The 72089-nt window shown below is 31.9% G+C and overlaps 6 protein-coding genes across 7 annotated transcripts; 2 read left to right on the top strand and 4 right to left on the bottom strand.

Moving 5' to 3' along the window:
- The first annotated feature begins 15774 nt into the window (after positions 1 to 15774).
- Positions 15775 to 19825, top strand: LOC105121805 (protein SCARECROW-like). The gene is made up of 2 exons (XM_011020607.1): positions 15775 to 18612; positions 19107 to 19825. Exons 1-2 carry the CDS (start codon positions 16571 to 16573, stop codon positions 19600 to 19602), a joined length of 2538 nt encoding a protein of 845 aa, XP_011018909.1. The 5' UTR covers positions 15775 to 16570; the 3' UTR covers positions 19603 to 19825.
- Positions 19826 to 24356: 4531 nt separating this feature from the next.
- Positions 24357 to 31001, bottom strand: LOC105121804 (probable galacturonosyltransferase 7). 2 transcript variants are annotated; one of them, XM_011020605.1, is made up of 10 exons: positions 30349 to 31001; positions 30108 to 30148; positions 29889 to 29957; positions 28974 to 29031; positions 28801 to 28850; positions 28406 to 28704; positions 26418 to 26775; positions 25787 to 26332; positions 25088 to 25369; positions 24357 to 25041 (listed from the first exon to the last, which is right to left on the bottom strand). In XM_011020605.1, exons 1-9 carry the CDS (start codon positions 30491 to 30493, stop codon positions 25091 to 25093), a joined length of 1845 nt encoding a protein of 614 aa, XP_011018907.1. In that variant the 5' UTR covers positions 30494 to 31001; the 3' UTR covers positions 24357 to 25041; positions 25088 to 25090. The 2 variants fall into 2 exon arrangements, with proteins under 2 accessions (XP_011018907.1, XP_011018908.1); XM_011020606.1 differs by having other exon boundaries at positions 24357 to 25051; positions 25098 to 25369.
- An 8590-nt stretch (positions 31002 to 39591) lies between these two features.
- LOC105121801 (probable leucine-rich repeat receptor-like protein kinase At5g49770) lies at positions 39592 to 45391 on the bottom strand. Its single transcript, XM_011020603.1, has 19 exons — positions 44854 to 45391; positions 44480 to 44603; positions 44313 to 44384; positions 44035 to 44109; positions 43859 to 43930; positions 43611 to 43772; positions 43409 to 43483; positions 43243 to 43314; positions 43077 to 43148; positions 42920 to 42988; positions 42768 to 42842; positions 42617 to 42688; positions 42396 to 42530; positions 41825 to 42294; positions 41580 to 41732; positions 41133 to 41272; positions 40837 to 41056; positions 40441 to 40676; positions 39592 to 40343 (listed from the first exon to the last, which is right to left on the bottom strand). The coding sequence occupies exons 1-19, from the start codon at positions 44948 to 44950 to the stop codon at positions 39831 to 39833; spliced, it is 2904 nt and encodes a 967-aa protein (XP_011018905.1). The 5' UTR covers positions 44951 to 45391; the 3' UTR covers positions 39592 to 39830.
- A 7338-nt stretch (positions 45392 to 52729) lies between these two features.
- On the top strand, positions 52730 to 55190 carry LOC105122029 (Subtilisin-like serine endopeptidase family protein; the record flags this gene model as incomplete). Its single annotated transcript, XM_011020931.1, has 6 exons — positions 52730 to 53254; positions 53375 to 53475; positions 53676 to 53897; positions 54023 to 54131; positions 54197 to 54410; positions 54508 to 55190. Coding segments are annotated over 6 exons (1719 nt in total), but the record flags the coding sequence as incomplete, so codon positions are not given.
- Positions 55191 to 55677: 487 nt separating this feature from the next.
- Positions 55678 to 59184, bottom strand: LOC105121802 (Basic-leucine zipper (bZIP) transcription factor family protein). Its single transcript, XM_011020604.1, has 6 exons — positions 58723 to 59184; positions 58201 to 58353; positions 58047 to 58124; positions 57544 to 57609; positions 57240 to 57305; positions 55678 to 57110 (listed from the first exon to the last, which is right to left on the bottom strand). The coding sequence occupies exons 1-6, from the start codon at positions 58936 to 58938 to the stop codon at positions 56181 to 56183; spliced, it is 1509 nt and encodes a 502-aa protein (XP_011018906.1). The 5' UTR covers positions 58939 to 59184; the 3' UTR covers positions 55678 to 56180.
- A 6354-nt stretch (positions 59185 to 65538) lies between these two features.
- Positions 65539 to 69466, bottom strand: LOC105121799 (uncharacterized). The gene is made up of 9 exons (XM_011020601.1): positions 69071 to 69466; positions 68871 to 68979; positions 68691 to 68756; positions 68484 to 68572; positions 67997 to 68084; positions 67558 to 67695; positions 67357 to 67449; positions 66348 to 66449; positions 65539 to 66154 (listed from the first exon to the last, which is right to left on the bottom strand). The coding sequence occupies exons 1-9, from the start codon at positions 69331 to 69333 to the stop codon at positions 65666 to 65668; spliced, it is 1437 nt and encodes a 478-aa protein (XP_011018903.1). The 5' UTR covers positions 69334 to 69466; the 3' UTR covers positions 65539 to 65665.
- Between the last annotated feature and the right edge of the window lie 2623 nt (positions 69467 to 72089).

Raw genomic sequence — 72089 nt, 5'->3', positions numbered from 1 at the left:
ATGTTACCTGGAGTTAATAGGTTGAAAGATGACTTCAATAGAGCAAAACCCACGATGAAACCTCTTAGCCTAGAATACCAAAAAAATGATATATACAAACTTCATGTTGTACAATGGTGAATATACAAATTTTATAAGTGCAAAACTTTTCAGTATGTCTGGTATAAACTCAATAATAAAAGAGAAAATACATTTATTGCATATAAAAAATTGAGATATTCTCAATCATTTCAAGGTTCTAGTATAAACCCAATAATTAAAGAAAAAACACATTTATCGCATATAAGAAATTGAGATATTTCTCAATCATTTCTAAATTATAAAGGTTATTTATATTCTAAAGACTGCTCATCATATAACATAACATCATTCACATGATAAGGTGGGTGGGGTCATATTACACCCTTTTGATGATGAAGCTTATAAATAATTTAACATGATGAATCCTTAATTTTTAATGGGATTAAGGAATATACATCCTGGCTTCTATAGAAATAGATTTAATCTATTTGAATAATTTGTTGCACTGTGTTATTGGTCAATTATTTTATTAATTTACAACTTACTATCAGTAAAGTATGAAGCCAAAAATTATATCTTATCTATAGTCATAGCTAGTCTTTACAATAGCTAGTCTTTACAATCCATATATAAATGCAAATATTTATCTTTAACCGTTGATTAATAAATTGAATCAATTATAGTCAGTTGAGACTCTGATATATAATGTCTCAAGAAAATAAAATTTTCAAATAAAGATAACTTTGATGTGGACTATAATTGAGTTTTCTACATATACGATGGTTTCAAGTTGGCTTACACATGGAAAATTAGTTTATCCATATTGTTTAGATAATAATAAGACATTTACCTTAATCAATCGTGTTAAATCTTTTTTTTTCTTCTTCTTCTTCTTTTTTGTCACTAGAGGTTCTTTCCAAGTCATTATTGATTTAAAAACAACATAAAAGACTTCTTGAAATGTAAAGTTGAAAGAAATGTTGCATCGCTAGTAAAGTCATGCAAAAAAGTGTACGATATTGCATTTTGTTTTTATTATGGATAATAAAAATTCCTTAGTTTTGGTGTGACCCATGATTAGATAAAATGGAGTATTTTTATGATCTTTCTTGCAAAGACTAATGTTATCCTCTATAATTGGGGATGTGTGTGTGTGTTCCAAATTATGGCGAATTGACAACATTTTTAACATTGGTTTTACTCCTTTATTATAAACTCTTATTTTGCACTTTATTTTTTTTTTTTTCTTAACTCTTATTTTGCACTTTATTTTTTTTTTCTAATCTAGAGCTTAGGATCAGTTCTTTTAGAGAGATTTTGAGTACTATTTCATTAGTTTATTAGACCTTGTTTAGGAGTGCATCTAAATAAAGTATTGTTAGAATCCTAAAAGGTTTTGGGAAGAAAATCAGGGTTTGCACTAAAAGATGAGCAACAAAGCCTTAAAAACAAATAATTGATTCTTAACAACAATAACAAATCTCATATTAGTTATATGTTAAGTTCGTCAGTAAGTATCTTTTATTGGTTTTGTTTAAGTATATTTTCAATATATAATTTGTATGTATGTTAAGATTGATTTTTATTTTTTTATGCAAGTTTATTTATTTGCTTAGTAAGTGTCGTATGTGGACATTGAGGCGAGCTTACATGTGAAAAAAATAAAACATGAAAAAGAAGTCGCCACCTAATTTTATGATAACTAAGAACCCTAATTAAACTTTAGAGGTTCTCAGTAAAGAGATGATTATGTAATTGGAAAGACAAACATCATCCTATACATCTAACCTAAGGTAATTAGTGTTTGTTTTCAATGATAAATGTGTTTTAATATAGTTTGTTTAAATTGATATGTATATTATTCAAAGTATTGTCATTATCCACGAAACAAAGCAAAAAAAAAAAAAGCCTAGATGTTGGACCTTATCTTCTTGGGTTATTTGTGATATTATATTAATTGGCTCTATTATATATTAACATCCATAAAGCAGGGTCTATATCAAACCATCCCATCCTAGGTCTTTTATCATGTGATAGAATCATTTAATATAAGGTTGAGATATTTATAATCATGGTCAATTTACTAACTAACATTTAAAGGATAAAGTATAATTTTAGATTATTCCATCATAGGTTATTTAGAAAATGATGAGCATATTTATATACGAGACTTATTATATTTTGAAAAATTCATGTTATCCATCAAGTAGTGTCTAAAAAATAGGGTTCGCTATTAGACCATTCCATCCTAGGCTACTTAATAAATGATAAGGAATATCGAATTGAATTTATAAAATTGTGAAATGGAATAATTATGTAGTGATCGGATTTAATTAATATCCTAAAGATATATATTAATTAGTACTGTTACTCACTTATCGACATCCAAAGCAAAGGGTCTAATATTGAACTTTACCATCCTAAATTGATTAATAATTAATAGAAATAATTAATTAATCGATCAAATATAATTGATTGTATTACCCAATAATCAACATCTAAAAGACAATGCCTAGTATAAGACCATTCCATTTTGGTTCAATTAACAATTAATAAGAACGATTAATACAATGAAAATTTTATTATTTTTTTTATTAATCAACATCTAGAAGATAAGGTCTAAAATTAAACTATATCATCTTGGATTGATGAACAATTATTATTCTTGTAATGCTTTTTTATTTCACTTTTCTTTTACTAATTTATTTATAAACTTAAAAAACCATTGTTAATCCAAATTATCGCATACCTTTTCCTTCTTCATGACTACGTGGGTAGTATATCTTCACTCTTCTTAAAATGAAAGATATTATTTTAAAAGGTCTCAATTTGTTTGGTTTTTGGTTTGCATTGTTATCTTTTTTTAAAAAAATCTTTATCTCCGTCTTGATCTTGTTTAATGTCTTAAAACAAACATGTGCTTTCCTAATTTTTCTAGAAAGTTCTCCTACCTCTTTTATTTTTGTAGAGAGTTTCTTTACCTTTCAAATTTTACGTAAGAGTTCCCCTCTCGTAAGACAACTTTGCTTTTCCCTCCTTTTTTTTCTTTACACTTATTATTCTTAAACTAAACTAGTCCTTAATATTTTTCTAATTGCATTTTAATCAATTTGTTTTTTCTTTTTATTTGATTGATTTTTCCTTCTCTTCCTTCTTCTTTAATTTTTAATTTTTTTGGAAAAAAATTTTCAATAAAAAAAAGAAGCAAAATGGTAAAAAATTATGAAATGGCTAAAAAATGGTCAAATTGCATTAAAAACATATTTTATGAGAATCTTGGTATTTGTTTATATTTTTTCTATTATTTTAAAAAACATATTGAAAACATGGTAAAAAATGAGTGATGAGAATAAGCATGCCAAGTCTTTTGTTATGATTTTGAATTTACCATGCATGATTATAAACTAAACAAATATGATGCTCACTTGTCTACTCATCTAACATATTTTGGACAGCACCGAATAGTAATTAGTTTCTCTAAATATGTAAAAATAGAAATTTATTTGTATTGTTTTTAGTATCAATATTTCATTCTCATAAAAAAAAAAATCGTTTCTAAACCATAAGCTTCCGCATTTTATCTGTACTTAGGGAGAAGTGAAGAGTGTGCAGGATAAATCAAACACTACTTAGACTGGAGTCTTCCTGCTGAGATTTCACAAGATAATTCCTATAGGTGAAAATGTGAATCGTAGATCTGCACTCGAATTGTATAAGGCTCTCTGTAACTATGTCTGGTATGTAAGCCGAGGGCCTCTTCCAATAATATTGAAGTTATAAGATCTTTCTAATTAAGGCACAAAATTAAAGCATATACAGTACTTACTTTCAATTCATTACTACGTTTATGTTTGTTGGTATTAATTTATCTTCATGTGAATATTCCAGGCTTGAAATTAAACCCTTATCCATCGATACCTGTTTTTCTGGTAACATAAATGATAAACTACAATCAACTCATGAATATATATATTAAGAATAAAACGATCGGACCATTACAAGAAGAAAATAACAAATCATGATTAAAATCGCTGATTTCTTTTTGTGAATTGATATACAAATCACTTCTCCAGTTGCATCAAATCATTTATTTTGACTTGTTATATTCTTTGAGTTTATTGGTAGGTTTTGATTTATATATATAGTTCCTTAAGCTTCTTTGTTTTTTTTTTTCTTTTTTCTTTTTCGATTTATATATATAGTTCCTTAAGCTTCTTCTTTTTTTTTTCTTTTTTGGTTGAGAGAAGCTGATTTAAATATATATATATCAATGCACGAGATCCATTTATAATTGAATATACGAGAGACTCGTTGAATGAATGATTGGTGTTTTTTGGATGATTCCAAGTGAATTATATATGTAATACTATCATGTGATGAGATTAGCTAGCTATGACTATGTATGAACAGATCCAAGAGGAAAGTGATCATCATGATTTTGCTATACTCAGTTAAAGGCATGCGAATACAACCAAGAGGGATGGATCGTGTACATATTGTCTCATAATGAAATTGTTGTTCTATGATCAGTATGATTGCATGGATTTGTGATTGATTTCCTGGACCTGGATCGAACACCGAGACATGGAGATCCAGCAAGAACATGGCGATACAAATTAAATCAATGGATGGATGCATGCATGGTGGCTGGGCTAGCTGGTTTATATATATTATTAATGTACTTAAAAAGGATCGGCATGCAAGAGAGAAATTTAACGTATGCTGTGAGCCGTATCCACTTTTCCCTGTTAATTTTATAGTTATGCCGTTGTTTTGTTGTAAAGCTCGAATGTTTGGTGGGAGTTCTTCCGTCCTTTTCCTATCAACACTGATTATCCTTTCTGTGTATGAATATACATTAATTTTAACGTAATGCGAATAACTTATCTCCTCCTCGATTGATCATGTGGATGCATGATCTACGATCTTCCTGCCTGCCATCACGTCTCAAATCACCACAAGACATGGTCATTCCTGTCTAAACCATGTCCGCCGCTTGCCACCCTTCCCAAATACAATCCATGCCCACCTGCATGCAGCTACAATATCCACAGTCCCTAGCTCCTCTTCTCCACAGGGATCCGGCTGCCAAGTACTGTGTAGAAAAAACCAAGAGGAAAAGAAGAAAAAAAGAAAAAGGAGGGGGTGTCAATAATTTGGTCATTATTGGATATTTATGCTTAAAAGTATAGAAGTGTTTGGTTGCATCCCATCCATTATATCTCGTACCTTCGCGAGTCCATTACCAGAACTAAACACAAGACATAATCGACGGATTTCGTCCTGGTGGACCCTTTGAATATCAATTATGAGTTCTTCTCTGTGGAAGCTGTATTTTTAAACAGTTGTTCGATTAATTTAAAGGCTTTTAGCTTGATGGTACGTTGACCCCATCGAATCTGACTAAATCTGGACATGATAAACACATCAATTCCTAGTTATCTAGCTGCATCTCAATTTCTTAATTAATTTAGAGTCAAGGGAAACAAAACAAACAAATGCTCCAGTTCTGTGGATTATTGTTTTGATAGATACATGTAAATCAAGAGGAAGAAGAGGAAAAAAAAGAATTCAAATAGTGATGGGGTTCGTGACATTCAAGCCCTAGGCTATTCATGCGTGATACATAATTACTCTCTCCATACTAATACATTAGAGTTATCTCTTTTTTATTTTTATTATTATTTTATTTTTTTAATTTAAGATTTAAATTTAATTTTTTTATTAATATAATATTTAGATCAACTTGCATACACGTTAATTAATTTCACATACTCTAAAATTATTAATTATATAAATTTCTAATAATTATTATATTAATAATTATAGAGCCCGAACTTAAAACTACTAGATAGGAGCAAACCTTGATCCATTAAATTCAATTTTTCTATTATATCCTTTGAGTCCAAGTTTAATGTATAATCCAGCAATGCTTTAGACATCCTAATGACACTACTAATTAATGAATGGTGTTTACAAATTAAGGGCTAAAAATAATAGGACGGGGGAGTGATAACTACACTTAGTTATAGAAACGATTTGTTAATTCATTCTCATAAAATAAAATTACGGTATGTTAATTTGTGGATCCTAGAAATTAAATGAATTTCTTTATAATAATAAAAAAACAGTTCGTATATTAATATATATTTAATATTATAGTACAAAGTGTTTTTAAAAAATATTTTTTAATTAAAAATATATTAAAATAATATTTTTATATTTTTATTCTTAATATTAACATATTAAAAATATTTAAAAATATATTTTAGATAATTAACATATTAAAATTATTTAAAAATATATTTTAGATAAAAATTAATTTAAAAAGAGCATGAAAAAAAAAAAACAATAAAGAACTTCAACTACGAATAAGGCCTGGGAACAAGTACAGGGCCATAAGCCCAAACAAGAACATAAAGAAACAAATTGCTGGTCAGAATAGAACACGTGGTGTTTTATAATGGGATAATAATTGTTTTTAAAAATAATATTTTTGTAAAAGCTTTTAAAATATATAAAAATTTAATTTTAAACTTGAAAAAATTAAATTTTTCATAAACGCAGGGACAGCCAAAAGTTGCCGAAAACCTTTACCTCATGAAAATCACATTAATACCTGAAAGTGATAATTTAACATTAATCCGAGGGATGGAGAGTACATCACATGACACGTTCACAAAGAGTAATAATGCTGCTGCTGCTGCTGCTGCTGCTTCTAAATTTGGGAGACATGCACTCGCTGTTTTTCAAGAAATATTGAAAAAAGGGGGAGGAAGCATATCCTATGGAAAATCAGAAATATGGAAACAGATCGAAGGTAATGAGACAGAAGAAAAGGGACCACAACCTTTACCTTTGGCTGCCAGGCTCTGATCTGATGGAAAGGCTTAAAATATATGTATGATGGCAAGTAAAACCAAAATATATCAGAAGGTTTGAAATGAAAATGAAAATGACTGATGCGGTGGAGATCTAAGTAAGTATATCATATTTTGGGAGCCTCGAAGGGCGAGCCATCCTCTCTCTCTCTCTCTCTCTCTCTGCCTCACGTGTTGTGGTTCGCAATTGTAGCCAGATTGGAGAGGAGAGAGGAGAAGACTTCTGTACCTTGCTCCTCCATCTCTGTTTTTGTCTCTCTCTCTCTCTCTCTCTCTCTCAGCTAAAAGGGAGCATCCCCTAAAAGACATTCGACTTTTGCAATCCCAGAAACTTTAAAACCCCCAACCCATGTCCTCTTCCTCCCATAGTCTACGGTGGTGGCGCTGGTGGTGGTATAATACTTGAAGTAAAGCACGTGGCATACCTTTTTCTCTACTAGCTGGCTAGGACTAGGAGTACAGTGTAATTAACTATTTCTCGTAAAATGTGTTCTTTGACAATTGATCTGTTCCTTTATGATTCGCTGCTACGTACTGTCCATGTCAATGGCTACAAAAATCATCTCTTGTTACTATTGCTTCTGCTGCCATAACCGATGAATGGTGTTGTTTTGTAGAGCCAAGCTAATTCAATTTTCCTTCCCTTTACCCGAGAAAATAAAATAAAAGCCAGCTCCTCTCTGGCTGGATGGATGGATGTATGTATGTATGTATTGCATACAAAGCGATGGATGATGGTAGTATTAAATAATAATAAATAAAAAGAAGGAGAAGAAGTGAAAAGCTGATGAGTCCAGGTCGTCGTGATGCAGATGAAAGCAAAATGTCAAAAACTACGTTTCATTTCCGGGAACTGATATGTCCTCGACTCCAACGCTACCAGTTTTACCTACCCTATTCCTCTTAATTACATCACCTGCCCCGCCCCGCCCCACCGCCCAACCCAAACTTGCTTGCTTCTTTCCCTTTCCAATATTCTTTTTCATTTTAATACTGAGAGACGACACGTCTTTTTTTTTTTTTCCTTTGCTTTTGCATTTTCATTTTTAAGTGCAAAGAACTTCTCCTTGCAGTTTATGCTACTGGTTCAACATGTGTCTATCCTCCCTCCCTTCCCTGTAAAAAAGAAAAACAAGCCAGCTGCCATCATTAATAGGGTACCGGTTGAACCGAGAGCAGGTATATCCATTGCCGTGAAAAACTCTCATTCAATGAGCAGTAGTACGTATTGGCAGTTTATAATTATTAATGCATTCAATCTTTTTATTTTTTCAAATTTTATTTTTAATATTATATATAAAATTTTTATAAACATTAAAAAATTAATTTTAAATAAAATAAATAAAATTTTTGACCAAAAACATTTAAAATATAATTTATTTATTTTGGATTCGAAAGAACCCACCTCTTAAAAAGCATACTTTATAAATGCAAATGAATGAGTAAAGCTCTAATTATTTCAAACTCTTACGATAGATTACACACAAATTTTAAACTTTTTGTTACCGCGCTATACACCTTGAAGAACATTTAAAACATGATGTCAAGCACAATATAGCATACAAGTCTTATCTAGCATTGCAATTCAACAGTATTTTTAAATTTTTTTAGTTTTAAATTAATTTTTTTAATGTTTTTAAATTATTTTGATATTGTAGTGTTAAAAATAAATTTTAAAAAATAAAAAATATTATCTTAATATATTTTTTCAAAAATAGACTTTTTAAAAATTAATTTTTATTATATTTTCAAGCATGAGGCCCCCGTATAGTACTAATGCCCTTGCCATAACTAATTAAACTTGTTGTTTGTTCCAATTACCTGAAAACAAAGATAGTTTTTCTGATAGAATTTTCATGGAGCGTATATAACAAGGTTGAGAATTTTATTAGGCATTGCGCTGTAGTATGTATCCAAGGTGGTGGTATATGTATTGTATGGGGGATCGATGTTGATTTGTTTTTATCATATGAGTCAGGATCTAGTTATTATACACAACAAGTAAACTACTTCTATCACTATGAGACCCGCATTGTTAAGCAGAATATTACATTTATTTGTTAGATAATAGCAAGACATAGGGGAAAAAATAGGATTTTTTTTTGTTTGTCTCAAAGTTTTCTTATTGGTGACGAGGAACAGAGGAATATATTGCCTTGCAAGTTACATCCTACCAGTAATACTATTTTACGAAATGAAAAACAAGTAAGAGGGTCAAGAGATTCTAAGTTATTAGCTATAAACGTGTAAAATAAATTATTTGTGAAATCCTAAATATGCATATCATGAATGCTATACGTCTTCTGTAGTAAAAGAATGGTAGCTATAGTTGCCTTGGATGTTAGCCTCGTTATTTTAATTGAGGTCATGATGTTGAAATAACAAGTAAAAAATTATTTAATTTGATATTTTAAATTGGTGTTTAGAAGAGAAAAAAACACGTGTTGATCCGGAATAAATTTGAAGGTTGAAATGCTAAAAAAAGAAAGAAAAGAAACTGAAAGGTTGAAGGTAAACTTGTGTATCCACACAAGTGTGGAGGCAGCTGCTGGTTTTAGAAATCAATTTTTTGGTGCTAGACCTTTGAGATGGAGAAGGAACACCGAGTTAAAGAGCCTGTTTAGTAATGGAAATCTATTCTATTTTTCTAAGAATTGAAAAAAAAAAAAAGAAAAAAATTCTTCTTTTTTAGATGTTTTCTAAGGATTTGTTTATACATTTGAAAAGTATTTTTTTAAAAAAATACTTTTTTTATTTTTTATTTACTTTGAATTAATATATTTTTAGTATTTTTAAAATATTTTAATGTGATAATGTTAAAAATATTTTTTAAAAAATAACAATATTATTGATATATATTTTAATATAGAAAAATATTTAAAAAATAATAACATCCACATTATAAGTCAAGAATTTTTCTATTATTTGGTGGCTATTTTTAGTGGTTTTTAAGGGCTGTACGTTGTGAGGCTGTTTTTGGCAGCCATTTTTGTGGTTGTTAATAGTGTATTTTGAAAAGATATTTTTTATTTATTTTTAGATTTTCATGAGTGGTTCTATTGTTGAGATGTGTCTATTATTATATTTTTCAAGGTTGTTGAAGATGATAAAAAATAAAAATACAACTAATAATATAATAACTCTCGTCACAATGATATTTTTATTTGGTGTTTAAATAAGAAAATATATGAAATAGCATGTTAATTTAATGATGATGTTTTTTTTAAAAAAAACAATTTTATACAAGAGAGTTCAAAAGGATCCAGTTCACTCACCAAGCTTTAAGCTAACAAATTGACATTAAATAGATGAGGAATTATTTTTAGGCAATGGGCAAAAATATGGAGCAAATAAGTTGCAAGAAAAGTACAACTTTATGTGTTTGATGTTGTATTTTGGAAGCATTTTTTATTAAAAAATAAATTTTTTTATTTATTTTAAATTAATTTTTTTTATGTTTTCAGATTATTTTGATATATTGATGTCAAAAATAATTTTTTAAAAATAAAAAAATATTATTTTGATGTATTTTAAAATAAAAAATACTTTAAAAAATAACCACTTTTATACTCTCAAATATACTTAAACATCATCAATTTTATAAATTATTAAGTTATAATGCAGTTATATATTGTTCAAGGTCAAGTTAGTTATTGATATTAAAGATGTTTGATAAATGTTTAAGATGATAATGAATATCTTATTTTATATTTTTAATAAACTTTAATAATAATATTTTTTATTTCAAACTTGTTTATATAATATATCTAATCTAAATTATAGAAATATAAGAACTTTATCAAATATAAATTAAAAAAATATTATAATTATAAGATGTTTAGTCAAATATTTAACAAATAGATGATAAGTAGACTCGTTTGTCATTCATCTGCTTAGTTACCCTTTAGCTCCAATGAAGGAGGCCAAAATACAAAAAGAATTTGCACTTGTGTATCTATCCTAACACATCAAATCCCATAAAAAAATTTAAAGTTAAATATGCATGGTATAAAGCACGATCAGGATGGGTGATCTTCTAATATTTACTGTACATCTTAATCCACATATAAATTATTTATAAAACCTCGAGTTGACGGTTCTCCCTTATAATTTAGTTATAATTGGGAGATTGTACTCGCCTGTAAATAGTATCTAAAAGCATGTTCATGATAAAAAAAAAAATGAAAAAAAGAATTTATTAGCTTAGGGTTCATGTCACTGAAGTAAAAAAGTTTTATGATGGGAACGATGAAGGAAACATTCAGAAGATGACGAGATTTAGATAAAGCAAAAAAAAAAAAAAACAAACATACGAAGAAATGCCCAGCAAAGCTACAAGTCTTTTGTCTAATCCATTTTCAATTGACGAGTGTGCGGATGTAATGGAGAATTTCGATGACGTGTCTAATGCTTCTTACATCAAAGCTCTTGAGACGTTTAAAGATTAGAATTAGAGAAAAATGATTGTGAAAACGTCTTTTATTGGGAGGAAGACTTGGCATAAAAGCTTAGAATAAGCTTGCTAATTATTAATGTTTATATTAGTTTTGTTTTGGGAATATTTTAGTTTTATTTTTAATTGTATGGAATAGTAATTTGAATTTTAACTTGTTCATGTACTTAATTTACTTGTTTAGAATATTTATATTTGAAATATGTTAGTTTTATATTTGTTTGTGAGTTTTTTATATAAGTTTGAATTTTAACATGCAGTTAATTTACACATGTGGCATCTTTAGGTTCCATAAGCAAGCATTTGGGATTTATTGAAATTATTTATCTAACAAAACATGTAAAATGGATCTATATTTATCTATGCATTCAGGCTGGAATTTATCTACTAAGGATAGTAGCTATTTTTACATGGAATTCAAGAATAAGCTTGCTAATTATTAATGTTTAAATTACTTACTTGCAATGTTTATATTAGTTTTGTTTTGGGAATATTTTAGTTTTATGTTTAATTATATGTATGGAATGGTAATTTAAATTTTAACTTGTTCATGTACTTAATTTACTTGTTTAGAATATTTATATTTGAAACATGTTAGTTTTATATTTGTTTGTGAGCTTTTTATATAAGTTTGAATGTTAACATGCAGTTAATTTACACATGTGTGGCATCTTTAGGTTCCATAAGCAAGCATTTGAGATTTATTGAATTTATTTATCTGACAAAACATGTAAGATGGATCTATATTTCTCTATGCATATTCAGGCTGGAATTCATCTAGTAGGGATAGTAGCTATTTTTACATGGAATTCATCTGGAAAACAGGTTTAGATTGAACAAAACAATATAACATGAACACATTTACAGTTTTTTAGGTTGGAAAAATGTTATGAAGCTTTGAGAAGTGAAAATATTTTTTAATTCTTATTCAAGAAGAAAAATTAGAATAAAAAAAAAATTTAGTAGCGTAAAGGGAAAATTACCGACACTACTAAAAAATATATATTTTCTCATGGAGCTTCACTATTCATATAAAATAATTTATTTTCAATGGCATCTTATAAATATCAACAAACCAATAATCATGCTCACAAATCCATAATAAAAATTTAACAATAAAAACAATATCAAGCAAAGCAACCAAGACAAGATGAATTGAAACAAAGTTTGAGTTTTTAAGAAAAAGTTGAGACACAGAAAGAGAATCAAGAGGAGTTTCGAATGGAAATTTGATTAGGATATTATTAACGATCCAAATGGAGAGGGAGAGGGAGTGGGTGGTGTTGTTGCTGTGAAGGTATAGAAAAAATTTAGAGGGTTATTGCTTTGGTAATATAGCCAGGCACTCATCAGAGTGATCATGATGTTGGTTGAAATGGTGATGTATTTATTTTTCATGTTAGAAAATTTTTCATAATTTTTATCATAGTATAATGATTATTTTTAAATAAATTATTGACATAATTCTATCATATTTATTATTTTTTTAGTCTTCAATCATACATAAAATATTAAATACAAACATATTATTTTAATCTATATTTTTGTAACTAGCTTTGAGAATCTAATATTGTATAATTAAATTACAAAATGAAAGAACTTCTCTAAATATGAGATTAGATGTTTTAATAGAAATTATTTATTGATATATATAATTATTGATTTATTTTACTGAAAGGCATATTAAAATTTTAGTTTTTGAAATAATTGCTAGTTTTTGCATTTTAAAAGTTTTTTTTAAAATGTTATTTATTTATTTAAATTAATTTTTTTTATGTTTTCATATTAAATCAATGTACTTGTCAAAAATAATTTTTTTAAAATAAAAATATTATTTAAAATAAAAAATATTTTTAAAAAATAACTAAAAAAAATGATATGCAACTGGTTGTTTTCTGTTACGCCAAAAAGGCAGAAGCTTTTGCAAAGGAAAAGGCCTGGGAAATGCTAGGGACCGTGCGCCCTCCCGGTCAAAGGATGTCTCTGAGGATTCGTTCTAGTTTTTGACCCTTTCGAAAAGAGTTGTTGACCTCCGAGCCGCTGCTAATTTTGATTTCGGGCGCGTAACTGCTTAATTTCTATTTGTTTATTTATTTATTTATTACCAAAGACTGAAATGATGGTGCAATGAAGGCGGAGAAAAAGGTCTCTTACATATAAGCATTGCATTGACAAAACATCCCCCCACAAGTGTATAAATAAATAATGCTACCTAGCCACCTAGTCAAGGAGAGGTGTTTTATTTATATTAGTTGCATGCCCTATGATCTCGAAATTGGAATGATATGTCTGTGGTCAGTGATGTGGGTGGCGTTTATTTTTTAAATGGTTTTTTATTTGAAAATATATTAAAATAAAATACTTTTTATTTTTTAAATTTATCTTTTACATTAACTAAAATGATATAAAAATATTAAAAACAAATTTAAAATTGAAAAAAGAGTTGAAACTCTAACCTAAACAATCAAAAGTCAATTAAGGTTAAAAAGTTTTACATGTATTTATTTGAGAGCGACATTCGAAGTCAAATAAAAACAATAAATTCTCAACTCTAATTTCTTCTCTCTCGTTTTTCAACTGCGATATTACTCCATTTATAGAAAAAAGCCAACTAATTAGCCACTGCTAGTTTGCTGCCTGGCGTTACAATGTGATATGATCATAAATTTATTTTTAACATGACTAAAATATTTATATTATAGAAGATTATTTAATATTAATATTAAATTTGATCCAACAATTAATTTTTAAATTTTCTGATTTGATTAATCTTTTGTTAGATTTATATTTAAAATTAAACTATATAAAGGTTATTTTAATAATTTAATTAATTTAATTGATCAACAAATAACTTGGTTGTTTTGTAATAAAATTATAATGAAAAAGTTAAAAAATAATGAAATTGACATTAAATTTTATTATTTTTTATTTAATTAAAGTTTAAAATTAATCAATATATAAATTATCATAAAATAATCTAGTTAATATGGCCAGTTTAAAGATAACTTATTATGAAATTAAAAAAATCAAAAGAAAAAGAAAAGAAAAGAAAACTTCTTATTGATACGAGCAAGGAAGGAAGACCATACGTTTAAAAACTATGAAACATGTATGCCCTGTGATTTGTATAGGCCGAAGAGAAGAAGCACGCCTGTCATTAATGCATCTCAACGACTACGGTCCACAATAAATAAATATTTTTGGGTCCACAATGAAATTCAATTTATGGAAATAGCAATAATAATAATCATATATTTATGGAAATTATGCAATTAATTAGCTCAATAAAATCAAGAGATCACTGTTGTTTTTTGGAACTCTGTAAATGTAAAGGACTCTCTAATCTACTGATTATTAATTTTGTGGGCTGTTCTCATGAATTTGCAAAAACAGAGAAGAAAAGTGGCTTGTTTAATTTTCAGATTGGAGATTTCACAAATAATTTGCTTTGCTCAGTTTTGTGATTTTTGACTCTGGGAGCATATTTTATAACTTTAAAATTAATTATTTATATTATAATATTTATTTGATTGATATATATTTTTTTGAAATTTATTATTTCTTATTTAACTAGGCAAGTGTTATTAAGAAATTAATCTCTAAGGGGTTGCTTGAAAATACGGTTCAAATATCATTTTATAAAAAAATTATTTTTATATTTTTTGATCGTTTTGATGTGTTGATATAAAAATAATTTTAAAAAATAAAAAAATATTATTTATATAAAAACATTTTAAAAACAATAATTATTGGGCTCTTAAACACCTATTCTATTATCCTTCTTAAAAAAATTTTATTTTTATTTAAAGAATTGTAATAAATTGATGAGTTTTTACAAGTTTTCTTACAACTTTGCTATGTATATTAAAAAAGTTTAATAATAAATACAATCTCCCAATGACAAATTATCACGGAGTTAAATTTTTTAAAAATAACAAAAAAAAAAGGTTTGCCATGAGCCTTGACTTTTTTATTAAGATAGTGATTGTTTTTATATTTTAAAAATGTTTTTGAAGGTTTGCCATGAGCCTTAACTTTTTTTATTAAGATAGTGTTTGTTTTTATATTTTAAAAATATTTTTTATAAAAATTAATTTTTTATTTTATTTTTTTCGTTTTGAATGATTATTTTTGATATTTTTATATCAAAATAAATTTTAAAAAATAAAAAAATATTATTTTAATTTATTTGTAAATAAAAAAACATTTTAAAAAAATCATAACCACAATACCAAAAATACCCTAAAAATAAATATATAAAATTGACTAAACGTTAGGGAAAATCCAAGGGGGAAGGGATAGCACGAGAGCAGTCACTGGTAAAACGTGGTTTGATACTCTGGTTGACAGAAACAAAACAAAACAAAATAAAATATTAATAGTAATAAAAGAGGAAGGGTAAAGATTGGGCATGCATAGGTCTGGGGGTGGTGGCGGTCTTGATTTCTAAGATCATTGAAATAGCCGTTGGTGGGATGTGATTCTGAAAATGTCAAACAAGCAACGACGAACTACGAACAGATCCCATCATCTCCAACATGCCCTTGCTTGCTCTGTTTTTGCCTTTGTTTTGTTACATGTCCCCGTGTCTCCCCCCTCTGTGTTCTTGCTCTTTCTAGCGTTAATTGCAGGATTAATTAGCATTATTAAATCCCTCGAAATCAATAAGAAACAACATGGCTGCCTAAGCTAGAAATTTATGAGCATTCCCTCTCCTCTCCTCTCTCTCTAGATGCATACAAGTAGTCGTATATATAAGACACCTTGCTAAATGCCATCCGCAATTGCCCACCCATATTCCCCGTTGCCACTAGCAGCGAAGGAGCAGCGGCACCACCCCGCACACGCGCGCGCGCACTCCCTCCTACCACTCTCAAATAAGTTACCCTTTCAATATTATTTCTCAGTTACGAGAAGACTCATCAGAAGCATCCAAAAGGCAAGGCTACGCCACACATACCATTTTAAATTCTAGTTGTAGATCGAAGGAATTTATACCACCAAAAAGTTTTCGGAGGTCGTGTTTGTGTTTTTAGGCGCTAGCTTATAGCAAGATTTAGGAATCCCCACCTACACACGAACACTAGCGACTTTCTTTCTCTTCCTTTATTTATATCCATGAAGATCAAGGACAGCCAGTTGAGGCTTATTCAGGGTGCATCTTCTCATAATCTGGAACCTCTTCCTCACACTACCAGAATAGTATTGCTTCAACATGGCAGCAGCGGCCTCGTATTTACTCGGTAGACTTAGCAACGACAACATTAGTATCAATAACATCACCATTGATAATAGCGGTGGCAGTTGCAGCAACATCGACAACGCCAGTACTGCTTCATTGACAAGTGCCTCCTTGCTTACCAACGGCGGTAACCAAGCAACGACAATACCAGTAGTAGAAGCAGCAACTGGAAGGATGGTGAGAAAGAGGATGGCTTCAGAGATGATGGAAGTGCAATCAACAATGACTCCTCTAAATCACAGGTTATCTCGTGGTAACACCAACGTCTATTCACTTTCAATATCAGACAATAATAATGATGATGTTATTGGTATGACTAGAGGTATCGGTGCCTCCTCTTTTACTAGTTGTTCTAACAACAATATTAACCCTAATAACCTCAACCCAATCTTATATCCACCCCTCAACTACTCCACTATGACTTCTATGTTACCTTCTTCCACGAACTTGACAGCTATTACATCAGCCGGGTCTGCTTCTGTGTCCGTTTCTGGGTTTTTATCCTCTACGCCATCGACCAACTTAGCCACTATCTGTAATGACAACCAATCCCAACTCCCAGCCGTATGTGGTTTCTCTGGTCTGCCCTTGTTCCCTCCTGAAAGAGAAAGAAATATTGTCCGTTCGAACGCCGTCCCTCCACCCGGCCTTATCACTACCAGCTCTGCTTCTACCCCTACGCCCCCTATGGAAGATGCCGCACCCGCCACTGCCTGGATTGATGGCATCATAAAGGACCTGCTCCACAGTTCCACCAACGTGTCCGTTCCTCAGCTCATTCAGAATGTGAGGGAGATTATCTACCCTTGCAACCCCAATCTAGCCTCCCTTCTCGAGTACAGGCTCCGGTCCCTGACAGACCCGATAATCCCGGCCAATATTTACCCGGTGGAGAGGAGACGGAATAAGGAGGCAGCAGCAGTGCCATTGCCGTTTCAGAGGAATTATAATCAAGGTCATGCCCCTTCCGGCCTCTCTCTTGATCTTGATCATGTCTCCAATTCCGCTCCTCCAGTTTCATCACATGTTGTAAGTCACTACTCTAACTGGGGGCCGACGCCACCTCTCATTTGCCAACCAAACATCCAACAGCAACACCAGCAGCCAGAAGTCCACCTTGTTCATGATCAGCAACAGCAAGAGAGTCCATCTTCAACTTCCAATGTTACACCAACTATTCTAGCATTAAATCAAGGGCATCCTCCACAAAAAGCACAAGATCAGCAGCAGGAAAAATCATCATCTGCGGAGACACAAGTAGCCAGTAGCACACCTCCTCCCTCTTCATCGGTAGCTGCCAGCCGAGATAAGAAAGAGGAGATGCGGCTGCAAAAGAGAAACGAAGAAGGCTTGCACCTTCTGACCTTGCTCCTCCAATGCGCGGAGGCTGTCTCAGCTGATAATTTTGAGGAAGCTAACAAGATGCTACTTGAGATCTCGGAGCTGTCCACGCCTTTCGGAACTTCAGCGCAGCGTGTGGCTGCGTACTTCTCAGAGGCTATGTCAGCGAGGCTGGTCAGCTCATGCTTGGGGATATACGCGACGCTTCCTTCAATGCCTCAAAGCCACACCCAGAAGATGGCTTCGGCCTTTCAGGTGTTCAATGGAATTAGCCCTTTTGTCAAGTTTTCTCATTTCACAGCAAACCAAGCGATTCAAGAAGCGTTTGAAAGGGAAGAGAGAGTTCACATCATAGATCTGGACATCATGCAAGGTTTGCAGTGGCCTGGCCTATTTCATATCCTAGCATCTAGGCCCGGTGGACCACCATACGTCCGCTTGACGGGGCTGGGGACTTCCACGGAGGCTCTTGAAGCAACTGGGAAACGTTTGTCTGACTTTGCAAACAAACTGGGACTTCCCTTCGAGTTCATTCCAGTGGCCGAAAAAGTTGGAAATTTGAACCCAGAGAGGCTTAATGTTAGCAAGAGTGAGGCTGTTGCCGTCCACTGGTTGCAACACTCGCTCTACGATGTCACTGGTTCCGACACAAATATGCTTTATCTGCTGCAAAGGTAAATATGTGCTTCATCATCTTTTACTATTCACAACTCACAAGATCCCATAAAAAATAAAGTCTCTCCTCCTTTCTTTTCTTATACAAAAAAAAAAAAGCATTTCTTTTTGACTCATAGCAGTGACTGTAAATTGTAGCAGCTGATCAGCTAATTAAGTTTTCATTTCATATCAAAAGGGTAGATGCTTATGATAATAACTACAAACTTATTCCCTTTCTTGGAGTATGATTTTTTTGGAAATATTGGATTATGGATTCACATACGTATCACCATATTATATATATTGAATTTGCATTGAGAAGTCCATGATTTGATGATATCCATGTATATATTTTGTTACATAAAATAGCCAGCCATTGTTCCAGTATCCGTGAGCTAGGTTAGTTTGTTAATAATAAACCAATGCACGCACTACATATATAGCAATAATGGTTCTAAATGCACCATGTTCGCAGTTGCTAATGGGATGGGGCTGGTGGATTTTGTTGCAGGTTGGCACCAAAAGTAGTGACAGTGGTAGAACAGGACCTGAGCCATGCGGGATCCTTCCTGGGAAGGTTTGTGGAGGCCGTACATTACTACTCCGCACTGTTCGACTCCTTGGGAGCAAGCTACGGGGAAGAGAGCGAGGAGAGGCATGTAGTGGAACAGCAGTTGCTTTCGAGAGAGATACGCAATGTATTGGCTGTGGGAGGGCCTTCCAGAAGTGGGGATGTCAAGTTCCACAACTGGAGGGAAAAGCTTCAACAGTCTGGGTTCAAATGCATCTCTCTTGCTGGAAATGCTGCTAACCAGGCCAATCTGCTACTTGGCATGTTTCCCTCTGATGGTTATACGTTAGCAGAGGATAAGGGCACCCTCAAGCTTGGGTGGAAAGACCTTTGCTTGCTCACTGCTTCAGCCTGGAGACCTTTCCATATGAGCATTGAAACTGCTACCACCACCATCAACCACCACCACCACCACCATCGCTTTGTCACAGTCTAGCCATAGCTGGTCCTGGTTGCCTACTTTTCGATGTTACCATAGAGCATGAATTAAAAGCCCTCCTTTTCGTTTCCATCCCATTGGTTCACTAGGGGATTTGTGTTTTGTCTATTTTCTTTCTTTCTTTCTTTCTATCCCTTTTCCTTTCTTTGGACTATGGATATAAGAGTTTGCAAAGTTTTTGTTAGTCATGTAAAGCAGATGCAATTTTTCTTCCCATCAATTTCCCTTTGTGTATAATCCTAGTTACCCTCGTTTATGCATACAAGCTAAGTTAAAAAAAAAAGAAAAAAAAGCATTGAATTCCCACACAGATTAAATATATCATGAAAATGAGGGAGGGGGGGCGGGGCGACGAGGGCAGTATATCTGTGCCACCTAATAATATGGGATGTCATTAGAAAAGACTTCTGTACTAATACACTGCCATGCTATTTCTAATCTCTCATTAGGATAATCATATTCTTTTGGGCTGGCTCTAATTGGGCTAAATGTCTTTTTCACTCTGTGGAATCTCTCTCTCAATTTGTACCTGCCTAGGCCTCCGAAAACCCTTTTGAACTTCGTAGAAGGTAAAACGGTAGAAAAAGAGAGAAGTACATTGGCTTAATACGGAACTGAAGGATTTGGTGAAATTCAGTTGGATCAAGGTTTCCCTTGCATCTAATCTTAGATATGGTATTGGGAAAATATAGTCTTGAAAATTATTGGATTAGGACCACTGGATTAATGTGGAGTTTTCTTAATTAATTAATTGTTAGAGCAGCAGCACTCACATGTGAGTACTGAGTAACAAAATGGCAATAAGACATTTATGAGGTTTGGTAGTAAGGTTTTTCTTCCACTTTGTGTCCGTTCATATTTCAATGGAAAGATAATATAAACTCAATATGTGTACTAAAGAGTCTTAAGTTTTAACTACTATGCATAGTAAGTGAGATATTCTTTAAACTTTTTCCGATAATTAATGTTGCATTGCTCTATCTTTCAAGAAAGCATGTGTGTTTAGTTTTGATGAACACATCATATTTCAATGGAAAAATTAATTTTATTGTTTTTTAGATGAAAATCAAATCAAAAATGATAAATCATAACCTATAAAACAACCTAAGTTTAACTACTTTTCAACATGATTAGTCTTGAGTCCATTAACCTATATGATATTAGAGCTTGATTAAGACTTTGAAGTAGAAATGCACCAATACTTATCCTACATTGTTACCCTATTACACCTAAAGTTTTTTTCATTTCGCATTTTATATTTTAATTTTAAAGTATTTTAACATGCCATTTTAGGTTGTAGTATATATATAAGAAAAATTCAAAATACTAATTCAACATATATAATTTCAATTTAAATTTAAAGATAAATTAACTTGAAATTAAACAATTTAAATTTCAAACACAATGTTAAGTATTTAAACATAGTTTTAAAATTTAAACATTTATATTTAATAATTACTAGATTATTAACTCACGCTATGTTGTAGGTCAGATTAATTTTTTTAATATAAAAAGAAACATCCAAGCATAACTATTATTTTTCTAGTGAAAAATAAATTTAAACTGTGTAGGACTCAACCCACTATGACTCGATTGACTAAACAGGTCCGAAGACAACCTGAATAACTGATAACAATATTGTTTAACTGAAAAAAATTCAAGATGATATTTAAAAAAAAAATATTAAGACAACAACATATCAGATTAATTTGGGTTAACTTTCCATATCATGACTCGAGTCATGATACCATGATAATCCCAGATAAACCAAATCAAAACAAATTATGAAACTCAATTCTCAATAAATTTATTGTTGAATAATGAAATTAGAAAGAAATTAATCTAAAAAAAGAACATAATAAAACGACCCAAGTCTATCCATGTTAACTAGCAAAACTCATAATTAATTCATGAGACTAAGATAATTTTATAGAAAACAAACTAAAATAAATGACAAAACCTAATTCATAATCAACCAAATGTTGAGGATGTTGAATGATGAAACTACCAAAAAATTAATTAGCAACTAGAAAAAAAAACTCAAGTCAATTGTGTTAACCCATCAAATCTATGACATAGGTAATAAGACTAAGGTAACCACAAAGAAAACAAACCACAACAAATTATGAAGTTCAATCTCCAATAAACCAAGTGTTAAAGTATAACATTAGAGAAAAAACATAGATTTTTTCTAAAAAAACACTTCATAAAACATAACAGACAAAATGAAACTGAAACATCTCGTTTAGAATTTGGCTAAGAAATTTAGAATGGTTTGAAATTCAGAGCGAGATGAAATTTGTTTTGAGTTATTCTATTTTTTAAAATGATATGAGATATATTGGTTATTCCAAACAGGACATAATGAAATTAACAACCTTAATTACACCAACTATCATCACAACCGATAAAACTCAATCACTATACCATCACATTAATATCACACTATTAAAACCAAATCATACCCTTTACACATTTGATAACTTATTGCTAGATTGGTGATCATGTTATGTTCTGAGTCCATTTTTTAAACTTAAAACAAGAATTTTTAGAAGAAAAATTAGAAACTTAAGTCATACACTCGATGAGGTTCAATGAGCTTGGTTAATTGAATAACATGACTAAAAAAAGTGTAATAATAGTATATTAAAAAAATTATATCAATGCCAATTCTATAAAAAAAATATTTTGCCAATATTATGAAAAAGTCTATAATCACATTTAATAAAATAATATCTAAAACAAACTTTTAAGTCATCTAAAAATAATAATAAAAAAAAAAACTAATCAACAAAATGATGAAGGGCGAAATGAAAAAAAAACATCTCATTAATAAAAAGGATAAAAAACTCGAGTCAACTCATGTTAAATGAGTTAAATTGCCAAACACACACCCTGACCCGTGAAAATGAAATAACACCATTAAAACAAAATAAAAATAAAAATAAAAATATGAAGCTTAATTCCTAACCGAACCAATCTTGAAGTATAAAATTAAAAAAATAATAATTTAAAAAGAATAAAAAAATCAACTTGAATCACTTGAAGTAAATCTACCAAACTTATAATTCAAGTCATAAGATTAATATAGCCTTACAGAAATTAAATTAAAAAAAAATTATAAAGCTCAATTTTGAGATAAACTTATTATTGAAGAATAAAATTGAATAAAAAAATCTTTTTATGACAAAAAAGAAACCCAGAGTCAATTAAAAATAACTTGACAAACTTGTAATCTAAATAATAAAACAAAGATAACCTCATAAAAAAAAAATTTACAAAGCTTGATCTCCGATGTTAAAAAATAAAATTAAAAGGAAAATCAATTTTAAAAAATAACATAAAAAACTGAAGTCAACTAAAGTTATCATTTCAAGCCCTTGGAAAGATAATGTTAAAAAAAAATTATGAAGACCAGTTATCAATCAACCTAATAACAAGTAATAAAATTAAAAAAAATATTTAATAAAAAAATCTAAAAAAAATTAACAATAAATTAAAAACTACTTTTGAGATAAATATAAAATGATAGGACCTCTTGCTTTCTAAGAGAGAGAGGGCAGAAAACTAAGAGATGAGAAAGATAAGATAGGAGAAGGGAAAAAAAAATAAAATAGGAGTCATTACGCACCTCTATCAATTACGGGTGCCGCCCTTTCAACATTACCAAGGAAAGTGGCAGCCGCTAATGCCACCAGAACACAATAGTTTCCTTAACATTATGGTGAATGAAATGCATATACCAATAATTTTTTTTATGTGAAAGCTTTAATTATTTTTAATTTAAAATTTGATCCTTTGTATTTTTTTCAAATTAAAATTAATCCTTCAAGCCTCAATAAAATCAATTTTTATTTTGTAAAATTAAACATCAATCACATATACTAAACATTGCAATATTCATATGCAGGCAACAAAAATATATATTAACCTTAATCCTAAATATACTCCATGTAAAAGGATTGAATTGAAAGAAAAAAAAATCATGACAAAAACAAAAATCTGAACCTTTTCCCCGTGCATTTTAGTCTCTCATTTTAGCAAGAAAAAAAAATTTTACATTTGTCTATTATTCAAATTCAATCCCATAGATTTAATTATGTTATTTATATCAATAAATTTTCATTTAATTTTGCCACACCAAGTATCAATCTAGCTATGCATTTTTTTTTTGACACCGCAAGATCTCCTAACCCAGGCAGCTAAAACAAACTAGTATGCATAATCCCAAATAAAAACATCATCAAAGGAACAAATAGAAGAAAAGACATTAAAAGACCAAAATAAAAAATCCTAAAGGGCCAAAAAAAGAAAGAAAACACCATGAAACATTATTACAATCCAGTGTTTTCTCCCTACCTCCACAGTGAAACCCCCACACCCATCGGGTTTATTTATTTATTTTATTTGTAATGTAATTTCTAAGTGTAATTGTAATGTACCCATAACCATTGCATCTTAAACAGTCATCTATCTTGTATACCTGTTCTTCTCAATTGCAACTGTCTTATTCAGTCTCCAACTACTGGCATTCACAACTTTGTGCATCCACTTTTGGCATGGAAACGCAAACTTTCTAGCATACCAGTCAATCACATCACAAGATAAAGAAGAATTTACGCAGGAGACACTTTATAGCCAATCTGTCATCCTCCAACTTCTGGGTTTTGGGAGCATCCCTATGAAGTTGATATATTACTATACCATGCTCACTCTGCCTTAGGAATTTAAGAAAGTTTATGTCAGCACAGTAACAAGAATGCTTGGTATCTGAAATATTTGTTGCCGACACTAAGCAATGTCCAATTACATGCCAGGTCCTCAATTGACAAGCTACAGTTTCGGCAATGCCAATTCAGTTAATACATGAAGAGAAATATCGATACAAAAAGCTAAAAAAATAAATAAAAATCATCCCTCTAATTTTCTCATCACAATTAATTAATCGCACTTCTAAATCAAGCAACAAACAACTTGAGAAAAGAACAACTTACTTTGATGGGCACAAGACAACCTGCTTTCTCGACCACCGTTTACAAAACAAATGGCTATTCCAATCTTCTTGAAATTAGCATACATCTGGGCCCTTTTCGTGTACAGTAATATTGCCAAGCATTTGACTCCCACGTACAACTTAACAAATAAGAAGCAGAGCAGCTCTTACAATGTCCAATAAATTGCATTTCATATTCCAAATTCTCCATTCCTGGCAACTAGAGCTGCCCCCAAAGTGTCCACTCCCTTCTGCTTGCTAGAAACTTCAAAAAATATTCGTCCATTTATTTACCAAAAAAACAGAAGGCTATAATTTGTTGCAACCCAATATCTTTCTGGAATTTAAGCTCAGAAAAATTACGAGCATCATTTAACAAACATCTGGAAATTCATGCTTCCTGAATGTTCTCCACAAACTACGACTGTGATTAGACCACTGGCTTATTATGGAATCACTTTGCACTCACACTGTGATCAGACCACTGGGTTATTATGGATTCACATTGCACTCACCCAAGAATAGATCATCTCGGTTTAGAAACCTCTTCCAGTACTGTTTATACTTTGGGATTCCTAGCTCAAGCCATGGTTTCATTTGTCCATTAAAGTGCAACACTGCAGCCTTCTTAATGGCTTGGACATCAATCCCATAGTCATGACCCAGTCCAGACAAAGCCCATACACCATCAAGAGGATATACTAGGCCTTGAAACGTAAGCAAGCTTGCGCTCAATGCAACGGCTTCAGCAGATCCTGTTCCCTTGCTTACCTGGTTTTCCATGTTTGCAACGTAGGAAAACAAATGAGATGTAAAGGGTCAAATCTCATTATAATAACTAAAATATTCGATATAATACATAAATCATACTGGTCAACAAAAATCCTTTTGCCAAGGTTGTTAAAGCACTGTGGTGTGATGCATAGGATTAAGGTTTCATATTTCACTGTACAGATAATTTCCTTGGATACGATTAGAAATCACAGAAATCATACTGGTCAACCAAATCCTTTTGCCAAAGTTGCTATAGCTCTATGGTGGATGCATTAGGTCAAAGGAGGGTTGGTTTACCATCTCATATGATACTATGCAGCTAGTTTCCTCATATATGATTAGAACTGCCAAACAACAAAATACTCACAAAAGTAATTTCTCATAAAACATATTACGCAGCGTTAAATCACTCACCTCTTGTCCCAGCTTCCAATAAGTTTTAGTAAGATCTAGCTCTCTCCACCTAACCAGATCAATAACATTTAATCCAGACATCCAAGCACAAGAGTTTTCATCAAAACTGCCTTTTCCCAGAAAATTTCTTAGCTGACCCAACTGCACTGAACATAACTGTAAAGCGCCATTTACTTTCCCTCCCATGTCGATGTTCCATAGGTCAGACAAGTCCCGCTGGACTACAACATCATCATCCAGAACTACAACTCTCTTCAAATTCTCAAATATACTAGGAATGAGATAGTGAGCATGAGAAAAGACAGATACATATTCTGTTCTTAAATGAGTGGCTGGTGGATTATTAACAGTATGGAAAGACACACGATACTCCACAGGCAGTGACATGCTTTTCAGAGCCTCCTTATCATGATATTTCAGGGTAACATTTTCAACATTCAAAACTTGGACAGCAGCTTCCTTGTAAGTATTTCTTAGGAACCATAGTTTCATTGCAAAATAATTCAGTCCATCAGTCAGAACATGAAAAACCAGATTCCCACTTTCCTGAAGCATGAAGGTCAACAATTAGATAACTGGAATTCAATTTTTAAAAAATTAAGGAGTGCATGGGAGAATACTTGCAACGTACTCTTGCGTGCACAGCAGTGGAGTTGATTACAACTGAAGCAGCAAGTATGTTTGTGGAGAATATAACATAGTGTTGCAATGATGGATTTGAATATCTTTCAGACAGAGGGAGCTCCTTATCATGTACAGAAGATTTAAAATATTCCACGAGCAGTCTCATAGAGAGGCAGTGGAGACCCTTTGGCATGGTCTGCACTGCAAGTTGATAAAGGAAAGCACTCTGCTTCATGTGAAAATTAGTTTCTTCCTCAGTTAGATCAAGTATCTGCCTCAATTTCTTGTCAATGTTATTACAATCCACAGGGAATGTTTTAGCTTTAGATATCACATTTTCCATCTTCTGTAATTTCTTCTGAATTCTGATGAAACAGGTAAATTAGTGTGCTTGAGCAGGATGTAAATTTGTTAAGCAGTATCTGTTACACTAGCAAAGATAAATTAAGAAAGAGTGACAGCCCACATCAAAGGAGAAAGCAAGCAACAATGAGGCCATATAGCAACATGTGTGAGAACACCAGCACCTTCCTGGAACAACAAGCTCAACAGATCTTTATCAACTTCTGCTTCAGCATTTGTAGTATTGTTTGACATAAAGTGTTTTGTAGACCCTACGTTTCTTGCCTTTTTCTCTCCTCTCTATGTCATTGCTGCTAAAAATGTGGAGCAGGACTAGCAGATACTTATTGTTTGGGTTAGGTTGTGGAGTTTGGAGATTTGGGACTTGGAAATTGAACACAGGTTTGATTATGCAGAAAAAAGGGGAAAAAAGGAGGAAAACTACTACTCTGACACCAGTAGGTTCAAGGAACCACTCCTTGAATGAAAACCTAAGCATCAAATAGTAAGGATCATGGAATCATTGATCCTCAAATGAAAGTTCCATCACACTCTCAATAAGCATAAATCAATAGGCTACACCTATTTTTACAAGTCTCTGCTAGTTTTGACAGAATACAAGCATGTTTATAAGCTTGAAATATTCCTTTTCCTAAAGGACTAGGATATAAGACATAAAATTCCAATTAACCAGGTGAGAAATGACAGGGAGTGAGACTTTATATTTCCTACACATAGCTATCACTGATCTTTCAAAAAACTTTACTGATATCACAAACTTGCCTTGCTTAAATATTCACGTACTTTCAGAGTTAAATCCATAGGCTGCATCAAGATGTAAGAACTAAAACCCAAAAAATGAAAGAAAAGTGGATAAATGTGCCACGGGATGGAAGCTTTTTGGGTACTGCTATGGATTACATCTGGCATTGACCACAACATGATGCTACAGGACAAACTTGAACCCAATGGCAACCAAGCCCCCCAAAAGCATATGGCTAAAGCTTTTCAAGAAGGAATGATAACCATTGGTGAGAATGGACACAGCCTTAAGCACCCATATTTAGGACAAGGAACATCAGCAGCTCCACATGTGCACAAACAGTAAGAACCCCCGGTGCTTGTCCCAGTCTCAAAACATTAACTCCATGCACATGTTCATGACATCCCAAATGCTTACTGCTGGCGCTACAATTTTATTATAGACAATCAGGAAGCCAGTAATGCTAAAGAGTAGAACCATACGTACAATATGTACTTTGCTAGTGAAGGAAAAACATGTTAAAGAGGAGTCAAGAACAGATAGGAACACAGACATAAATTTCTATGAGCCAAGAAAATGTGGAAAACACTAATTTTGCATAAAACAGGCACAGTCTGATGTCCAGGAAGAACAAAGAATAATGATCTGATACTTCTAATACCAGTAGGAGACAAGCAGCAATGGAAGAGTCAACAAACATCCTTTGTTGTATGGATTGAGACATTTAGCTTCACATAATAAGCTTCATTCCACTAGATGATGTTTATTATGTACTTAAAATGGAAATAATGATGGATAAAAAATGGTAAGAATGGATATCTTTACTTCCTCACATCATTGAAGTCACGCTAATGGAAGATAAAAGTCATATGAAACTTAAAGTGACTTACTGTGGTGGAAGATCAGCATCTGTTGAGCTTTCACTAAGAATACGCTCCAGTTCTTGAATATTTTGTCTCATTTCATTAGTTAACTTCTCTTGAGATAGAAGCTTTGCAATAGTAGGATAATATGCTCTAGCCACAAAAAGCTGGTCCTTCAATTTATTCACCATAAAATCCTTCATACTTTCTCTATGCTCATCACACCAATGGCAATAGCCTCCATATCTGAGCTCACATTTTTCACTTTCCTCAAATGCACTTCTTTTGTGCTTGGTGATTTCATCTGTACCAATAGTTACAGCATTCTGCCACAGCATATTAAAAAAAAGCTCTTGAGGCTTTAAAAGCATTACAAAATGAATAACTTTTTCAGGAAAACACTCTGATGTGTGCATACGTACATTTCTCCTGAGAGGTGGTTGAGGTGCAGCTGGGGGTACCACAGGAGTACCTGTTAGTCATTGGAAAGGAGAATAAGCCTTTTTTTAACATTAAGTCATATAATAGGGCATCAACAATTATAAAAGAAACTTTAGAGAAAAGAGCTCAACAAGATCTTCGTGTCATTGACTACCATGAATAGAACCTGAACTTGTGGTCTTATTATCTGCTCCACTTGTAAAGTTTATAACCTGGGATAAAATACAAAATAAAAGAAAAACAGTGGATTAAAAACAGATTTAGATACCTGTAGTTAAGCTAAAAAAGTTAATAAGTTTAAATCAGGTCATATGTTTATCAAATTTTCATAGGCTGATTCCACTAACAAAACAAAATTCTAGGTTTGAAAATTTTATCCCACTATGAAACATTTGCTAATCAATCTCTAGTCTGCTCACTTTGATCCCTAATCCAACTTCCAAATAAATCACTACAAGACTAGCATCTATTCTGCTACCCAAAGTTTGCCTATATCATGACATAGGGCAGAAAATACACACATCCATTTTTAGCTTCCACCACTGTTTTTCAAAAGATTATCTAAACAGTCTCTCGAGCTCTTCTAAAGTATATCCCTGCTAAAAAAAATTTCTTCTCATCCAAACTACTTTGGTAGAACTGCAGACCTCTTGATTTAACAAAACTGAAATATCAACTTTTTTAGTGCCATTGAACTTGAATAAGGGGAACAAACGTGAAATAGGTAACAAAATGCATCAAGCTTACACTAATATGAATAATGAGATATTCTAGGAGGACAAGCATAATAGAGAACAGGAACCGATCTGAAAGCTAAAAGAAATGTATGGAAACAGAATTATGTCCTCTACATAAATATTACTAGATAATCTATAAAAATGCAATGAGAGGTTAAACCACCTAAAGTTGAATCCATTACATGTTCAGAAGCCAACCCGAACAACTACCAGTCTCAATAAAGTTCCACAAGTAGAGTGCAAAGCAGTTTTCAAGCAGACCAAGGCGGGTCATAAATGGGAGCATGGTTCCAAAGTTTAGCAAGGAAAAAAATAAATCTAAAGGACATTACTTGATGAATATTAGGAAGAGTTGGCGCAAAATTCTCAATAAGTTGCTTCACGTGGTTTGACTGATCTGTCTACAGTAACATACAAATAAAAATAAAATCAGTCCGTCAAATGAAAACAATATTCAAACAAATATGGGGGAAAATAAAAGGTAATATCAATGAAAACCCTAATAATTAAATTAAACTAAAATAGTAAGTTTGAATAGAAGAAATACATACATACGAAGCAGAAGAAGAAGTTTGTGGATCAGAGGGGTGTCCTGCGGAGGAAGACAAAATGACATGATGGAGCAATTGATTTGATTTAACGGGAAATAGAAAGAGATCTGGTTGCCGTATGTTTAGTAAAAAGTAAAGTGCGTGTGTATTATGCATCAGTTCGATTCGAAATTAAAATTAAATAATAAAAAAAATCTGGATCTGAGGGAGAAAGAGAGATGTTGATATTGAAAAGAGTTACCGGTGGAGTGAAAGCCGTTGTGGTAAAGGCCGAGCAAAAAGACGAGAGGAACGAGCATTGAAAGCAGCACCAGAAATAGCACTCCTATTACCAGACATCTCCATCGCCTTTTCCCTTGATTGTGATTATTATGATAGCCTTTCATCTCCTACTTCCTTCCTCCCTCCCTACTCTCCGTCCGAGGAGATTCTCTTCTGTCCTTTCTTCCTGTCACCTCTCCTATCTAGTCTAGTCTAATCTAATTGCTGCTGCTGCTGCTGTGCAATGTCAGTCAGTCGGATTCAAATTTCAGGGTTTTTCCTTTCATCGCAATCAACGAATCATTCACATTACTAAAAACTTCAACAAGCCATTATTATTATCGTTGTGCACCGCATCTCCTCTTCAACCTCTTCTTCCTCCTCCTTTTGTTTCCAAATACAGAAACAAACTACAACTCCACAATGCGAAGGATCTCTTCTGGATACAGCAGCGAGAGAGAGAGCGAGAGAGAGAGAGAGAGAGAGAGTAAGAGAACCACACACGCAGTTGGAAATTTGCACGTGCCACAGTATCTCAAACTAACCTCTTTTGTTTTTCTTTTCTTTTCCTCTACCTCTTATATCAACTGCTACTCCTTTCGTCCTCGTACGCATCGTTTTACCTTCCTTTCCTCCCTACTTTATTATTGTTAATTCCCCCTTTTATTTGTTTTGTCATGTCATTTGAATAAAGGCTTTTTCTAAGGCCCAGATTCTCGCGCTTGACATGGCTTCTTTTTCTTTTTTCTTTTTTTTTTATCTTTTTTTTAATTATTTTTCTCATATATATATTTTTTATTTTTTATTTTTTTTCTTTTAATATTATATTTGAATTGAGTCTTCTTTTCATTTTAATATTTGATTAATTTTAAATTGATTTTTATAACTTATTTTGGTTGATTTTATATAAAATTATTATAGTTTCAAACAAATATTTTAATATTTAGTTTTTACTTAATTTTATGAGTGTATAATTTTTATATTATATAACTAAATAAAAAATAATTTTTTTAATAAGTTATGACACTTAGTAGAGTCTATAATCTGGATTGTGAGTTAAATTAAGCTAAAAACCCTGGGTTAATATAATATATTGTTATCTTACTATTTATAAAAAAAATATCATCTTGAATATTTTTCTTGAATATTTTTTAAAGTCAAACTATAAATATCATCTTGAATATTTTTTAAAGTCAAACTATATTTTTTTTACTTATCATTTGAGTTGTTTTAAAACTTGCTAAGTCTATCAAGTTACGTCAATCAAGTTAATTTTAAACTCGAGCTATGATCAAACCTGGTGAAGTACATGACTCGAGTCGTGGATTTGATGGGTTAACCTATGATGTTCGAGTTGATCTAATATGTTACTGTCTTAATATTAAAAAAATATTATCTTAAATCTTCTTTTTTTAAATTAAACCATGTTTTTTTACTTGTTATTTGGGTTGCTGCTGCATTTGTCAAGTCTACTAAGTCATGTCGAAGAAACTCCCACATGATTTAGTTTTAAACTTTTGAAGTCGAGTTGAGAGGTTTCAATGTTGATCCATTGTGTCAAATTTAATAACATTGTTAAATAGTTTCTTACAATCTAAACATTCTTTTTTTATGTTTAAAAGAATTATGATCTGACTTTGTAGCGTTATGCAAGCTTGTAAACTAGTGCGTGTATAATAAGGGATTGATTATGTATGCCAATTCAATTTACAAAAATAAAATGATAATTTCATGACTTTTGATACTTTTGTTTATTTTTTTTCATGTAAATTTTTTTTTAAAAAAAATATATTAGGTGGTGAAATGATGAACAAGGAAGAAAAGGGGATCAAAGATCAAATAATATAATGGAAGATCACATAAATAAAAAATATATATATATAAATAAGGATTATCTTTCTTTCAATAAAGATTCAAGCTAAACTAGAAAAAATATAGAAAAAGGGTTGCAAGAATAAGAAAAGCTTTGATCATAAAATTTTCATATTAGAGATCCTAGTTCAAAAAAGAAAGAATATAAAAATTTATGTATTTTTTATATTTTTCTAATTTTTCCCTCACACTATAAAATAGGGTCTCAAGTATATAAAAGAAAAACACACTATAAATACCAAAAATAAGTTAGACATATTTAATAAAATAAATAATATAATGGAAGATCACATAAATTAAAAAAAAATAAGGATCATCTTTCATAAAATAAAGGGTAAGGCAAAACCTTAAACAATGTTGGAAGAGATTTTGCACTTATAAGTAGGGGAGAAAAAATAATTTATGAATTAAAAATTTTTAAATTAGAGATCCTTATTTAAGAATGAAAAAATATAAAAATTTTCCTATATTTTATTTTTTTCAATTTAATAGGAACCAACACTATAAATTAAGGTCCAGGGTGTACAAAAAAAATATATATTAGAAATACCCAAAATCAGTCAATCATGAAGAAATATAGACCTAAAAAGAAAAAGGGACAAAGGAAAAAAATGGAAAAAAAAACAAACTCTTTCTAAAAATATTTCTTTATAATTTCTTCTTTTTTTGAAAAAAAAAGAAAGAAAGAAATATCAAAACAAACTCACTCTAAATAAAACCAAATCACCACCCTTACCTTATTTTCCCATCAATCTATGACAATAACGTAAAAACTTCATAAACCTCTCTTAACTTTCATAATAGCCATTTTCATGATTAAAAGCACCATCTAACCCATCATCGCAACAACCTATCTTCCATGTCAATCATCACCATCGATAGGAATTATTCACATTATAACCACTACTCATTAAAAACCACTATAATCCTTTTTTTCTCTTCACCTGAAACAAATAATGGTAGACAACAACAATAGCATAATCCATAAAGAGAATAAAGCAAATAATCCAAAACTTGACATTGATCTCCCACCTTGAGCAATGGTGAGCTACACCATTTGTGTAAACAAGACGAGGGAAATGAGGCGTATTTGGTCTATCAACTCACATGTTTTTTCCTTTCATCAAAATATGTGATTATTCTCTACAATCCGTGTCATACATCCAAGTGTGGCAATTACATGTCTCCATTGTTCAAGTTAGTTTCCAATAAATTCTAATCAACTCAAACAAATCATGAATGTCATTTTTGAATTCGAAATGAATTATTATTTTGTAAATAAATTTTAATATATTATTAATTTGTAAATGAATTGTGATGAATACTTCAAGTGTTAAGGTTTGCATTATTGTATGGTGACCCCGAGGGTATGATATCTATAAAGATTTATTTTTCAAGGTGTGATGAGGTTGAAATCAATACTCCATAATAACGTTAGGAGGACAGGTAGCAACAAGATTATCTAAGGTGCAATGCTTTGACCTAGATGTGGAATTTTTATGTGTGGATATTTATGTTTGTTGATTGAAAAACTTGTGTTTTTATGTTATAAAATAAACTACATTATTGTTTTCATATAAAAAATAATGAAAAATATATGGTTGCCTTCCTTAGTGTAAGTATATATTTATTGTTTTCTTTACCAAAGGATCAACCTGGAGATAGTATGATCCTTAAATAGGTCAAGTCTTTTGTATGTTGAAACTTAGTTATTTTCATATAAATTTTTTTTTTCATTTTTCTTTATCAAATAACCAATTTTGGGATAATATGATCTTTAACTGTTTATATCCTTTAGATCTTGAAATTTTGTTATTTTAAAATAAAAATATTTTTTTTTCCTTTTCCCCCTCTAAAAATCAACTTGGGGATGTATGATCTTTTAGGTTTTCTGGAATGCATATACATAATGGAAATAATCAATTTTAATTTTTTTTGGGAATCTTAAAGATTTTGTTATACAGATTTAGAGTTTTTTTTGGGTTTATACAAAGATTATCTAAAGATCAGATATTCTTTTTAGCTTTGAATAACTACTTCAAGATTGAGTTATCGCAAATCACAAGACATTTAAATATCTAGTCTTTAATGGTGATATACATGAATCACTAGTGAGAAATATCTTGATCCCTTTTAGAAGAGATAGATTGTTATACCTTAAAGTACTAGCTTTTTTCTTTTGTGTTTCAAGTAGTTTTTGTATTATACTTTACTCACATAAAATAAAACAGCATAACTTTATATTTACAAAGAAACCTAAAAAACCATGTAAATGAAAAAAAAATATATCAATTTTCTATTTAAATAATATCACATATATTATTTTAGGCTAATTTTAGAAATTTATTCAATTATGTCCTCAGTTGATTATTTCTAGGTCTAGAATTGTAATCTCCTATATTAGTTATATTATAGTCTTCAATTTCTAAAACTTATTTATAATCAAGTCACATTTGATTAATCATTGTATATTAATTTATGATTAATGGTTCTTATGTGCGCAACCTATTAAGTTTTCTAATAAGTTGGCCTAAATATAAATCATAATCCTAAATAAAATAAGATTACATAAAATAAAAAATTTAATTTATTATCAATTCAACAATCAATTGATTTATATTTAAATATGAAGTATAACGTCTAGAAATTTGTTATTATCCCCCAAATATTAGAAAAGTCATAAGTGATTTGGATTAACCTTTTAGTGACCAATTTCTTAGTATAATTATTATCTTTTCATAAAAAATATTCTGATTTAGATATTATAGCATAAAATATGTTTGTTTTATTAAATCATTTTAGTTGTTAACACTTTAGTTATTGATTATTGAAATAAGATTTAATTTTTTTTTAAATATCATTCCACCTTAGTCAAAGATTTCACAATCAATATTATTTGATAACATATAAAACATTTTTAGTAATTCATCTAGGATGATGAACCCTCCTTTTATTACTTAAATATATTTATATAGTTTATGTTATACTCAATATTTACTTGTTTGTTATCATTGATTAAGATAGTAAGCTTTTTTTATAGATATAAATAATCTCTCCATAAGGAATTCTTTTGTAGTTTAGTTCAGTATATATGTCATCTAACAAACAATTATTTATTAGTTTCAAGTATTTTTCATATCTTAGTATATGAGAGCAGTAATAAACTTTAGATAGAATTCACATGAATAGTAAGAATTATAATTTATTAAATGCATTTAATTCATATTTACTTTGTGGGTGAAGGTGATAGATTGGAACATTTAAAATAAAATGTTAATATGTTAAATTTAAACAAAACAATATATTGGAAGTGTTGTAGGAAAAAACAAAAATACTGGAGTAAGATTCAATAAAAATCATAACGAATAAGTGTAAATTTAGAATAAATAGATAATGGAATCTAAAAAAGATTCAAATTAGAAAAAAAATACTTAAATTCAAGAAAACTATAATTAAAAGAGATAAGGATAAAACTGATTGAGAAAAAGAGATGGTGTAGCATTAAATTACTAGAAAAAAAGAGTTTCAGGGGGGGATGAAAATAAAGAAAATATTAGAGTTAATATGTATATAAAGACAATATATGAAGCCAATGTGCAAATAAAAAAATATAAAGGGTTTAATATGTAAATTAATGATATATGTCATATAAATAAGAGACTTGGTTTTCAAAGTAAGTTAGGTTTTATATGGCTGAAATTAAAAGGGATAAAGGGAGGAGGATTTATGTAATTTTCTCATAATTTTTTTTGTTAAACAATATAAAAACAAAAGATTTAAAGGAGTTTTAGAAGATCAAGAACTCAAAGCCATGAAGATAATACAAGTTTGAAATTGAGGGTTTTTAGAGGAAGTTAAGGGAGAAAGGAAAAGGTGAGGATAACTTGGGTTATTCTTGCATTTTTCTCTTAATCCATCATCCATCAAGGGTAAGAAATTCATCTAAGTTGATTAAAATAAATGAAAATATGATATGAGATGTGTTGAATGTGTTAGTTTATGTGAAAATGAGATTTTAAACTATAGTTGTTTCCTTTGATATTTTTATGGTGGAATGATGTTGTTTATTATGAGTAATAATTGAATAACAATGTGACTGAGAGAGTTTTGTTTATAGAAGGAAGATTTGATTAAGTTGAATTATGTAAGATTAATGTTAAATTGTATTAAAAGGAGTATTGACATGATTTGGTTACCTTGAATGACGAGGAAATACTTGGAAACATTTAGTTATTTGTTAAATTGTACAAGCTAAAAATAGGATAATTTTATCACCTTAACTTTCAGCTAAACATTAAGTTTGAAAATGATAAAATTTGATATACAAATATTCAAGAAAGTTGTACATATAGTTGTTAACTTTCAAATCCAACTAGTTTTTCATAAATTGGAGCTATAAAACTTCATATATGGGTTAAAAATTAAAAAGAAGTCTAACTACGACTCTATTAGATAGATTCCACATGTTATTATCAAGAATGATTTTCAATATATAGAATATATAGATAGAATAAATGGGTTCAAAAATCTACATAAAATTTATATCTTTATATCTTAGTTTTATAACGGAACAAATCATGCTTAAAATTGAGTTCTACAACTCCAATTATAATTGAAACATTGAACAGTGTTCTGAGGGCTTAAGCTAAAAGTGATGAAAATAATCAATTTCTAATCTTCATTTGGAAGTGCTATTGATTTCAAGTTAGGAACAATGAAAATTATGAAAAATGAAACAAAAATATCCATGCTTGAAACTTCAAGGAATTATCTTAGTTAATAATTTAAAAATTCAGAGTGAATAAAAGTTGGAGTGGAATTTGAGACTTTAATAGAATTATTGATGATGTTTGTATCTTTATTTGTATAAGAAAGGCTACATTTACAAGACAACAACAAGGTGTCATGTTCAAAGGTCAGACGCCAAGTAGGCGATCATCACCTTACTCGTATTTAATTTTTTTTGTATTTTTCTTGATTGTCAATATTTTATTAGATCAATGTATATACTATATACTGGAAGAATAACATAAAGAAGGAAAATGCAAAATAAAAAAAAGGTGTAAAAGTACAAATGTACTAGATTTATTAAAATCTGTGAAGGGGTGAGTGGATTTATTGTCGTCTATTAAAGGATGACTAAATTGATTAGTATTTGTTAAAAGATGACCGGACTTATTAACAAACAAATGAGTTCGCTAGATTTATTGACATCTACAAGAGAATGGCCATATTATTGATGGTATGATGAAATATCCAATATGAGTTAAAATGTTATATAAAGTATAATATCATTGATAATCATATTAATCCTTTAACAAGTGAATTGTTGTTTCTAATAATACTTACAAAAATAATTATTTGTTTAATTATGCAATTAATGTGATTAATTGTGGTATTCTAGATTCCTCGCAAACTAGACTTTCGTGACTGAAGTGTTAGGTATTGATATCATTGCTGGATAATGTAATCATGTAATACAATAAGTTTGAATTCCTTTATGTCATGTAATTAATGCCATTTTGGTAAATTGTAAACTTGTAATAAATATTGAAAAAATAAATGAACTTTATAAAATTTAATAATATGATTTTTTTTCGAAACTATTTTTTTAACTATACAAGAAAAAAATAGATGACAATAAAGTCAAGTTCAATTAAAAAAATTTCATCAAACTTATAAATTGGAGCAACTTAGATTACTAAACTACTTTATTAGAAAATAATATAAATCATATCTTAAACCTTACTTAATAGCTTAAACTATTGGGTTGAGATAATTCTTTGACAAGGTATCAGAGCCTTAATGACCAAGTGGTCACGAGTTCGAATTTTATTATTCTTATTTATTTGATAAAAATTAAACATAAGGTAATGTAAATCTATGCAAGTTTCAAGGACCTCATCTAATAACTTAAATTTTTGGGTTGAAATGGTTATTTGATACACTTTAACCTTGTAAAAAAATAAATTAAGAAACTTAATTTTTAATCACTATAATATATAATATTGAAAAATGAAATAAACAAAAATAAATTTAAAAAAATGATATTTTTTTTTAAAAAAACAAACACTGTAGATTATATATAATAACACTCTGGATTATGTATAATGGATGTGAATGAACAATAGTGTTACCACACTTTAGCTTTTATGTTAACTGTTAATTAAAAGATAAACAAAAATAGGGTGAAAATCCAGGTCATGTCACTTCGTTAGCTTAAAGTTATTTGTTCTAGAAGTTTCTATTCAAGAAAAAAAAAACAGCTGATTATTGTGTCAGATTCAAATCTGATATATTTGATTACTGTGAAAAAAAACCATTGTTCTTAAAAATCCAATTCTAACTAAAAATCCAATTCTGTTTTTTTTTTTAGTGGATTTTCAATGTTTAAACCTAACTATTATACAATTCAAGATTCTAAATAAAGGTAGAAAAAGGAAGCAGGTAAATATTCAGAATTTGAGCAGAAGCTTTTCCCCCTTCCAGCACATAATCTGCCTTTTCCCTTCCTCCCGTTCCCGTTCAGAATTTCACAATAAATAAATAAATAAATACATAAATATTCCTCATGGGAGGGAGGATTTTTCTTTTCTTTCCCTCTCTGATTTGATATAAATAAATCTCGGTTCCCAATCCCAATAGCCTTCCCTTCTTCCATCACATGTCTCATGTAAGAACCAGAAATGAATCCAAGTAGAAACAACAAAGGAAGAAATCCTCGCTCAACTTGGGTTTATTAAAATTAACCTATGTAAATCAATTCAAGGTCTTGTGGTTTTGAAAAACATTAAAATAACTGATTCATAACCAGCAATTTAATTGAAATCACATCACAAATAAAGGAAAAACTAATTGATTAAGGTAATGTTTTAATATTACAGTAACTGTTGGTTTTTAACTTATGTTTTTCGTTTAGAAATATATTAAATAATATATATTTTTAATAAAAAAATCAAATTTTATAAATAAATGGTGCTAAAATTATGTTTTGATTCTGTGTTTGTGGAAAGGAGAGAGGAACTAGCATGATCAATATAAATTTTGAATGATTAACATAGGCAATTGTAATTTATGAAATTAATGAGAGACAGTGCAAGTCTTGAGAAGCTCAAACTAATTTTCCCGGATATTAATTATTTGCTAATCATACCACATTTGCAATATTAATTTGACGATGAGTGTTTAACCATATAGTAATTTAGAAGAAAAAACTAATTTGATGGTGACATTATTAATTAATTGACAAGTATTACTTTTCTTAAGCAGATATCCTCGGGAAAAACACACTCACCTGCACAAATAATAATTTTGTGTCTGAGCTAAATTCATGGAGCCGAAGGAAAAGAGAAACTAGAAATTAAGAAAAGAAGGCAAGCAATCCCTCCTTCTTCTTCTTCTACAGACCTTTCATATATATGATTGAAAAGAAAGGCTGATAAGGTCAAAATGTGTAAACTGCACACTTCTACTACTACAATAAAATAAAGGCATTTTGTTTTCATTTTGGATTGAACACAGTATCAATCAATATTGCTGTTGTTAACCTGAAAAAGGAAGGAAAAAACAGAAAAAAGAGTTGAAAATTTGCTACGTTGATTCAGCTTTTCCGGAGAGGGTGGAGCCACCACTGTGATCAAAGGCATCGTGATTAACATTGTCGACGCTGTTAACATCCTTGTAAGGATGTCTAAGAGGACCAACTCCTGAAGCTCCAAAGTCTGTAGCAGAAGAAGATGCTGATGTAGTTGAGTTCGTGTTCATCCCATCATTTTTCAGTATCATTTCTATTTCCTTCACCACCTCACTCATTGGTGGACGATCTGCTGCTGACTCTTCAACACACTGCATTGCCAATTCCAAAAACCTCCTAAATCCTACAAGATTCCCCATGTTTCTAATGCCCGGATCCATTATTTCTTTCAACCCATGGTGCTCTTCATCATCACTGTCCATTTTCATTCTTACTTCCCGGACAATGTATTTCCCTTTCTCTATAGGCTGCTTTGCTATTATCAGTTCAAGCATGACCACCCCAAAACTGTACACATCGCTCTTCTCCGTTAATTGCTGTGTCATGTAATATTCTGGATCCAGATAACCCTGCATGAAAATGATTAGCGCCAAATTTGTCCATAAAGACAGATATGGAAATATTCTCATCCTTTGAATTTACTAAAGGAAAAGTAATTATACTGACCAGGGTGCCTTTAACCTGAGTTGAAACATGTCCTTTTGAGATGTCTGATACCAGCTTTGACAGGCCAAAATCAGCAACCTTTGCAGTTAAGTTTTCATCCAACAGAATGTTGGTGGACTTGACGTCTCTGTGGATTATAGGAGGGTCCGCAAGCTCGTGCAAGTAAGTTAATCCTCTAGCCGAGCCAAGAGCAATGCGAAGTCTCCTTTTCCAGTCAAGATAAATGCCAGACTTTCCTACAATTTAACAATGTGCATACTGATTCAGACGAAAATTTCTTGGGGGTTGTTGTAAATGCCCACGGGTGGCCGAAAAAATTTAAACAGAAACTTAATGTCTTGGCAATATTATTCTCAATGCTTACTTGCATGACTATAGAAGTAGAAGTGAGCATACCTGACAAGCTTTCCCGCAATGTTCCATTAGGCATGTATTCATAGACTAGCATCTGTTCTCCTTGTTCAAAACAAAAACCCACAAGACCAACAAGGTTTTTGTGATGAACTCGTGATAGCAACTCAATTTCAGTCTTGAACTCGAGCCCTCCCTGCATTGATCCTTTCTGAGCTCTTTTGATTGCCACAACTTGGCCATCAGAAAGCATTCCTCTATACACCTGGAGACAAAGCATACGAGATGACCAAGGAACAATTTTCTGGTAAATATATCCTGACAAAATCTTGAATATATACCTTTCCGTACCCTCCAGAACCTATCTCATTACTTTGCGAAAAGTTGTAAGTGCACTTTTTAAGTTCATCATAAGAGAACCATCTTGCTCCCTTCAACTGAGGTGCCCCGCCGCTATCATTGCCGCTCGGAGCCCAAGAAGCTGGAAAATACACAAAGGTTTTATTGCACAAGCCAAAAGTTCTTTGATGCTGGATTTCGGGGTCTTTGTGAGTGTAGTAATGGTTGTGTTTTAAAGTGTTTTTTATTTGGAAATGCATTAAAATAATATCTTTTTATTTCTTAAATATCATTTATTATATCAAAACATCAAAACAATAAAAAAAAATATATATAAAAATAATTTTAAGTAAAAATAAATAAATTTTCATGAACCCTGTTTGAAATGCAATTCCAATCTGCGCACTTGATTGGTAGCAAGAATATTAAAGATGTTGTGTGTCGATTACCAAATGGTTTACTTAATCCAATAGCTTTTTCTGCACGTTTCTTCTGACGAATTGCATATATCCCTACTCCGACAAGGCTCATAACCAGTAAGCCACAGCCAATTCCTATCCCAACAACCACACCAATGCTCAAAGAATTTCCTCTGGAACCACCTGAAACATGTTTTCTTTTTCTAGTCAATTGACCATTCCAAGGATGGTAGGACAGAAACTAGATGCATGAATAAAGATATGACTTAAGTTACCTGGAAAAGGGTAATTCGATGCAATAAAATAGTAGGGCCCAAAATATTTGGGAGGCTTGTACGTTTGGTTGCTCAAGGAAAATCCAATCCTCTGAATTTCAGACCTATTAAAAATTTTTCCGGTGGGTGGAAATAGCGCGACCTGCACCTGAAGGTAGTCGTCAACGTTAAAAAAAGGGTTCTGAAGAAAAACTGAACCAGGAGTTAGGCCCAGCTGGTCCCAAAGTGACATCTCCAGTGAGTGAAACGTATTCTCATTGGACAAGTCCCGGAAGGAGGGTCCTCTGAAGTACAGAGTCCCTTCATATGGATAGGCACATTCACAACTCTGAGGGCTGAGCTTCTGTTCAATGGGACACAGTTTACTTCCACAATTTGCAAGGCTAGTGGAATAAGGCTTTGTAGACTGTTGCTGGAGTTGACAGTAACTGGTATTTGAGAGAGCAATGCACACTGGGTTTCCTACAAGTCTGAGTGCATAATAATGAAAATTGAGATTGATGGCGATCGAGTGGTTGAAAGAATCACATTTATCCACGTAAATAAATGCAATTTCTAGAAATTTGCTCACATTAATCTGTTTGTGTAATCAGCCGTCAGTGTTACGGAGGAAATCTGGTTGTTCTGCAGATCAACAAGTTGGAGTTGTGGACTGATGTTGACACTCATGTTGAAGGAGCCATTGAATGCATTATTCCTCATCAACCTTCCAAAATTTGAAGAAACGAATGATCAATTTGCACTTTCTAAAATTGTTTTTAGGAGCTCAAATGGCATTTGGTCAAGACTTACACTTGCTGTATCTGAGGAAAACTGAAGACTTCTGATGGCAAAGTCCCTTGAAGAGATCCTTGCTCTATAACTCTGCAGATGGATTTTCGAAATGAGACTACAAATCTATAACGTTTCCGGATAGTACATTTCTGATGTGCCGGATACTTACAAGGTGGTGAGAGATGGTAAGGTTAAGAACCAATCAGGAGCTTCTGAAGATTCGAAAGAATTGTTACTAAGATCCCTGCAAAAATAAATTATGGATACGCATTCATTAGCATGAAAAAAGGACAAGTTAAAAGAGCAGAAAAGGGAACTTACACATAATTGAGGGCGTCCATTCTAGTTAAATTTGGAAAAGGACCTGTCAGCTTATTGTGTGCTAAATTCCTGAAAGAAACACGTTAGGGAGGAAAGGTTGTTATGTTTAACGGAGTGAAACGCGGCCTTGTTAAACTGTGAGAGTAAAAGTACCCACAATTCGTTGAGGTTCGTGAGGTTGTTCAAATTATCTGGGACCTCCCCATCTAAAGAATTTCTGTCAAGTCGACTGAAACAAACAAAATGAGTCAGAGTCCCAATTGAGCTCGCAGAGAGGATTATTATTTAAGAGAGGAAGATAAAACTGGGGCGGTTTTACTCACAGAACCTCAAGACTCTGAATTTGGCATATTGTGGAGGGAATATTTCCTTCAAGTTGGTTCCCATCGAACAATCTGTCATTAAGGAATCACAAGCAATTAGAAGGGCACAACTGGGGATAAAAGAACATAATTGAGAAACAAAAGCATTGTCCGGCTACCAACTTACATGTGTATCAGCATCATACCAGAGTTGAAAAGTTCAGGTGGAAGGGAACCTGAAAGCTGGTTTTTATTGAAATGGCTGCAAATTCAGAAGACTTACTATTAAATGGGCTATATTTATTTATTTAATTGAATTTCTAGATACAGTCAAAATACAATTCTTACTCATCTTTCGCATGAGAGGTGTTCAGAAAAAATTTACTCACAAGTGCTTAGCATTTAGTAGCAGGTCCAAGCCTGGGATGGTGCCTTTTGAGATTGGGATGGTTCCTGTCAATTGATTGTCTGCAAGGTCCAGCCAGTAGAGTTTGGAGAGTTTACCCAGAGAAGGTGGGATTCCGCCAGAGAACTTGTTTGAGTTGAGAGCCCTGTGAAAGTGTTGAATAAAGGGAAGATATAGTACCCCTGTTGATTCGTATGTATTCGTAATTGTTACTAGTTTAACTAGTCTTACAAAAAGGATAGCTTGGCGAGATTGCCCAGCTCATCTGGAATACTACCGCTGAAGCCACAACCAGCAAGGATTCTGAAAAGGTGCAGGAAAGACTCGTAAGATTCACTTTCTTTGATATGCATGGAAGAATTATATAAGCCGGCCGGCCAAGTAGAAAAGTGGGTATTTAATCTTACAGGATGTTCAAGTTTAGCAGGTCTCCTAACCGTGGAGAGAGGGGTCCTGTGAGGTTTGAGTTAAATGACAGGTCCCTGCAATAAAATAGCCTTCATGCTTGAATATTTAAGGTTTAAGATACATAGATTATTACATGCATCGGACTGTTTTGTGGAAATGTGTATGTTTCAATTAGAAACATGCTTGGTTATAAATAATCTTGCTAAGGTAGAACGCTGTTTTGAATTTCTTGTAATATATAAACTAGTTCCTGTTGGATAGATATCAAGAAACTCACAAGGATCTCAATTCGGCCAGTCCTCCAATATCACCACTTAGCTTCCCTACGAGGTTCATGGTTGATAACCCCCTGAAATGTATAAAATACATAGTGATGATCAGAGATGATGAGAGACGATTAATAATAATAAATTACTGATCGTGTGGAGGAAATTCAGTACTGACAATGCAGTGATCCTTGAATTGGAGCATGTGACTCCTTCCCAGGGTGCACCACATGGATCATCAGACTGGCCCCAGCTAGGTGGTGTATTTTGCCATTGGCTCTTGAGTGATCTGAGTGCTGCCGCTGCACCACCGTACAAAAAACCATTGTTAAAATCATGAACTAGTGGCTCTAGGTGTGACAGCATGCAGTAGGAAATGTGACAAATCCAATAGAGCAATCCTGGCTAGCTAGCTACAACTTGTGAAAACTGTCAGGAAAATATCGATCACAATCATAATAATATACAGACTCCTGGAAGAAAATATATGAATGGAGTGAATAGGAGAAGAAGATGGAGGAAGGAAGGCAGGAAAGCGGTTGGACTAATCACCATCACGAGGGTCTGTGTCGGAGAGAAGGAGATGAATTCCTGAAGTAAAGAAAGAGAGGAAGAAGAGTAACCGGGCAGTGGCTCCTCCCTGTCCCATTGCCGCTGCAGTACTGAATTAATGCCAGGCTACTTCCACCATAAACCAGGTACAAAAACAGGTCTAAAATTGTTGCCGGCCAGGCCTTATTTGCCGAGGAACAAGGAATGAATGTGGACGTTGCTGCTCTGTCATATCAACAAGAGAAAAAAAATAAAAATAAAAAGTCCTCTCCAATGTGCTTTCTTTTAATTGATTTTGTCTTGTCTTAGAAGCCACTCTATGCCGTAACCATTCCCACTATAACATATGCTTGTTAGCAGATTTAATTAGCCATAATGATATTGCCATCATCTCCTTCGTCTTCATCTCCACAGCATCTCTTCTGCATGTCTCTTTCATAATCATTATTAAAAACAGATTTAATTTGGACGTCTTGCTGTTTCCTCCACTACCCTTCCAATTATTTTGCCACTAAGGAAATTTGCATCAGCATCTTTCAGAACGGCCCAATGGTCGATATTCTCTTACTTCCATTCTTTCTTATTATTATTGCTCCCAACCACACTACAATCATCGTCGTCCATCTCGTCAAGTCTATGCCATGATTTTATTTTTATCAAAAAACACCTTTTTATTTTTTACAGTTGGGTATTAGGTGGTCAGGACATTATTATGGACTCCAAAATCTAGGAAACAGGCCACGTAAGACAGATCAACGGCTGATCCATCAACTAAGCGGCATTTTGATCCCCTAGCTGTCTCAAAGTGGAAGCCATTCCCCGTCCAGCATCCATGCTCCCTGCCTCGTTGAAAAAAACAAAGGTCCGACATCCCATATCAATGCTTTGTTTCCACCGCGTGCATCCACTCACCATCCGAGTAATATCTGATTGTTTTTATATTTTAAAAATATTTTTGAAAAGGTTATTTTGAAAAAATTAAATAAACAATACTTTAAAAAAACACCCACGGCACTCTTGTTGTGTTCGGATCTACTGACCAAACTTCAAATCGAGGAAACTCTACAGCTTTCTGGCACGAGAAAGCCTAGCTAGCATATGAAGTTGTAATAATCACTTATGTACGTACGGTTGCTTGTAAATTAAGGTTAAGAAACTACTTGGTAGCACTTATGCCGGTGGGGGAACCGTTTATAATAACAAAACCTAGAGAGGTAAACATTAGACATTTACGTGATCTTAAAAGTTTCTGTAAGTGATTAATATCCATTCAAACAAATGGATATTAATCTTGATTAAGAAAAAAAATTAGGAAATTGAGAATTATCTGACAAATAATTGGTAAAGATAGTAGACAAAAGAAGAAGAAGGTTAAAAGATACCAAATAGAAAATCCAATGAGAATATTGAGTTAAAGAACTAAAAATCGGATGGTTGAAGGCAATTAAACTAATTCATGTATAGAAAAACAACAATTAACATTGAAAAATAATAAGTTTAAGAGCATAATGGATTAATATCATCAAAGAATTGTTAATTTCAAGCTTTTTTCTTGCCCATCTGTAGCTTGAAAAATAAGAGTCATCCATACCATTAATTGTTAATTTCAAGTTTTTTTTTTTTTTTTGCCCATCTGTAGCTTGAAAAATAAGAGGAAATAATGAAACAAATCGGTTCGACAAGAGAGATGGGTTTTCTCCTCTTCTCTTTTTACAGTGATGCATGGAGGAAAGTAAAGAAAAGAAGGCCTTTAAATTCAATTTATGGATTCTGAAGAACACAGAGAGAAAGGCTAGGAATCAAAGATTTTGGCCTCTAAATTAGAGAGAGAAATACAGAAAATTCAATCCTTTCAATTTTCAGATGAATGAATGATAATACAGAAATAATAAGGTGTTTTAATTATCCATGTCTTCATATCCCCCCCCCCCAAGACATTAAAATTCCATTAATTATTAAGTACATAATTAATATACCAATGTTATTCATTTTTTCATGAAAAGTAAACTTACACTTGTTGTTATTGTTGTAGTTTGCGGCTCATAAACAGGTATTAGAATGGAGCGTATAAACAAAGGGTAACGAAATGACAATATCTACATCTCTAGAATTTATTTCTTGTATTGTTGCCATAGACGATTTATAGGTTTGGGATGCGAAGACAATGCTCTCATGGTACAGTAAAGAGATGTTATGAAAAGTTATTAATATTCCTTGAATTGTTAGGATTTATTGGGTGGCTAAATATATAAAAATACATATATGTAAAAGAAATAACAGCTAATCATTTATATGGAAATAAACACATTATCAAATTTTATATTCTTTCTAGTTTCTTTTATATTATAATATTCATTAATAATCATTACAGTTTTTTTCCACAGCAATTATGATTTTAAAAACCACTTGAAAAACCATCCACATATATTCATTCATTTAATTATAGAATTAATCATTTAAAATACATGACCAAGACCTTAAGTCCTTTTCGCTAGTACGAGGGGTAGAAGCTGCTTCTTTTTTTTTTCTTTTTTTTTTTGGTGCCAAAGCAAGTAGCAGTATGTCTACAGTTGCATGAATTTAGATATCGTCGATAAAAAAACTAAAACTAGGTAGATAAACACAAAAATCAACATCTACCCACCCGTAAGCTACTTTTTTCAGGGGCTGCAGATACGGAACCATGAAGTCTGCATTGCATGTGTTGCAAACTAACGCGGAAATATTACTCCCAGATGGTTTGTGGCTTTGTGCTGTCCACTTCTGCAGTGCAGGGCCAACCAAGGATTCATAGCTGAATGCTCGAAAGCTTGACCACTTCAGATCCACCGGCAACGTGATCCGTCAGCATCACACAGCGTTTCGACTATCCCCACTACTTTTATTGTTACTCCCACACCACAGTTTAACAGACTGGCATTACCTACCCTCTCTAAATTGAAATCACACCTTGAAAATGTTCTCAACATTATACATAGGAATAGCTTTTTATATATTCAAACTTTATTCGAAAATGTTCTCAACATTATACATAGGAACATACGAATAGCTTTTTATATATTCAAACTTTATTTCAAATAAAATAATTTTTTATTTCAAGGAATTATCATAGTATTAAATAAAACTCTTACTAATTAATACCTAAGAGTAGTGTATTGATGATGATATCCAAGTATAAAGATAATATTTGCATAAAAAATAAAAGAAAAGCATGAATAACTAAATAACAACAAAATCACAAGATTTTATAACCTATTTCGGAATTAACTATGTATTTAATTAAATAAAAAAGCAATAAAAACACAAGGAAATTATCAATGGCACTAATTTTCATACAAGATTTTCAAAGTTAATACTAACTTTATTTTACATAAGGTTTAAAGATATTTATTTATATTTAATATGCTGAAATTAACTTCAATATATATATATATATATATATATGTGTGTGTGTGTGTGTGTGTAAGAAGTTACTTTTATCATCCCCATAAAATTATTAAGTGAAAATAACAGTAGAAAGAACGCCATCCACAAATAAATTGCAGTGACAATTATAAATTGAAATGTTGTGATAGCGGATAGTGAATCAATTCAGAAAGACATGCTTAGCATTGCGGATTAGCGTTTTAAAAGTATTTTTAAAAATATTTAGAAAAAAAATTATTTCACTTTAAATTAATTTATCCGAAAACATAAATGCTATCTCAGTTGAAAGTAACATTTTATATAACATACAGTGAGAGAATTATTTCTTTTTTTATGACATTTCAAAATTCAAGTTATTTAACAGAAGTGTTCGTGACAGTATCATGTAGATTTGTTATGCATCTTAAATCTTAACTCAGTTTGTCTCAATTATCTGTCATGAAATGGCTTGAGAATGTTAAAAAGAAATTGATACTTTTTTAACTAGATTTTTTATATATAAATAATGCTAATTAATAATGTTTTAAAATTCATGCTTTTAAAATTTAAGATGTTTAGAAATACAATTTATATAGTTGGATAATATATTAATTACTTATTTCTTGTAATATGATTTATTTTTTTTAGCCAAGATAAAAATTAACTTGATATGGGAATTTAAGGTGAGTGGTAGCTTGCTATACAAAATCAAGATAGATGCTAGCTTGGTGTGAGAAACCAAGGTGTGTAGTGGCTTGATAAGGAAAGTGAAGTATTTGTAAAAGATTTCTTTCAATAAATATAAGAATTCTTAAATGATTAAATAATTATTTTATAGAGATTATAAAAATAAGCAAATATGTAAAGAATGAAAATATTGTGAACCATTTACCTTAGTTATTTATAAAATATTTATAACTCATGGATCTTGTCATTTTAATTGAGTTTAAAGAGTAATTTTATTGTTATAAATTAATATTATAGGTTATTAGTTGTATTTCATTCAAATATAATAATAAGATGAAGATATAGTAGCTATAAGATATTTCTGTATAGAATCCAAAATAAAAGGTATTTAGCCAGTAAAAAATTCCAAGAAACTTGCCTGGGATCATGAAAAAACCAGGCTTGAAGTGCTGGGATTAGGTCACATTATTGAGCCCGATTGGTGTCTAAAATGAGCCCAAACATGTTGCTAACAACCCCCCCCCCCCTCCTCATCCAATTTGTTTCATATATATTAAAGTTTAATTTATTTCATTGTAAAGTTATATTTGATAATCTAATTCAATTGAGATTATAAAAAAAGAAAAAACATATATTATATTTGTATTGTTTAAGAATTTTGTTAGCCATAATTTGAATTACTACTAAATTATTATTATTTTTAATAATAAATCTAAGAGTGTAGATTTTATGTCAATATCTCTATCTAACACACTTTTTCAAAAAAAGAATTATTTATTATTTGCTAAGCTTGAATCATGAAAAGAACCTTTAATTAATTAAATAAAACTTTTGATATTACTTTCCACTAAATTCTGATTTAAACAAATAACTACAATTAAATATACTTTATTATGGATTAATTAACATTTGAATAGTTTGAGATTAGGATGACCTGATATGAGTAAAGGAAACTATTTAAAATTCTTAATATTCATAATAGTTTTTGAAAACTATATAGCATTAAATTATCGGTCATCTTAAGCCATATCCATGCCAGGAGGTGCATGATAATTGCATGCATGCTGCCATTGGAGTCTTGAAAGCTTCCATCATCTTCGATTTCTTCTATAATCACTATTTTATTTTTTTTCTTTGTCCTCAACAATGAATGACGGGTTGACAAGGATGGTAATATCAACAACATTTCTCAGAAGAATATCTTCCCCGGCCCTTCCTCTCAACTAATTCTCAATCAAATAATATTAACAAAAACAATTTTGATTTATAAATTTTAAATTCACATATGAAAAATGACTTTAAAAACATTTCACACGTGAAGCAATCAAAATAATTCTAGCAGTAAAATCGAATCCAAACCCAATGATCTATCCTCGTAAAAAAACCTACGTATGCGAGGGACAAGCCTCTTGTCTTGACGAAGAACACAAATGTATAATGACCAAGCGAGTGAAGATCCAAAAGCTAAGCCACCAAACTCTCACGACTTGCTCCTCCCAGAGGATCTATTCTGTAGGCATATATTTTGTGCCTGATTAACTGAAATCGATGCCCTATTTAAAAAGCAAGAAATTCTCACCTTAAAATGAAATTAGTGAGAGAGCTACAATGAAGACAATGACACAGAATCTCCTCGTGTTTGCGTTTGTAGCCACTGTAGTTCACGCATCCAATGGCAGTGAACGGAAGGTACTCTTTGTTTTTGTATATATTTTTTTTGAAGATGTTTTTTAAAAATTATTTTTTATTTTAAATAAATAAATAATTTTTAATATTTTTAGATTTTTTTGATTTATTAATATCAAAAATAATTTTAAAATATATAAGAATGAAATTAAAGGATGTAATTGGTAAAGAATAGTGGATAACAATACTATAGATTAAGATAATAATATAAGGAGTAAATGTTTTTATATTCTTAAAAAAATTTAAAAATAAAAAATATTTTAAAAAATAATTAAATAAATCTTTTTAAAATATTAAAACAGAAAGTTACATATTAAGTGAACCATTGGCTAATAATTTGCTTTGGGATCATCAGCCGTACATTGTCTACATGGGAGAAGCGCGTGGAGCGGGAATATCAACATCAGACGAACACCACAACCTGCTTTTGGCTGCTACCGGAGAGTATGAATCACCATCGTTTTACCCAAAATATAACCTCTTCTCAATTACATGTTTTTTTTTTTGGACAATAAACACGAATGCATGCTCAGTTCTTAATTTAAAAGAAAAAAAAAAAACATTAACGATGGAGGATGTAGCTGCTTTAATATTATGGTTTCAAAATGAAAACTGCAGGCTAGCTCTTAAGGGAATTATTTCAAAAATCAATTAAAGTAAATTATAAATTAGTATATGTGTCATTTATGATTTTCAGAAGCTATAAATTATTTTTTTCTAATTAGAATTGACTGTTTTTTTATCAGTTATAAAATAAAAATTGGTTTAAGAGCTGATTTGAGATTGATTGACATAAACCAGTTTAGATTAAAAAAACAAAATAAAAATTAAATAATTCCTCGCTAATCCGGTTGACTCGAGACTCTAGATAGGGTTCTACAATTATATAGCTTGTATAAGTGATTGGTGAATTTGAGTACAATATGGGAGAGAAAAAATTGTTACAGAGAACTCACATCATGACTCAGTTACAAATAAATATAAAAATACAGGACTCTCATAATGCATAGCATCCTGGAAAGCAAGTATAATTTACCCGTTGTTTTGTACGTAATAATTTCTTCGGCGAAGTGAAGCAGTTTCGAATACTCATAATGGCTTTAATTTGTTATTTAAATACTTTTAACAACAGTACATGCAGATTAAGACTTTTGGATGAGACATCATTAAATTTTATGTATTATTGATATCTTTCAGCGAATCTATTGCCAAGACTTCCAAAATATATAGCTATGGAAAGAACATCAATGGTTTTGCAGCTATGTTGTTGCCCCATGAAGTGAAGAGACTGTCAGGTATGTAAATATATATATACTGCTGATCGAGGATATCAATACTTGTCAAAGTGCAATCCAGCTTCAGACACATCTTGTGTTGCTCAAGTTATCTGTAACATTCTACATTTGATGCAGATGAAGATACTGTAGTGTCAGTGTTTGCAAATACTAGGAACAGACTTCACACAACAAGATCATGGGATTTTCTGGGAATGCCCCAGACAGCGAAGAGGAGACTTGATATAGAGAGCAATACCATAGTTGGTGTGCTGGATACTGGTGGGTAACTAAATGTTCCTTTATTTGACAAGAAATTATATAAAAAAGGGGGGGATTTTTTTAAAAAATAAAATAAAATTCTATGCTACTTTGTGTCCAGGAATTTATGTCGATGCTCCCAGCTTCAACGATGAAGGTTACGGGCCTGTCCCAGCAAAATGGAAGGGAAAATGTGTCAAGGGAGCCAACTTCACGGGCTGCAACAAGTATTTCCTTTCTGTTTTTTCCTGTCAATGGTGTCGACCATGAAGAACAAAAATGTGCTAATAACAAAATGAAATGCAACTCTCCTTTGGTGTAGTTGCTGGTTTTAGTTTTTTAAGATTATGGAAAAAACAGAGTTAAGAAAAAACATGAGTCAATCCATGATTAGATCTTAAATTAAGGTTATGATTCATTATAGCTCACAACTTTCTTAAAGCATTTTCTTGTTATTTAATTACCAACTCTCTGAAAAAACATAAGATAAAAGACTAACAACCAGGACTAGTGAAAACAGACAAAATTTAAGTCAATTTCCCTCTTGATGATTTGAACTCTGAAACTTTCTAACTTGTGGCAGCAAGGTTATTGGTGCAAGGTATTACAATCTTGAGAACTTCGAGGTAGAAAACCCAAGTCCAGCCGACCTAGACGGACATGGAACCCACACTTCCTCCACAGCTGCTGGTATTGCTGTCAAGGATGCAAGCTTATATGGCATAGCACAAGGAACTGCACGTGGAGGTGTACCATCAGCCCGCATTGCCATGTACAAAGTATGCTGGGGATCTGGTTGCAGTGACATGGATTTGCTAGCTGCATTTGACGATGCCATTTCTGATGGGGTCGACATAATATCAGTTTCAATAGGAGGGGCTTCTAGGAGTTTTTTCCAGGACCCGATTGCCATTGGATCATTCCATTCCATGAAGAAAGGTATATTGACCTCTTGTTCTGCTGGGAATAACGGGCCTTATCCAGGATCAGTCGAAAACGTTGCACCGTGGATCATGACAATTGCCGCTACAAGCATTGACAGGCAATTTACAACTGCAGTTAAGCTGGGCAATGGCATGAAAGCCACTGTAAGTTAATCTGTGTGTGTTTGAGTCTTGTCTTTTAATCACTCCATGAGTGAACATTTAAGAACCCATTCAGCAGAGAGCTCATAAATGCAGATTCAAATTTGCTCTGATTGATGATAGGGAATTTCAATTAATACATTTTCACCAAAAAAGGAGACATACCCTCTTATCGATGGAGCCCGTGCATCCAACAGTTCGGGAGATCACTACGGAAATATCAGGTAAGCGTCCGGGAATATGCTTCAGGGTATGTACCCAAAGCAACTTGAAAACTGAAGCCTTGTTTTACATCCCCTGTTCTTACTTGATTTCTTCACCGTGTTTAAGTCGAAATCCTAGGTGGATGCATGTCATGGTGCTTGTTTCTGGCTTGCATTTCCAATTCCTAACCAAGTGTTGTTGTTTTAAACGATGATGGCAGTGCTTGTGATTATGGGACTCTAAGCATGGACAAAGTGAAAGGAAAACTGGTGTACTGCCTAGGAAGCAACGGCCAGGATTACACTATAAAAGAGCTTCATGGAGCTGGAGTGATCACGTCGCTTGATGCACCAACAGACACAGCCTATCCCACCGTAATACCTGGAACCAGCGTCCAGCTCAAGGATGGCTACAGGATTGATGTGTACATCAACTCCACCAGGTACTTGGTTTCTGATCATACTCTTGAAAGAGCTGCTCCTATTACTATCTGAAAAATATATAAGAGCTTCCACGATATGGTAAACGGTGTCGATCTTTTTGGCGTTTGGGATAAATGAATTGCAGGAACCCTCGCGCTGTTATCTACAAGACAAGAACTACTTACATGAGTGCTCCCTCTGTAGCATCTTTCTCATCAAGAGGACCTCAGTTGATCAACCTCAACATCCTTAAGGTGGGTGAGACCTTACTAGTTTCTTTTATGTTGGTTTCCACATACTAAAATTCCCAGTTGGACAGCCTGATATTGCAGCACCAGGGCTGGGTATATTAGCTGCCTACTCAAAACTGGCAACAGTGACAGGGGATCCAAATGACAGCCGATATTCCCCATTCAACATTATATCAGGAACATCAATGTCTTGCCCACATGCTGCAGCCGCCGCCGCCTATGTTAAGACCTTCCACCCCGACTGGTCACCTGCTGCGATCAAGTCTGCACTCATGACTACAGGTGACAAAACTCTACTAAAACCATATTTACTAGGAAGAATTTTTTATTGATAGCGTGCTCGAAAGTGATATTCCAATGCATCTCTTTTCTGATCCAGCCACGACTATCAAGATTAAAGACGTAGATGCAGAGTTAGGATCTGGATCAGGGCAAATAAACCCATTGAAGGCCGTGCACCCTGGACTTGTCTATGACATTCCAATGAGTTCGTACATTAGATTCCTATGCAAGGAAGGCTACAACAGCACAACCATCAGTCTACTAATAGGCGGCAAGAAAAAGTACAGGTGCTCCAACTTCCAGCCTGCGCAAGGCACGGATGGCCTCAACTACCCTTCCATGCATGCCCAGCTCAAGAGTGCCGAATCCAACATTTCCGCTGTGTTCTACCGCACATTGACTAATGTAGGGTATGGCAATAATTCAGTTTATAAGGCGACCGTAACTTCACCAAAGGATCTATCAATCAAAATTGTACCAAACAGTTTGAAATTCAAACGGCCACACCAAAAGCAATCTTTCAAGGTTTTTGTGGAGGGTGGTTCCATGCAAAACGGGACTCGAATCCTATCAGCTCTACTCGAGTGGAGCGACTCAAAGCACATTGTTAGGAGCCCTATTATTATCTACAATTCATCGCAATAGGTACTCTTTGTGTACTTTTTTACTCAGATTTGTTGTCTGCTCGTTTTTCATAATTACCTCTTTAGTATTAATGTTTAAGTTAAACTCTCCTACTTTTTCCTGTAAATAAAGATTTCAGTAATTGCAGAGACGCATCAATTCCTTGCATTTTATCCATTTATCTATCGCACTGCAATCCTAAACGTTAGGCTGTTAGCTTACTTAAATTTTACCGGAAAGAAGGTTCTAATAGAATCATGCGCACAGCACCTGCACCCGTCTAACACCATCATCCTCATTTTGTTCATTGTCTTGTACTTGGAAATCATGTTCCTCAGAGAAAATTGCCTCAGCCCACAAGTAGCATTGAGAAAACACCCAACGCCAAGAGTGGAGCTACACCAGTTTTTTATAAGAACTAGCTCAGGCATTTCAAACAAACAACGAAAATGTTAGTCTCTTGAGTGCATTGGGAAAGAACCTAATTATCCACAGTAGCCGCTAATTACAAAAGTGTCAGCAGTTAAAAAGGGATCAGAACAGGCTTGGGGATGGACTCGTGTTTTTGGCCATAACAGTGTTATAATTAGAAGATGCAAAAGTACCAGCAATCATTCTGGCGAAGATGATCAAAGACCAACAATTAAAACAGATTTCAAGACGCTAAGCCTAAACCCATGGATGAGCTTTCAGAAAAAGATACATCAGCTTACAACATGATGTTACAAACCATTAACTAATTTTGAAGTCACTCTGTTTTTGCTGCCCTCTCCATCTATTCCATCGAAATGGCAGCCTCACTTTGCTAAATTATCCATTTCGACAGCAAACTTCAAAAGACAGACAACAGGGGAAAGAAATCGAATAAGGTTACACTCTTGAGGTATTGTTGTCTTCTTAATTAGAAGCTTTCATCATGTCGAGCTACTGATGCCAAATAATAGGGCTACTAAAATTTACCCCAAATTCAACACGGCTGACAAATAAAGAGCTTTGGAACCTCAAAACTTGATAGGAGTCCCCAAAGATTTGACAAATAACCGATTCATACGCATTCGCTTTAGAAGTGTTTTTTCCTGCTTCCCAAATCCTTCCAACCAGCTAAAGCTCCTGGAGAAAAAACCCATCCAAATCTACGCCAAAGACTCAACAATTCAATCGACATTGGCGGCCATGGAGGTTTTTTAGTTTTGTGAGTTCCTTTCTCTTCCTCCTTGCCTCTGCTGCAGAAGCTGCATCCACTAGCTTCTTGCTCGGGAATTTAAATGGGTCTTGATTCTTTTCTGGTAAAACACACCTTAGTTGACTAGCTTTTGTGCAAATACCATTAGCACCAAAAGCATACTCTGACTTTTGCCCAGCATCATTTTTAACAGCTACTGCAGGCGTACCAGAAGTTGGAGGCACAGGAGTAAGAATCATTTCTTTAGGGTGAGTTCCTTCGCACTGACCACCTCCATACAGGGTAAATCCTACTGGCGTCTCATTTAGATCATTGATAACCCTGACTTCTTCTGAGCTATTAGTTTCTGATTTAACTATAAGGGATAAAGAGGACTGCCGGTTCTTCATAGGCGCAGCAGCTTTTGGAACTATAAGGGAAAAAGAGGAATGCCGGTTCTTCATAGGTGCAGCAGCTTTTGGAGATAAACTACCACAACATAGATTATTCAGAGAAGTCCCATCTTGTCTGTGTTTAAAGCTAAAAGAAGGCTGAGCATGGAGTCCATTCCCATGATCAGGACCTGGAAAGAACCATGGACAGGAAACTACATATAAGGGTGTCCTTGGGCCACCGACAATTACAGTGTTTTCTTGTTGCAGCTGTGATGAATCATGTGTTCCATTAGTTGGCATGGGCATGTTTGACGGAATTACAATGGCATTTTCAGTTGTATAATGTGATTGGATAGGATTTGAAGATTGAATAATAGAAGCCCAGCAATGAGGTGAAAATGCATGCTGGTTATATACAAGTAATGGGCAGTTTGTAGGTGCAGTAGTAGGTATGTCAACGAGGGCTGGCTTGAGGTCTCCAGGAGATGCCTCCATCTCAGCTTTTATTTGCTTAGCCATCTGGAAAGATTGGAAATTACAATAAAAAGACAAATACTTTTCTGTTGTCTTGTTATGATCAACCAAAAGATTTGATCCAAGAAGCAGGAGAAACAGGGGAACCAATATGGGGGGTGATCTACAACTCACCTGTGCCTTTAAGTGTTTATTTGTGGTCTCTAAAGACTGATAGTTTTTCAAGGCCAGCTCTTTTTCCTGCATGGAATGAAATTTCGTTAAATATGAAAAAGCTTGTATTAGCATAAGATAATGGATTTTTATGCAAGAATTAAAAAAAAAAAAAAGAAGCTAAGAACTTGAAAAACTTCGAAACTATTACCAAAATGTTTACGTGCAGAATTATTTAGTATCAATATATATAATAATAAAAAAAAAAAAACTCTTGGTGGGAGATGCTGAAGTTTCTGGAGAAGCAAAAATGCCTCGTGCCTACCTTCTTTAAGTTTTCATTCTCCCATGACAGATCAGCAGCTTTTCTAGTTAACTCCTCGCACAGAGCCTGAAGCAAGAGGGCAAATACAGTAACTGAGAATCAGCATGACTAGACATAAATTACCCACTTCAAAGATTAAAGAGTACAAAAATAAACGTTTATACAAGTAAAAAGAACAAAAAAATAATTAGGCATGCACATAGAAAATCTTATAAATATATAATGGCAAGTTGTTGTTAATTGAACTAGATTTGCTCGAGCAATAGAAGAAAAGGACAATATATGAGTAGTTAATGGCCAATTTAATCGTGGACCTCTCATTTGATCTCTATTACAGCTAAGTGCAGTTTGATTTGACGAGGAAAAATAATCTATAAATATGGGCCTTCGTAACAGATATAAGCTACTAGATATTTTTATAGCCATTCATCATTGGGCAACGCTTAGCTAAAACTCAAACAAAGAAGCAAAACAATCCACCAAATCAAGCAAACATAACATACCTGTCTACGGCGAATAGTCTGTCGAGCGGACTCTCTGTTTGCCAATATTCTACGCAGTCTTCGCTCTTCCTTTTCAGCCTGTGTGGAAAATTCAGATGGTTATACTGAGGAAGCAGCGAAGCAACATTGCAGCCCCAAAGAAATTAATATTTACCTCAGTTAAATTTAGCCTTGACCTGCCAGTGCCATGCGATGGGTAACTTGTTGCACAACTAGGACTTGATTTTGGCACATCTGCATCCAGCTCTTGTCTTGCAGGCTTCACTACATTTCTATGTATTGGCTGCTGATCCACAACTGCTCGATCCTGATATAAACCCAAAAAACATATCTCAATAGTGCTACTACTTTCGGTGCATCTAGTGATACAGGGCAAGCAGTATAGTCCCGCGTAACAAATTTAGACCTCGAAAAAATTTTACAAAAAAAGAAGAAGAAATGAAAGTGAATTCTGAAAGAATTTCCGGTAAGATTAGCATTAGCAGTAGCATTACTGTTTAAACTAAAAATACATTAATTAATTCAAATGTTAAATATTTTACTATACTCCACTTTTATTTATGTGAAGCGGTGCAGAAGCAAAATTGACTTAAAAAAAAAATACGCTGAAGTACTCTACTATCTAGTTAATATGAGGAGGACAGCAGAAAAATAAAAATAAATTTAAAAAACGAACCCGGGGGAGATCGGAATAAGTGGAGACCGAGTCAGACTCAGCCCTGACTCGCTTCCTAGCTCGTTTGCCTTTGCTTCCCCATTCACTGCCGCTGCTCTCTCGCATCGCTAAATGTGCCAAATCAGCCAATGCCTCCGCCGCCTCGAGCTCCATCCGATCCGCAGCCGACGAAGAACCCGAACTCGAAACCGAACATCTCTCTAAATCCAAATCCATAACCCGGAACCCAAATAGTTATTATTACAGGAAAGAAAGAACGAAGAAAAAAACCAAGAGACAAATATCACTCACTCAATACTTCAAGGGAAGGTAAGGTAAGGTTAGTGTGAAAACTTAGAAGTAGAGGAGAGAGGAGAGAGACTATTACTCCTACTTCTCTCTACTACTGGTTAGCTTAGCCCACAGATTCTGTGCGTTCGCCACGTGTCATGCCAGCTCGCTGCTCAACATCTTTGGTAACTCGCGCCCTTGCATCTCTGCTTGCCAAGTTTTTTTTAGCCCACGTTGGCTGGCTACACACCCGTGAGCCCTCGCACGTGCGCCCAACAGGGAGTTTCATTTTGGGTAACAGGCCATAACGTACGTGGCAAGGCTTTGGATATACACATGGAAATGATAGCATATCTTTCCACGTGTCCATTTTGCCGCGTCTAGGTGAGCCGGCGAAGAAAACTGAGTGGGGAAGGCGGCCATTTTGCATTTACTGTTGTTTAATTTAATAAATAGGACATGCAGCTGCGGAGGGGGCTTACAGCTGTTGAGTACGAAGGTGACACCTGGTTACTTACAGCTGTGAGCTCATTTAGGCTTTGTTTTTGTAATGGAAAGCGTTTTTAAAAAACAAAAAGAATCGTTTTTTTTAATTATTTTTTTCAGTGTTTTTGATATTTTGTTGTTTTAATTTGAAATTATTATTTTTTTAAAATATTATTTTAATATATTTTTAAATAAAAAAATTTTAAAAAAATAACCATATTTTTATTCACGTGTCCCGACAAGACTGCTGGTTGGTGGAGTTAGTTGGGTCCACTTTTTTATTACGACCCTACTCTGCTCCGTTTCTTTTCATTTGCAATTTACCTACGTGTCGTCAGTACAGTAAGTTTGTGAATCCACTAGAATTGAATTGTGTGTACGAATTAGGGTTTAAGTTTCAGAATTATAGTTGGCAATTTACCTACGTGTCGTCAAGGCAGTAAGTTTGTGAATTCACTAGAATTGAATTGTGTGTACGAATTAGGGTTTAAGTTTTCAAAATTACAGTTGGCAATTTACCTACGTGTCGTCAAGGCAGTAAGTTTGTGAATTCACTAGAATTCAATTGTGTGTACGCATTAGGGTTTATGTTTCAAAATTACATTTTGCTATCAATATCCACAATCCACGTTCTTTTTTCTATTAATACTAGTTTGCATGCCGCGTAGGTATAAAAACAATTAAACGTAAAGGAAAAATATTCAGGTATTGAGCATTTTTTTGGATATTTTTATTAAATTTGAAAATTCAATTATTTTAAAAAATTTCATTTTCATCCATGTAATTTTTTTTTGCAAAAAAAGATTAATATATGCTATGAATAAAATAAATATGTAATTATATATTTTAATAAATAATAATAAATTTATTGATCTAAACCAAATATTAAGTTAAGAAACTCAAATAAAGATGTATATTAAGATTAGATTATTGTATATAACTTTTTAATTTTTTTGATTAAATTATAGAACAGCACTTGTATTAAAAACAAATTTAAGTCATTTTAAATAATCACAACACATATATTTCTCAACTAGAATAAATTTTCTTATTAACGTCTCTCTTGTGTTATTTTAGTAAATGCAAGGTTTTAAATTAAAATCATTGTTTTTGTTAAAAAAACTTATGATTATTAAATCAAGATTAAAAAATATCAAAATATTATGTCCATGTTTAAAGTATGATTGAAAGCTATAAAAAAAATATAAATGTGTTAAAATCATTTTCAAAATCTATTTAAGATTTTTAAAAGCTAAAAAAAAAAGATTGAAAGCTAAAAAAATTATAAACATATTAAAATAATGTTAAAAATCTATTTAAAATTTTAAGAAACTAAAAAAAATAAATTAAGTTTCATAAACATTTTATTATTGGTATTGTTATTTTCAAATTAGATACGTGATAATTGAAAAAAAAATATTAAAATTTAAATACAAATTTATAATATTATTTAAAAACTATATCAAAACTTAAAAGTAAATGAATTAGTATGGTAATTGTATAGTTGGATAGGTTGATCCAGATTGTTTATTGGCTAATTGGATCATAGTCAATTTTAATTTTTTTATTAGATCATATTAAATTAATTTTCTCTTTATTTTTACTTGACTTGGCACAATACAGCCTTTAGATCACATGTATCACAAGACAACTTGAAGAGGAAGGTTTTAACCACTAAATAATAGTATATATTATGAAATTACTAAATTGATACATAATACATAATAATTAAGTCAAATAATTATATTAAAAAAATATTATAAAATTTATTCATGATTTCACTTTCTTGCTATAGTTTGAAAAAGTATACTTTATATTACAAACCAAACAAAACTTCAAAAAAAATATAAAACCTTGATGGTAGAGGCAATTTGGTATTTTCTAGAAGTTCATTAATTATTACAAAATTATCGACTAACATATTAGTTTCTCTTTGTTATTATTTTTTTGTATGGTAAAATAATAAATTTACCTCCAAGATCTTGTTAAACTGTTGACACGAGGTCATTTAATTATTTCAAAAACTTTAAATTGTTAAATACTTATTTACCTCTAATGTCAAAAAAAAAAATTAAAGATGTTGACTATGAAATTTTTTTATTTATTGCCTTTTAGAAAACAATAAAAATATATTTTTACTCTTAAAAAAAGCTTTAAATAAAAACAAAGCAAGGGGGAATTTGTGTCCTTTCACATTTTGCGACTTTGAAGCTTATAAAGAGTATTATAGTATTTATTTTAAGTTAGAGAAATATTTTTTTATTTGAAAAGACTACTAGCACATGCTCATTATTTATCAATGGTGGATGATGTCCGTGTTTTTTATATGGTTCTTGTGATGATATTTAGTATCGAATGTACCCCTTCGTTATCTATTTGGAAACATCATCGCATCCTCTTCTTGATTATATGCCACAAGACGGCAAATAATGGTCGTTTATCATTGATAGTCAATTTGGTTTTTTTTTTTTTCTTTATCTTCTAGAGAAAGTATAAGGAAGTCTTCTTTTATTTTGATTCTTATATTTTTTATTGCTAATTTTTATTTTTGGTTCTTTTATAAAAGTTTTTCATGTTTTCAATTTAGTCATTAAATTACAACTTATCATGAATTTTTTTTAATTTAATCTTTGTTCTTTTGAATTTTTTTTCAATTGACTCTTTCGTTAAAGTTTTCTTGGTTTTCAATTTTATTCTTCAATCAAAGTTTACATTATTTTATTTTTTTAATTTAGCCCTCATTGTTTTTATTTCTTTTTCCTTCTCCTTTTGTTAATGTTTTTTTTTCTTTTCAATTTAACTCTCCAATTTAAATTTTTTTATGCCTTCTTTTTTTTCACCCTTATTCTTTTAATTACATTTATTTATGTGATTGATTTTTTCTGATATTATCATTCAATATTTGATTTATGGGAGATTGGGGCTCATGATTTTTTTATTTATGATGTTTTCGATCTAATGATACAAATAATAACTTTGAAAAGTTAACGTGATTCAATATATTTTTTCTCATTTTCTTTCACAATTTATCATTCTAAATCATTCTTTAAAAAAACATTCATTTTGAAATTATTTTTAATTTCTTTTCTATCAGTTTATTTCAAACACATAACATACAAAATGAGTTTTGCAAGGTTTTTTTTTTAAAAAAAATTTTTATTGTATTTAATTTTTGAATAAGTTTTTTATTTTATATAGGTTAGCTTTATTTTTAAAAAAAATATTTATTTTGAAATAATATTTTTAATATATTCAGCCTTGCCTAATTTTTTTCCCTTTTATTTCAAACAATCAGTTTTATATGGGTCTTCTATTTTTATTATCTTTTATTGATTTTAATAAATAAATTCAATAGATATAAACATTAAATTCTCATTTTATATGATAAAATATCTTGATTTATATCTATCTTTCAATTTTTTTTAGTTTTTCTTTTAGTTATTGTTAATAATTTTTTTATTATTTATATAGATAATTCTCAATTTATTTGATTAGATGCTTAAGAGGCCTTTTCATTTAGATTTTGAATTTTTTTTATATAAAAAAGACATATGAAATAGACTCCATAACCAATTTGTTTTTTAAAAAAGTTACAGCATGCAACAAAGTCTGCAACAAAACTCAAGTCAAGATATGAAAAAACCATTGTTTATCTTTACCTATTGTACTATGCATTACAATAATAATTCATATTATTTTGCTTTTTATTTTTATGTTTTTTGGCTATTGAATTTTTGCTATTATTATTATTTTTTAAAAAATTTATTTTTGTCAATTTCATGTTTTAATACTTTAATGGTTGAGAATTTAGTTTCATATATATACACACCATTAATGTGGTTTGTAAGTTTGCTAGGTGACTTGCTCCGGTTTACAGGTTTGGTAGAGTATTTTTTAATTAAATTTAAATTTTATTTATCATTTATTTTTTTCTTATATAGTTAAAAAATAGTTTTAAAAAAAGGTAATTGTATTAAATTTTATAAAGTCCATAAACTTTTTATAGGTTTAGTTGGTTGACCTAGTTCACGTGTCTGATGAGTTTTTTTCTTAATCATTGTTTTTTGCATTATTATCCTTAGATATTGCTTAATTGGGAACTTAATTTCTTAATTGATTTCATTTTATTTTTTATGAGGTTATCATAATCTAACAAAAACATTTCAGTATTGAGTTGATGTTTGATTTTACAATCATTTATTTTTGTTATTTTATAGTTAAATAAAAAAATAAAATTAAAAAAGTTATAATCCCAATAGAATCCATAACCCTATTTTCAAATTTGACATGCTAGTCTGAGTTACCTGATTTATAGGTTTAACGAGTTTATCCATCAATCAAATATTTTTTTGTCATTTAATTATTTTTTTATTTTATTCTTTAATATGGATTGTTTGGGAAATAAACTATATAATTTATTTTTGCTAGCTTTTTATAAAGTTATTACTTTTTTAAATAAGTATCTATTTTTAGATTAATATTTAATTTTATGAGCATTTATTTTTATTATTTAATTATATAAAATAAGTTTATAAAAAAATTTATAAATTTAATAAATTTCAAGACCCAAAGAATAAAAACCGATGTAATATATTATTACCCCAATATTTTATCAACCATCGTGACTGTGCAATTCCACTCAAAAGAAGCAAAGATTGGGATTGGTTTTATCAACCTTAGTGCTTCTGATAATCCTCTTGGAACTCAAGATGGCTAGTCTGATTTTAATTTTGTATGAAACTCTTCCTGTGGGCTGACTGGACAGAGGGAGGTTGTAGTGAATGGTTTAAATATAATTGTGATTATATCCAAATCTCTTAACAATATCTCTTAAGAGAAGAAGATTAGTTATTTTTTTATGGATTGCTTTTGTTTTTTTTTTTTTTGTTTTTTGGGTTACTTTTGTTCATGTTCATGGTGTCAATCTTTAAGAAAGTTTACTGCCCAAAAATTATTTAATGAAATGTTTGAAAGGAATTTTATTTTCAGAATTATGGATAATATTATTTTAACTATGAATTATGAATGATAATTTTATTATTTGGAGGTTTTAAAACGTTTTTAGTTATTAAAATAAATAAAATAATAAATTTATAGTGCGTGCATTAAATTTAGAATGTAAAATATTTTATTTTAAACAACTTGTTTTTTTAACAGTATTGGTTTGCACTACCTAGTTACCAAGTAAGGTAAGGAATCGAATTCACTTTATATGTGGTGTCAGATTTAATCTAGGTATGTTTTAAAGTATTTTTAATTTAAAAATATATTAAAATAATATTTTTATTATTATTTTTTAAAATTTATTTTCAATATCAACATATCAAAATAATTCAAAATTATAAAAAATCAAATTTAAAGCAAAAAAAATGTCAAAATTGTTTTGGGAGTAAATTTAAAGCAAAAAAATGTCAAAATTGTTTTGGGAGTAAGGTAGAGATATAGTTGCAAAGTTTTTTTTAAAAAATATATTAAAACAATATTCTAAAAAAAATATTTTTAACACCAATATATCAAAAACAATTTTAAAAAATTAATTCTAAATAAAAATAAAAAAAATATATTAAAACAATATTCTTAAAAAAATTATTTTTAACACCAATATATCAAAAATAATTTTAAAAAATTAATTCTAAATAAAAAAATTAAATTTTAGACTAAAATCGCAACATAATTCATTAGCTTCACCTGTCCTAGTTCTTAGCGCAAGCTTATACATTGATTTGATTGTTCCCGCCATCACCGATCATTCATCATCACAAATCCAAATCCCATAAAAGATGACAATTTTATAGATAAAACTCTGCAAGGAAGTTAAGCAGACGCCTTTCGGTTATACCGGGACTACGAGCGTGAAATGAAAAGGTTCTCAGGGACACGGGAGAAATTGTGAGAAGAACATGAATATTGAGATGTTGACTTGGCTTGACTGAGGTTTAAACGCCTTTTGGTTTCCTGGGAAGCATAATTGAAGCTAAGATAATTGGGATCGAGTCGATTGGCTCGGACACGCATGTTGTGTTCCTATAAAATGTAAAGTTTCCATGGCAGTGGATTGAAGAAAAACCCAAATTAATGATCATGAACTGGAACGCATTTAGATCCAAATAAGATATCATTAGCATTTTATTTTTTGTCATAAGCATTCACTTGACAATCCACTAGGCAAATGACAGCAAAACAAGGGCTAGTGAGAGGTCCCCTCACCGCTTGGCAAATCTTGTGTGGGTTGAGCTGCGGGTGATGCCAGACCAGAAGCGCGCCAGCAACTGGGAGTGCGTGGAGTTCGTGGAGATAGATTGACAAACTCCAAGGCCTGTACTCTAACTTCTAACGGGTAGTCAGCAACACACCCGATTCTTGGGCCAGCACCTGTTGACCACTTGAGAGAAATCTGATGCCCTAATTGGTATGATTTTGCTGCATTCTTAGAATTGATTCTTTGCAGTATAGTCGTCTTGGGCACCTCAGCTCTCGGGCTCTGAAGGCCACCGGATAAGGTCCTCTTGTACTCACCTTTCTTTTCTATTTGTTTAACTTCTGGCAATTCGGAGATAGGATCCTCCTCTATTTTGAGTTTCGGAGGCTCCAGACTCCTTATAAGGTCAATCATCCTCCCACTTCCATTATATTTGCCATCGTCATAGGAGTCAGAATCTTCACTAGCCTCTTTTATCTGGAGCAAGAGGTGATTGAATTTGTGCCATGAATAACAGGGCCACTAACAAAAACCAAAAACAACACTAGCAGACAAAATTCAAAAGGCTACAGTCCCATGGCAAAGATGATCACAAGGATCATGATCAAATCACCTTTACAAGGACTTTTAAGTTGAATGCTTTTTAGGTACACAAGACAAAAGTAATTACCTGGACTTCATCAAGATTGACTCCATTATCGTTGAGAAAGGATAAAAAGCTTTTGAAGCTATCTTCTGATGGTCGGTAGTGTCCACTATATGGAGAAATGGACTGCAATGTCAAAATCAATTATTCATCAATAAAAATAGTTAACAGTAACATGACACATACTGAAACCCTTTACTGAAACTTTGGTTGTGGCTGCGAACAGAACACCAGTACACATATGTAAACAAAAATGGAGAAGAAGATGGCAAAGGAAAAACGATTCACTATCCATATAGGGCCTACAGGTATCCCATCAAATAGAAATTCCAATGACTTGCACACCATATTGAATTAATTTATTCATCTGACCATGATTTTAAAAAAGTCATAGAATTTTCATCACTTGTTGATTTTCTACAGTGATTTCTTTTCTGTTGATGGTGAAAGGAATGTCCATTTAGTACAAGTTCCTCCAGTTTGAGGTGCAGCCTGTAAAAAAAGTGTAAGAAGCCTGTTGATGTGCACAGAGTGAACACACGACACAAGAACAGATGTTTAAACGCATGTGTATTCCCTCATAACTTGAGGCCAACCAATATCAAAAGAAAATGTAGGCCCCGCAAATGTCAATATGCAGAAATTTAAAAGAATGCAAAAGCACTACAAATCAGCCATTAGCCAATTTCAAAAGAAAAACACTACGGCTGGCAAAACACTACGGAATTCTGCATGACCTTTTCAGATTATTTCTTAGGATACATTAAGTGGCGAAAGGTTGGATTTGGTTGTACCTCTAGTGTGGACGAATCCTAATCTCTTGGAGATGAATTTTGGAACTTGGTCAGAGAAACTACATGGATGGATGGCTACATAACAGGTCTTTGGCAGGGACTCTTAAAAGTAGAAAAGAATACCAATTTCGTGTCATACAATTACTTTATACACAAACACACAAGTTTTGAAGGAACATTCAATACCAAAAGTGCCACTATGATTACTTTTACAGTCAACGATGCCTTCCAATCCATACCTTAAGAATACCATGCTCTGCCATCAGCCTTCCAGCAGCTACCGTAGCACCCCCAGCCAGGAAACTTGAATGATGGAACTTTCCCTTCCTTTTCTGCAAGGAACCAATGATGCATCAACTTTTCTTTTCTAGAATTAAGTAGGAGCACTGCAATTATGGGAGAATTATAACAAAGCTTACTCCTATCAATGAAACTCTTACCTCACCAGCATATAGTCTCTTAGAGGCGCTCATAACAAAGATCCACTTTGCCCCTTGAGTTGTATCAAGGAGATCTCCAGTTTGTTTGTGAATGATTTTGCCTTCAGAAATGATATACTCATAATGTTCTCTCTCTTGCTGGTTCAAAATCAAGTAGAAAATAGAAGGCAGCATGTTAGGAACTGCACTCCTCGATATTACTATGGGATTTCTGTTCCAAGTAATAACTAATATGCAGATTGTTTGGAACCAAATCACATGTTAAATTGAATTCAATTCATAACCTGTTACAATTCTTATGTTTGGAGTAAAATACTAAGCCACATAATTGATTTCAATTTTACTGTTTGGATTATCTATGGAAATGAATTGAATTTGCAATATTGACTATTTTGCTCTTAATGGTAAGTGTGTAGTGGTTGAGTATGGGCGCACATACTGGTCCAAGATACTTGATGCATTGTTCTCGAAGCTTCGACCTTGGACATTCTTTGAGATCAAGCTCTTTTCCATCTCCTACGTCCAACCTAAATAGAGTACATTTGCAAACACGTTAAGTTTAGCTATCAAATAAAGTTTCTACAACTATTAACACTAGTCACATATTGGCATTGTTATGCCTCTAAAACTACTAATATAAAAACAAAATAAATTAGTCCTACATTTAGGAAGAAGAAGGATATGAATTAACGTTTTTTGGAATTTTGTGCACTGTCTCATTTTCACTCTATGGCTAAATCTAAATAAGAAAATTATCATTGAAAGGAGTGGAATTAATTAATTAATTAATTAAAAAATTGCATGCAAATCCAATAGGAATAAACTTCTGAAATTGAAAATTCATTTTTTAATACAAAAAGGAAATTATATAAATAAAAAACCCTGAAAAATCACATAGCTAGAGGTGAAAAGCAAAATTGGGTTACCAGTAAAAGAATGGCTGACCAGAATCTGCCTTGCTCCATTCCTCATAATACAAATGCAAAACATGCCCATATCGATGCCTTGGATCAATCTAATTTTATCATAATATTAAATATTATCAGCAAATTGAGAAAAAGAAAGAAAGAAGAACAGAATATCAGGTGTTCCCATAAGAGAATATTATTAAGAGAAGAAAACGATATGATTACAGCTTCAATCCAGTGTTGAAAGGCCAATTTTTGTGCTTTAACGTCCATGGATAAACCCTTTCCCACCTGTCAAAGAAATAGTCGAAATATGATGTCAGAAAGAAAAAGGCAACAAAAAACAAAAGACATCTAATTATTTAATAAAAATAAGAATAAACGAGCAGAGATGAAGGAAGAGACCTTAGAAGCATTCAAGCTAATACGGTTCCACCTCGAAGCCGCACTTTCTCGCATATTGAAGAAGGAAATGGTACTACGATTCAGTCTAGCATAGTCTATAGCTTGCCACCTTTTGAAATTCACCAAACATTAATTAATTAAAATAAAATAAAATCTAGAGAAATTTTGATTTTTGAAGCACCAACAACTAAATTACTTGCCAGAGTTCTTCGGCGACGACTGCGGAGTCCGCTAGCCTGCGCCGGGTGCGATAACCCCTGTAGACCTTCTGCAACTTGACAGCAGCAGCACTGTCCAAGCACGCGCCTCCAACTGGATCGTCCGTATCACAGGAATTGGTGACCTGGGCTTCCTTACTCAGCATTTCGAACCCCGGTGATTCACGAGTACGGAGATCGTGAGAAATGTCATTTCCATCAAGGGAGTAGGAGAAATGAGAGAGAGTTTGAGTTTCAACCTCCATACAGTGATTTTGTGGAAATGAAAAGAGAAGAATACTATCCTCTGCAGAAAGAATCTCACTCTCGCACTTGTTTCGGTCTCTTCCCTTCGTCTTCACAGATGCTTACAAGGCTTATTGTGCGGTTTTATATAGACAATTAGATACACACATAAAATAAAATAATACTTGACCAAGACCAGCACTTTCTATCCTCGCTCTAACACCGACCAATGAAAGTTAAGATATCATTATATCCTAAAAAAATTAAAATATAAGTTTGATTTTTAAAAAACACACTTATTAAAAGAAATAACTATAAATTCTGAATGGGATTATTCTTATTCTATAAAATTGTGAATATATTCAGATTAGCACACAAAAAAACACTCTAACATAAGAAATTTTACAAAATCAAAATTAATTATTTACAAAATTATTATTATTATTTTATTTTATAACTAAAAAAACCTGTGTTAAAAATAAAAGCTTCTACACTTGCTATATTTTAGAAAAATACTGAACTTTAGGAGACCCATATTTTTTATTCTCGCTCTAGCACAAAACAAGTAAAAAAATAATTATTTATAAAATTATAATTATTTTTTTATTTAATAGCTAAAAAGCCTATGTTAGTTTAAAATAATAAAAATACATGTTTTTAAGCAAAGATTACAAAATTAGGTTTCTATAAATAAGTAACCCATGGGATACAATTTGGATTTTTTTTAGGATTTCCAATCAAATCTAAATAATTAAGTTCCATAATTGTTTAAAAAAAAAGTTAATATAAGGGTTAAAGTTTAATTAAACATATTTGAAGGAAAGATAAAAATAAATCAGAGTCCTATATTTAAATTATGATTTTTTATAAGGTGTTTAGAAAACAAGAGCAGCTGCTGTCACCCTACCAAAATTGTGTTTTAGATGTTGATTATTGTCAATTAAACAAAACTAATTGACCTTTTTTTAGGGTGTTTCTAGCTTTGAGATTTACATATGGACATTCACAAGTTTATAATGTTTTATTTACATAGAGCAAAAACAACTATAAACAAATGAATTAACTATGTTTAACCAAACCAGCATGCACTAGCAATGATTTTTCAGTCTCCATTTGAAAAAAAAATAAAAAAAATCAAAACATACTTTTTATTAGCAATTTCTACATGAAACCCATGGGAGATTCTAGCATCGTTGCATGAAGCATAATGAAATAGCAGAAATCATGTGAGAAATTGATTAGAACAACAGGTTGTGTTTTTTTATTTTTGAATAAGAGATATAGCCAAAAACTTGAAGGCAAGTCATGCCAGTTCAGATTTGCGAGCATAGTAGATAATCCTTTCTCCAGCTCCTCATGACCTGCCTTCTTTTCCTTGCTTTCTCTATTGCATCATTCATGCAATTGTGATCTCTTAGACCACAAACAAACGGTGAAGACAAAGCAATCTCGATCTGGGAAGAAGCCATAAGTCTAATAATGGGACATCACGACATGGAATAAAGTAAATGCAACAATTTTGTACAGATCATGAATGAGATACAACCCATTTTCCCAGAAAAAGAAAAGGATGTAGGGGGCAGGATTGTTAACAAAACCAAATTCCAGACCACAAAGAAACGTTTGAATCTTGTTTTGAGGATGTTGAATTAACAAGACCACAAAGAAACGTTTGAATCTTGTTTTGAGGATGTTGAATTAACAACCACCAGTAATACAATTCATGCCTTGGCTTTTATTTTTTAATTTTAGGACTCTATTGTAAAAAATTATTGTGTTGCATCATAAACGAATGACATGTCTTGGCTTTTATTAATTAATTTTAGTAAGAAAAAGATTGGTTTTTAAATTTTATTTTTTAAATTAATCTAGATTAACTCATCTAATCTATGATATAATTATTGATATAATTATTGAACTAGACCAATAATAATCTATTTAAGTTAAAAACGATGCTTTTAATTTTTTAACATAATTGATTGTTAGGTAATTATTATTCAATTCATTTGTTTTCAACATAATCATAACCTTGTTCTCTGGTGTTTATAAGCTGAAAAAATAGTCTTGTAACCGACTCTTTTTAACCATTATTTTATTAAAACATCTTGATTTTCTCCCAATCTCCTACTATGATGTGTTAATTTCTTCTAAGAAATTAAATTGTCAAAGTTATTATTGAAAGTTGAAAAGAAAAGGCAAAAAATATTAATAGTCATTTTGATAGCAACCTTTTATTCCTTTTGCATTTTGAAGACTATTAACAGATCCTTGTCTTGCCTTCCAATCTATTTTCGCTCCTCTCGTGTAATGACACCTTGAAATTAGAATGACTACTAATCTCCTCTTATACGACTCCCAATAATTATTTCACTGGAAAGGCACGCGGGAGTAGAAAAAAGAAAACAAAACAATAACCACTGAGACAGTGATGAACACTAGGACACAGACACAGACACAGACACAGACACAGACAATGATGAGATAATATATCGTGAACAGAATGAATGGACTGTTGGGAGAATCTCTATTAAAAAAATCCCCAAAACATCCACATAAAACCGCAACATCAAAACTAGGGATTTTGATTCAAAGCCATGAAGAAAGAAAACCAGACACGATTTCTAAGCACTCGTGTTCTTTATGGTTCATGCTTTCTTTCGTCTCCTCCCTCCTTTGCAGGCAGGAAGAGGGGAGAGAATTGAATTTATGCATCCTCTTGTCTCCTCCCTCCTTTGCGAGGGGAGAGAATTGAATTTATGCATCCTTAAACAGTAGG

Source organism: Populus euphratica, unplaced genomic scaffold (genome assembly GCF_000495115.2).
Source record: "Populus euphratica unplaced genomic scaffold, PopEup_1.0 scaffold46.1, whole genome shotgun sequence".
Classification (NCBI taxonomy): Eukaryota; Viridiplantae; Streptophyta; class Magnoliopsida; order Malpighiales; family Salicaceae; genus Populus; species Populus euphratica.
Note: the sequence above shows the minus strand (reverse complement) of the source record. Positions and strands in the feature narration are given on the sequence as shown.

What these genes read in the sequence shown, in the direction of transcription:
- LOC105121802 (XM_011020604.1), bottom strand. Translation starts at nt 58,938, where the DNA reads ATGGATTTGGATTTAGAGAGATGTTCGGTTTCGAGTTCGGGTTCTTCG. An exon ending in CTTATTCCGATCTCCCCCGG is followed by an intron (nt 58,354 to 58,722) that starts GTTCGTTTTTTA and finishes GGTTTATATCAG; the next exon opens with GATCGAGCAGTTGTGGATCA. An exon ending in AGAATGAAAACTTAAAGAAG is followed by an intron (nt 57,306 to 57,543) that starts GTAGGCACGAGG and finishes CATTCCATGCAG; the next exon opens with GAAAAAGAGCTGGCCTTGAA.
- LOC105121801 (XM_011020603.1), bottom strand. Translation starts at nt 44,950, where the DNA reads ATGGGACAGGGAGGAGCCACTGCCCGGTTACTCTTCTTCCTCTCTTTC. An exon ending in ATTCAGAGTCTTGAGGTTCT is followed by an intron (nt 43,149 to 43,242) that starts GTGAGTAAAACC and finishes TGTTTGTTTCAG; the next exon opens with TCGACTTGACAGAAATTCTT. An exon ending in TTTCCTCAGATACAGCAAGT is followed by an intron (nt 42,531 to 42,616) that starts GTAAGTCTTGAC and finishes AAATTTTGGAAG; the next exon opens with GTTGATGAGGAATAATGCAT.
- LOC105121805 (XM_011020607.1), top strand. Translation starts at nt 16,571, where the DNA reads ATGGCAGCAGCGGCCTCGTATTTACTCGGTAGACTTAGCAACGACAAC. An exon ending in ATGCTTTATCTGCTGCAAAG is followed by an intron (nt 18,613 to 19,106) that starts GTAAATATGTGC and finishes ATTTTGTTGCAG; the next exon opens with GTTGGCACCAAAAGTAGTGA.
- LOC105121799 (XM_011020601.1), bottom strand. Translation starts at nt 69,333, where the DNA reads ATGGAGGTTGAAACTCAAACTCTCTCTCATTTCTCCTACTCCCTTGAT. An exon ending in CAGAGCATGGTATTCTTAAG is followed by an intron (nt 66,450 to 67,356) that starts GTATGGATTGGA and finishes TTGACATTGCAG; the next exon opens with TCCATTTCTCCATATAGTGG. An exon ending in TCAATCTTGATGAAGTCCAG is followed by an intron (nt 66,155 to 66,347) that starts GTAATTACTTTT and finishes CTCTTGCTCCAG; the next exon opens with ATAAAAGAGGCTAGTGAAGA.
- LOC105121804 (XM_011020605.1), bottom strand. Translation starts at nt 30,493, where the DNA reads ATGAAAGGCTATCATAATAATCACAATCAAGGGAAAAGGCGATGGAGA. An exon ending in CAACGGCTTTCACTCCACCG is followed by an intron (nt 30,149 to 30,348) that starts GTAACTCTTTTC and finishes CTTCCTCCGCAG; the next exon opens with GACACCCCTCTGATCCACAA. An exon ending in CCACTGCTGTGCACGCAAGA is followed by an intron (nt 26,333 to 26,417) that starts GTACGTTGCAAG and finishes TTCATGCTTCAG; the next exon opens with GAAAGTGGGAATCTGGTTTT.